The sequence below is a fragment of the Saimiri boliviensis genome, chromosome 6 (genome assembly GCF_048565385.1).
Source record: "Saimiri boliviensis isolate mSaiBol1 chromosome 6, mSaiBol1.pri, whole genome shotgun sequence".
Classification (NCBI taxonomy): domain Eukaryota; kingdom Metazoa; phylum Chordata; class Mammalia; order Primates; family Cebidae; genus Saimiri; species Saimiri boliviensis.
Genome location: NC_133454.1, coordinates 112,849,917 through 112,921,402, shown reverse-complemented (window position 1 = coordinate 112,921,402; position 71,486 = coordinate 112,849,917). Strand labels below are relative to the sequence as shown.

The 71,486-nt window shown below is 46.6% G+C and overlaps 1 protein-coding gene across 2 annotated transcripts; it reads left to right on the top strand.

Moving 5' to 3' along the window:
* Window positions 1–23,552: 23,552 nt before the first annotated feature.
* Window positions 23,553–67,990, top strand: SYT13 (synaptotagmin 13). Of its 2 annotated transcripts, XR_012518162.1 has the most exons (7): window positions 23,553–23,896; window positions 53,795–54,020; window positions 55,265–55,399; window positions 56,484–56,785; window positions 61,456–61,585; window positions 63,664–64,473; window positions 64,541–67,990. XR_012518162.1 is itself a non-coding variant. In XM_003920021.4 (6 exons), exons 1-6 carry the CDS (start codon window positions 23,714–23,716, stop codon window positions 63,966–63,968), a joined length of 1,281 nt encoding a protein of 426 aa, XP_003920070.1. In that variant the 5' UTR covers window positions 23,553–23,713; the 3' UTR covers window positions 63,969–67,990. The 2 variants fall into 2 exon arrangements, 1 of the variants encoding a protein (XP_003920070.1); XM_003920021.4 differs by having other exon boundaries at window positions 63,664–67,990.
* Window positions 67,991–71,486: the final 3,496 nt, after the last annotated feature.

Below are 71,486 nucleotides of genomic sequence, written 5' to 3'. Positions count from 1 at the left end.
GTAAAGGTAATTTTTTAAAGATTTCATTTAAATATAACAAAGTAAATTAAGACTACATCTAACAAAAAATATACAAGATCTTTATATAGCAAACAATAAAAATTAATTGAAAGACATTCAAGAAGGCCACAGTAATGAAGAGAAGATAAGCTATGTTCATGGTTGGGAGGATTTGACCACATAAATATGTCAATTTTCCCAAATCAATTTCTAAATTCAATTCCAATCCAAATCCCCAAAAGTCTTTTTACTGAACTTGACAAATGGATCCTAAATATTTATGGATAGGAAAGACCAAGAATAGCCAAGACAATTTTGCAGTTAGTGCAGCTTATCTTGGCAGGTATTAGGATTTTAATAGAAACCCAGTGTGATAGAGATCGTGTGCTTTGGAACAAGGAGGGACATACGGATTAACAGAACAGAATAGAGACTCCAGAAACACAGATGAAAACATTGTATTCCCACACGAATAAGGAAACTTTATACTTGCCAAAGATGGCATTGGAAATCAACGTGAAAAGGATGGACTGGTCCATCAACCATGTACAGATGATTGATGATCTTTATGGAAAAAGTAAAATTAGCTCCCTACCTCCAACCAAACAAAGAAATTCTCATGCAAATTAAGGACTTCATGTGAAAAACAAAAGTTTAAAACTTTCAGAATAAACTGTAGAATATTTTTATTATTTCAAATTAGGGAAGAATTGTTTAAAACACAAAAAGTACGGCTATGAAAGAAAAAATGGATACATTTGTCTTCACACTTAAAGTGTTTGTGTAGCAGAAGTCACCATAAACAATGCGGAAAGACGAGTCACTAATTGGGAAAGGAAATCTTCCATAGGGATGACAAAGAACTAGGATCAGTGTTACATAAAGGATTTCTGTAAAGCAATAAGAAAAAGACAAAAAACAGTAAGACTCAGCAAAAACCATGAAAAGACACTTCTCAGAAGCAGCAGTATGAAAGGTATTTATGAAAAGATGATCAGTATTATTTGTAATTAGGGAAGTACAAATTAATCTCACTATGAGTTTTTATTTTACCCCCATTATTGGCAAAAGTTAAAAGTCAGATAACACCAAGTGATGATAAAGATGAGGAACAGGGAAAACTCCTTCAGTGCTAGAGGGTACGGCTTGGTTGGACGTCTTTATAATAACTTAAGGCGCGTGTCTCTTAGAAACTTGCCATCCGCTCCTGGGTACATTCTAGAGCAAACTCTGTTGCAGAAAGAGGACATATAAGAATACTCAATTCAACATTGTTAATGATAGTAAAAATTGAAAACAACTTTATTACCCATCAGCAGGAGAACAAATAACTACTTATGGTATATCTGAATAATATTAATAACATACCATACACACCACTGGAAGTAAATGAATTAGAGCTACAAATATGACATGGATAAATCTCACCAACGTAAAACTGGAAAGACTGCATTAATAAAGAATGCACGCAATATAATATTTATATAGAATTTTGAAATATAAAAAGCGCCGTATATAAAAACACACATAAGTGTTTAATAACTGGCAAATTCCAGACTTTCCAACTTATCTCAAGAGAGAAGAAAAAGATGGAGAAAGGAGGGGCTATGTGCTATATTTCTCTCTTGTTCTGGGTGGTGGGAGCCCAGATGCCCATTGTAAATTAAATATTATCCTCTCTACTTTTTTCTGCTATGTCAAAATATTTCATAATTTAACAAGGAGGAATAGCAAATAAAATATAAAGCATGATCGAAAACAAACAAAGCCACTTGCAAATGCCAGAGACTGGACCTGCCAGGAAGGGAAGAGAGAAGGTGCCCCTGCATGGCTGGCCCCACCTCAAGCAGCTTGGGGGCTCCAGGGTGGGGAGTTGAGCATACACTCTTTATCTGATGTGGGTATTTGATGGGTGTGACCATGTCTGGAAAGAGTGCTGGGGACTGCGGGAAACTTGTCTTACACCATGGTTCGGACACCTGCCAGGCTTTCAAGAAAGCCTGAAGTCTTTCCTGAACCATCCCAGCTACAGAGAATCTCCACCAGTCATTTATTCAAGATTATGACAAACATTTATTGACTACTCACTATGTGCTAAAGAAACTAGAAAAACAACAGCAAAGGAAACAGACTTGGTTCCTGCCATCAGCGAGATGGCACTCTGGAGGGGGAGATGGGCCTTCATCTCATGATCACAGAGAGAAGTACGTGTCTCCAGGGTGTGATAAATGCCGTGAAGGAAAACCACGGGGTGCCGACGGAACATGCACCTCACCCAGCTGGAGTCTGGGGTCAGGAACGTTGGTGAAGGGAGAAGCATGGATGTTTGTAGGTTAAGACGCGGGCTACCCAGCCAAGAGCAGAGTCGGAGAGGAGGAGAAAGCTCACACTTTCCCCCAGAATCCTGGGGGTCCCAGGGTTGGGGTGATGGGCCTGGGGCCTAGTCACAAAGGGACACAGCAAGGCTGTGCTGGACCTCCTGGCACACCCAAAGAGCCCCAGGCCAACAGCAATAAAAGGGCGTCGAATTATTCTGACATAAGCAGATTGCGTCTTTAGACATTCACTTTGTTAACAACACCAAGCACTGACCAGGCTGCAGAGCAACCAGAACTCCTCCAGTGATGGTAGGAATGCAAAATGGAACAGTCACTCTGGAAAGCAGTTCGGCAGTTTCTCATAAAGTTAAACGTGTATACGACCCAGTGGGAGTGAAGGCTTATGTTTACACAAAACCCTGGATGTGATTGTTTTGTTCATAATCATTAAGCATTGGAAGCAATCCAGATGTCCTTGGATGGGTGAATAGATAAACAATCTGGATACATACACACAGAGCAAATAAAATACAATGAAAAGAGCAATCTCCTGCTATAGGCAACAACACGGATACATCTCACACATTTTGCTAAATCAAAGAAACGGGATGCAAAGGGCTTCCTTCTGTATGATTCCATTCGTGTGACATTGTGGAAAAGGCAAAACTGTAAGGACAGAAGACACACTGGTGGTTGCCAGGGGCTGGGGCTGTGGGGAAGAGCTGACTGCAAAGGGGCAGTGGGGAAATTTTGGAGTTGTTCTCTATCTTGACGGTGTTAGGAGCTACCTGGTAGTATGCATTTATTGAAACTTACAGAACTCCACGCCCCAAAGGGTGAATTTTACTGTATATAAATCATGCCTCAATTTAAAAAAAGAAACAAATTTTCAGAATCACTGGCTGCTCATGGAGAAGGGTCTCTAGTCAATATGGTAGCCTGAATTCCCGTGTGAAACTCTGCTCCCACATCAAACACCTAAAGTGCTAGACATCCTCTTCCCATCTCTGAGGAATGCAGAGCTGAACTTCAGAACAACGGAGGAACAGTCCCAGGTGTCTAGTTAAAGGAAGTGTTGGAAGCCAGGGAGGTTACCAGGAGCCGAGGCTGTAGGTCTCAGGCGGATACCCAAAGACACTCCAGCCTTTCTCATTGCTGGTTCCCAGGCCCGCAGGGGCTACTGGTTCAATCCAAGAGGCAGAGATGTAGGGCCTTCCCAGAACCACCTTGGGACCTATGCTTGGTGAGAGAGTGTGTGTGCAAAGAAAGCCTGCCCAGAGCAACTCACTCTCTTGTTGGGGAAAGGCTGTCTAGACACCGTGGTGAGATGTCCTGAGATACATTCAACACTCATTACATCCAGGTAGCAGAAGTAGTCGCACACTAGTTCCCGAGACTCACAAATGCAGCTTGAGAGGCTGGGTGCACAATAAGGATGGGAGAATGTGTCCTAGCATGGCCACCTGGTTGTCTGTAGAAACGAATTATCCATTGAACATCAACCTCATGAAAAGCCCATCCACTGACCAGCATGAGGGTCCAAGAAAGAGAATGAAAGAGAATGAGTCCACTGATTTTGTCACTGTTGGCTCTAGAACATCAGAGAGGCCCCTGGGGCCCCACAGGAGTCACCTCGACTGGCTTTGAGAATGAAACCAAAAGCTGGGGTTCTACAGTGCAGGGCTGTTGCGTGCAGTGGGGGCAAGCTCTGAACTTCAGGTACAGCTCCAGGGCGCCTTTCATACCCCGAGATGTGGGTGGTGCCCTTGGAGCAATGTTGGGGCCCTGCACCTGCGGGTACCCCTATTTCAGCAGAGCTCCTGGCCACTCTGGACTCGGCATATGACCTGGGACAGGCAGACATTGGCCTCTGCGGACTTCATGTCTCACTGCTGTGAAGACCCCTAGGGTTTCAAGCGGGGCTGCCTCACCAGTCCCTGGGCTGCCTGCCTCCCCCGTCGCCATGACACAAACACAGCCATCTGGCCATCCATTTATCCACAGAACCCCAGGCTGCCCTTAGTCCCGGGGTGACAGGGCAGATGCAGAGCAGGTGTGCCCAGCACCAGAGTCCCACAGGTGAAGTTGGGAGTCCTCACTCTGCAAGCGGTTCTAGACTCTGCAAGTGATAAAAGGGGCCTTAAGCCTGTCAAGGCCAACCTCCCTTCTGGAAGAAATCTTGGCACAGCTTCCTCACAGGTGCCTATGGTCGTGTCTGCTGCTCCCAACTGCTCACCATCCCTTGTCCCTTCTGTCTAGTGAAGGCAAAAACTGAGTTTGGTTCCGCCACTAGCCCGCAGGTCTTTCATGAGGAGGCCAATCACACCTCTGCCTTCCTCAGGCCCCTGTGATCAGATGTGCCACTCAAGCTGGGCCAGACAAAGACCTCCACAGAATTTTGTAGTTATGAATGTTGGAAAAGAGAAGAACTTTCTTTGTAGTTAAATCATAAGCTTCGGGATAGTCCCCAGGAGCCGCTGGAGGATATTGAAGGAACAGGAGGTCAAGACGAAATATACAGAGACAGAGAGAAAGGAACTTGACCAAGCTAGGGTCCCTGCCTCCAGCGCACCTTGGGATCATCCTTCCCCAACCTCTCCTTGGTTTGGGTGGGCGTGTTAACAGCTTTCCTGGATTGCTTAAACTAGGTTAAGTTGGGTTTTTTTCCTTTGTCTTTTAAAACGACAGGGAACTCACTGCCTGCAGGTAGACAGTGTCCTGTTGGATGGCTGCTCAGCTTGTGGGAAATTTCCTCCGGCTGAATGAGGCAGAATCGGCCTCCCCCATCACTTCCTCCCAACGTCTATGGAGGCAAATGGAGAAAATTTTATCTGTCTCTCACCCTTGGGAAAGGCTGACACAGACAGCTGCAGGAGCATCCCAGTGGATGCAGGGACCCTGAAGGTCCACATGGCCCCAACTGCCTGGACCACTAGGCCTCCAGCTTCCTCTTCTTCCCACTCTGCAAGCCCAATTCTCAATGTTCCTCATGTCCTCTGGCTTCCACTGTCCTCCTTCTCATTACTGTCAGGGCACTGGCTGGTGCTGTGTGTGCAAAAAGACATTGATGGCAGGTCTCTGAGGGCCTGCAAGAATTCAAAGATGATTTTGCTCATCCCGGCTGCCCCAGGTAGGAGGCTGTGCAGTTGTATCACACATCTACTGCTCCATTCCCCGATGCCATCCAGTTACCTCTACAGCTAGTGTGCTAACCACACAGGATAGGTCATGTGCAAAGAATTTTTAAAACATTTCCTCCCTTAATCCTGACAACACTTTTGTGAAATAAATATTATTCCATTCTACAGATGAGGAAACTGAAGCTCAAAGAGAAGCCTCTTGGTAGGGTCCCATAGCTGGTAAAGGGTGGAGCTGGAATGAATCCAGGTCTGCCTGACTCCAAAGCCAAAGTGCTCCAAATTGCTCCACTGGACTGTGGACAGTGATGGGATGGGGGCCACCTCCATCCTCTTCCATGGCCCTGGGTTCTCCCATCTGTGAAAGGGATTGAATTGCAAATATACACTGAATGTCCACCCTAACCAGAAGATGGCACTCACCATATCTGAGCTGCTGAAATTAAAGATGCTTCATAAACTATTATCAGCTCAATGTGTTAACAAATAAAGACTAGCCCCATTGCCCATCCTCCATTCATTCTTGGAATCTGAGACGTAGAAGACTCTAGAAACAAACTCTTCGACTCTGTCAAGGGGTAGGGAAACTGAGTTTCTAAAGAGAGAATGGCCTGCCTAAGACTCCTGACTCCCTGCTCAGGGTGCCCTCCACTCTACACCACACTTTCTTTTTGTTGTATCCCTGGAAAAAAAATTCCAGGAATAAACAGTATTTCAGAAACCAGGTGGGTTCTATTCCAGCTCAGACTCTTTCCTGCTTCTATTCCTCCTTTGTCTTTTGTCCTTTCTCCATCTGTTTCTTCCTCAGAAAGGCACAGAGCCCCTGGTCCAGTCCTGGCCCTGCATGAGGTAGACGGAGGTGCATGGATGAACATGACATGCTCACCGCCTGTACGGTGCCCTCTATCCAGCAGCAGGAGACAGGTAAACCATGGGCACTTGTCAGGCCCCTGGAGAGGCAGGAGAATAGGGTCTGGGGGCAGGGAACCCAAGGCCGATTCATGCCTTCCTAGAACTAAATCAAAAGGAAAACCCCAACTTTCCACACCTAAGTAACAAAAGGACCAGAGGCTTCTCCCTTTGCAAACCACCCCTCCACCTTTTCTGCGGGGCAGATGGAAAATTGAACGGACCTCTAATTGGTTGCTTTCCTCAGCCAATCAGACTGATTTTGGGCCAAGTCTTTGCATAGAAGTGCAACGTTTTAACTTCATTTTAGCTTTTGATTGGTTGCTTTCCACAACCAATCAGACGCTGGCATAGAGTGCAATCTTTGTAACTTCACTTCAGCCTCTGATTCGTTGCAGGCCAACTAATCAGACTGATGGTGGCCACTACTTCCTTTACAGCAAGTGGCCAATGGGAAACCTCTACAGACTATTTAAACTCCAGAAAGTTCTGTAGTGGGGCTCTGGAGCCCCTATGTTCAGCCCGCTCCCACCCTGTGGAGTGTACTTTTGTTTTCAATAAATCTCTGCTATTGTTGCTTTATTCTTTTCTTGCTTTGTTTGTGCATTTTATCCAATTCTCTGCTCAAAATGCCAAGAACCTGGACACCTCCGCTGATAACACTGGGTTAAGGCAGATGTCTAGCCTTCCACCTGTTGGGAAGGTACAACATGGGACTCACTCAGAGGAGGCCATGGAGGCTTCAGGGTAGGGATTAGTATGTGCAGAGAGAAAGAGGTAACCCCATGCACAGCCTGCCACAAAAGGCAGGGGCCTGAAAGTGGAGGCCCAGCTTCTGAGCCCTTTCACTGCAGTCTAGGGTCTTCCTAGACAGAGGCCGTCAGCTACAGCCTCGGCAAGGCCTAGTCCATTGGGAAGAGATGTTTACTGGGGTTGGGGGTCCTGTTCTCCATTTGCCCTGAGATGGGCCCCCTGAACTCCGTGTACTCACGGGAGAGGACTGATGCTCTACTTTCAGGGCCAGGCACGTCAGGCCTTTGAGACCACTGGCTCCCAGCCCAGACCCTTGGCCCTACCTAGGGCACAGGGCTGCTGCTCTAGCCACTGCTCAGTGGCAAAGCCATGCCTTTGGAGGCCCCAGGTGAGAAGCAGTTCGGAGGAACTAGTGAGGCAGAAAGGAGGGGAGGAAAGAGGTGTCCAGGAGGCTTTGGCTTCATGCTCATTAACCAGCTCCATAGGTGCTGTGAATGGAGCCTGGTGACCAAGGGGTGTTTATAGATTGCTGCAAACGGTTATTTTATGGCTGGGGGTGCAGGCAGGAAATTGGGGTTTTATGGCTCACTAAACATCAATAACAATTAAGTTCATTTAGAGCAGGCGTCCCCAAACTACGGGCCAGTGGGCCACATACGGCCCCCTGAGGCCATTTATCCGCCCCCCTGCCGCACTTCAGGAAGAGGCACCTCTTTCATTGGTGGTCAGTGAGAGGAGCACAGTATGTGACGGCCCTCCAACAGTCTGAGGGACAGTGAACTGGCCCCCTGTGTAAAAAGTTTGGGGATGCTTGATTCAGAGACTCCACTGCCCTGCACAGGCCCAAAGCAAGCACTAAACAAATATTCAGCACGAAAGTCCTCCGTTTCTCCTGCCTCCCAGAGAAGTGCCTCCACCACACGCTCTGACGTAAGTCCCCTCCTAATGGCAGGAGTGGCAAGGCCTCGGTTAGGTTTGTTTTGGTTTTGTTGGTCTTTGGTTTCCAAAGAAATGAGGATTTAGTGATTCTTTTGCTCAGAAGAAAAGACAAGGGAAGACATGCCCCACTAAAAGGGGTTAAATAAAAGAATGGATCATTACAATATTTATTGATTAAATTTTATAGATATATGGGAAGGGGTTTATTAGAGGAATTGGATGATATGATTATGGAGACCGGGAAGACCCACGACAGGTCACTGGAGAACCCGGGAAGGCAGTAGGGTGGTTCTGTCCAGGCCCAAAGGCCTCAGAACCAGGGAAGCCAATGAATGCGGGGCCAGAGTCAGGGAGTTGCTGGATTTACTGATGTGGACCTTCCCCTTCTCAAAATTGCAGAAACGCTGCGACTGGGACATAGCATTTTCCAGGGCAGGGAATGATCACTTGAGAAAAGGAGATGCAAGGGAATTGCATTATTGGCCCAGAAATAACAATTATTTTGTTGTCAACAGATCCTCAATGGATTTACTCTTAAGTGCTTTGCAGCCTCCACCAAAATGACTCAAAATTGCTGATGACAAACTATCCTGGCTGAGGACTTCCAGGTAACTGTGGTCCAGAGGGCTCCCATGGTCTCTGCCTCCAAGAGACATTGAGGGAAGTACCCACCCTTGATGGCTGCTGGCTGAGTTTCCTGATTGCATTCCTGGAATGGTATGCCTGGTGGGTACTGCATGAGCCTGCAATCCACCATCCAGCCCCCAAAGAGGCCCTGCATCCTGGATCTCACCCAGCCTTGGGACTCTCTCTCCAAGTTTCAGTGATTCCTCAGGGAGCACAGAAAACAGAGCTGCAGCCAAACTCTGTCCTCACCCAGCACCACAGATGTCTACCTTCGGAGAACCTTGATTATCACTCATTCATGTCAATCACTCATTCATTCAGCAAGTATTTATTGAGGACCAAGCACTCTGCTATGGTCTGGGGATACAGCAGTGAACAGAAGAATAGTGGACACTGCCCTCATGAAGCTTGTCTTCTCTCCAGGGTAGAATTAATTTCTTGCTTGCTTGCTTGCTTGCTGTCTTTTTTTTTTTTTTTTTTTTTTGAGATGGACTTTCACTCTGCCACCCAGGCTAGAGTGCCGTGGTGCCATCTTGGCTCACTGCAATCTCTGCCTCCTGGGTTCAAGCAATTATCCTGCCTCAGCCTCCCAAGTAGCTGGGACTACAGGCGTGCGCCACCACACGCAACTAATTTTTGTATTTTTAGTAGAGATGGGGTTTTACCATGTTGGCCAGGATGGTCTCGACCTCTTGATCTCGTGATACTCCCGCCTCAGCCTCCCAAAATGCTTGGATTACAGATGTGAGCCACCACACCAGCCTGAAATTTCGTAGCCTTGGCACTATTGACACTTGGGGCTGGATGATTCTTTGCGGTGAGGAGGTGTTTTCCTGTGCACTGTAGGATGTTTAGCAGCATCTCTGTCCTTTGTCAACTAGATGCCAATGATAATTCCCTCTGTTTTAGTTGTGGCAATCAAAATTGCTTCCAGATGTTGCCAAGTCTTCCCTGGAGAGCAACATCATCCTTAGGCGAGAACTTCTGAACTGGGAGACACACACATGCATACATGCATACAATCCCACCGAAGGGAGTGCCTTGCACAAGCTCTGGGCTCCAGTGTTTGCCATGAGGACCCCAGCTGACTAGGGCTCATATTATTTTGTTGCCAAGCAAGGTAGATGACCTAACTTATTTATTATAACACAGCTATTCCCTTCTGCCCCTCTCCCATAGTACAGATGAGGAAACTGAGACTTAAAAGAAATTTAGCAACTTGCCACCTCTATTAAGTGGAGTGCCTGGCACTGGAACCCAGGCAGTCAGAAGCCAGATTCAGCACTATTAGCCACAATGCGCTCTATAACTCTGTAGGTGTGTTTGCCTCACCTGTGCTTCCAGAATGCCAATCAAGAAGCTGCAATGAGATGCTTGATCAGGAAGCACAGGGAACTATCTAGAGAGAGATGCAGCTTAAAGCTAAGCATCTCAAACAGGGATGCTGAGCCTGCAACAGGAGGCTTAGAAACAAACCTAGGGCCAATTCTTGTTTTTCCTCCTTGAGTGACTTAAAACACTTTATTTCAGGGCTGATAAAAATCTATGGTGGAGGAGAATACAAAATTAGATTCATTTTTTTTTTCAATGGTAAAACTATCGAGACTTGCAAGAAAGGGCAAGTTCACCAGTCACTTCATGCCCTCAGGCTCTTACTAGGTGTGGTGGGAAAGGGGGAAAAACCGATTAACAATAACAACAGTATTCATAGGCCCTTTCACATGCAATGGTTGCTGTTCTAGGCACTTTGTGTTAACTCACTTAATCCTTACAAAAGCCCTGTGGGGTTAATTAAGGAGATTAGGGGCCCCTAGAGGGGAAGTAACTTTACTGAGGTCCCACGAGAGGCTGGTCTGCAGAGCCAGGTAGAGTTAAGACTCACCTGCATGCCACAGAGCCTTGGAGCTCAGTAGGAGGAGTTTCTGCAGGGCAGGTAGGTGTCGCTAGAAAGTTGGGGCTGGGGAGATAACAAAAAAAAAAAAAAAAAAAAAAAAAAGAACTCAAGGCCCTGCCCTCGTCCTGAGGCACAGCCAGATTACTGATGCTTCTCAAACTGTGGTCCATGGCCCATCCACAGCAGCAGCATGTGGAGAGTTTGTTGAACAACGTCTATTTCCCATCTTACTTTAAAGACAAAAAAACAAACAAACAAACAAACAAAAAAACTTCTTTATTTGTTAAAATAAGAAGTCTAACAGAGTCAAAGGCTTTTCTCCCCAGTCATGTGTGTGGAAGAAGAAGAAAGTCCAATAGTCCTGCCCTGATTTGACAGAGCATCTTACAACATTCATGCTTTTTTTTCTTTAAGATCAAGTTTCACTGTTGTCACCCGGGCTGGAATGCAATGGTGCAATCTCAGGTCACTGCAACCTCCGCCTCCCAGGTTCAAGTGATTCTCCTACCTCAGCCTCCTGAGTAGCTGGGAATATAGGCTCTCACCACCATGCCCTGCTAATTTTTGTATTTTTAGCAGAAACGGGGTTTCACCATGTTAGTCAGACTGGTCTCAAACTCCTGACCTCAGGTGATCCACCTGTCTCAGCCTCTCAAAGTGCTGGGATTACAGGCGTGAACCACTATGCCTGGCTAATATTTATACTCTTTAAGAATACCAAAATATCCTTTATAGCATTATTGCCAGAGAAATGCCTGGTCAGAATTGCAGGTTTCTCTTTGAGGTTTATTTTCACAGGACATAGCAATAATCTCTAAAGTCTTAGAAATTTTACAAGACCCTTTTATTCAAATTATTTTTCTGCAGATAGATTTATATCAACAGGAGACAGAATAAACTGGGAAGAGGTACATAAATATGGACACATTTTGGTAACTGATTGCTCTATTCATTTTCTCAAAACTTAGTAGTTTACAACTATAATGTATAATTATCTCATGATTTTGAGGATTGACTGGGCTCATGCAGGCAATTTTCATTTGGAGTCTCTCAGACAGTTGTATTCAGATAGTGGCTGGGGTTGGTGTCATCCAAAGGCTAGAGTGGGCTGTATGTACCAGATCACTCATTCGTAAGTCAGTTAGTGTGGGTTGTTGGCTAGAAGTTCAGCTGAGGCTGTCAACTGAAGCTTCTATACATGACCCCACCACATACTTGGCCTTCTCAGAATGCAGAAGCTGAGTTCCTACAATCAACAAAGTGAAGAGACAACCCACAGAATGGGAGAAAATATTTGCAAACTACCCATCTGACAAGGGGTTAATAACCAGAATATATAGAGAGCTCAAACAACTCTGTAGGGGGTCGGGGGAGGAATAATCTGATCAAGTAATGGGCAAAAGATTTGAATAGACATTTTAGACATTTTTTCAAAAGAAGGCATACAAATGGCATTCAGGCATACGAAAAGGCACTCAACATCACTGACCATCAGAGAAATGCCAATCAAAACTACAATGGGATATCATCTCACCTCCGTTACAATGGCTTATATCCAAAAGACAGGCAGTAACAAATGCTGGCAAGGATGTGGAGAAAAGGGAACACTTGTACATTGTTGGTAGGAATGTAAATTCATACAATCACTATGGGGAACAGTTTGGAGGTTTCTCAAAAAACTAAAAATTGAGCTACCATATGATCCAGTAATCCTACTGCTAGGTATATACCAAAAAGAAAGGGAAGGAGTATATGGAAGAGATATCTGCATTCCTATATTTGTGGCAGCACTCTTTATAGTATAAAGATTGGGAAGCAACCTAAGGATACATCAATAGATGAACGGGTACAGAAAATGTGGTACATATACATACTGGAATACTATTCAGCCATAAAAAAGAATGAGATCCTGTCATTGACAACAACATGGTTGAAACTGGAGATCATTGCGGTTAAGTGAAATAAGCCAGGCACAGAAAGACAAACGTGGCATGTTTTCACTTATTTGTGGAATCTAAAAATCAAAACAATTGAACTCATGGACATAGAAAATAGAAGGAGGGTTACCAGAGGCTGGGAAGGGTAGTGGGGGTCTGAGGAGGAGATGGGGATGGTTAATGGTACATAAAAAGTAGGAAGAATGAATCAGACCTACTATGTGACAGCACAATAGGGTGACTATAGGGAACAATAATTGTACATTTTAAATAATTTACAGAACACAACTGGATTGCTGGTCATGCAAAGGATAAATGCTTGAGGGAATGGATACCCCATTCTCCATGATGTGCTTATTTCACATTGCATGCTTGTATTATATCAAAACATCTTATTTACCCCATAAATATATACACCTAATATGTACCCACGAAAAATAAAAGTAAGTATTTAAAGAAAGAAGCTGAGGCCCGGTGCAGTGGCTCACACCTCTAATCCCAGCACTTTGGGAGGCCAAGGTGGGTAGATCACGAGGTCAGCAGTTTAAGACCAGCTTGGCCAAGATGGTGAAACCCCATCTCTATTAAAAATTACCAAAAAATTAGCCGGGTGCAGTGGCATGTGCCTGTAATCCCAGCTTCTTGGGAGACTGAGGCAGAAGAATTGCTTGAACCCGGGAGGTGGAGGTTGTAGTGAGCTGAGATTTAAAAGAAAGAGAAAGAAAGAAAGAAAGAAAGAAGGAAAGAAAGAAAGAAAGAAAGAAAGAAAGAAAGAAAGAAAGAAAGAAAGAAAGAAATGAGTTCTGAGAGTGAACACCCAGAGTGAAGGTGCCAAAGGGGCCAGGCAGGCAGAAGCTGAGAGGCTTCCTATGAACTGGTTTAGAAAGTTTCAGAACGTCACTTCTTCCACACCCTGTTGGCCAAGCAAATCACCAAGGCCAGCTCACATTAAGGGGAATTGGACTCCACCTCTCAACGTAAGGGGAGTGAAAGAATTGATTGATGGTCGTCCCTGAAAACAGTCAGCCACACCCCACATGTCTGTCTTGCACGGAAACTCAGATGGATGTTCTCACAAATGATCTCAGTTTTATACTGCATCTAATCAGACTGTTTGCAAATAAAATTGAAAAGACCTTACTCTCACTGTAGCTGTCAAAGAGAAGGAATTCTGCCTTTGTTCATTCCTGAGACACTTACGTTAATTATGAGCACTCGAAAGTTTGAGGCCAAGATTTGAAGTGTAGTTAGTGTCATAAGCAATAAGTAAATAACTCAGTTTTGTGACGGAACTGGAGCAAATGATGAAGTCTCAGATTTTATTAACCTTCAACACTAGGCTCATGAGTGATCCCTAAATCAGCCTCTTGAGGTGGGGACCAGAAATCAGCGTTTTGCAGATATCAGGTAATTTGTATTTGTGGTGTTGAATCTCCTCCTAATTAGAACTACTTCCAGTCCTTTTGATTAACATAAAGTGTAATGATGATACGGATGACAATAAACATCTCGTCATTTATCTAGCACTGAAGCACTTTTCAAAGTACTTTTCACTGATTATTTGATTCTGTTTTCACGATAATTTCCCAACTCCCTCTGGCACCTTTGTTCCATGACATCACATTGGCCCTGGCTTTGCCTATAGATTTCCTCCAATTCACCAGTTTGACTTTGACGCTGAGATTTCTTCTCCAATATGCTATTAAGTCTCTTTCAAAAGTCTCCCAAATGCCTCCTGCCTCATCTGGAAGCTCACCCTGATTTGAGTGAGGTGAAAGGAGCTCACTTGCCCCTTGAGCCCTTCACTAACCAGCTAAGAAACAAGCCCATGAATGGCTTGGGAAGTAGCAGAGGGCCTGAAGCGAACCCTAGACAGAGAGTCAGGAGGTCTGGGAGCCAGCCCAGCAATCGCCTCTCTTGATCTTGGTGTTCCTATCTGTAAAACGAGGCTGTGGATCACCACTGGTGTCTCACAGCGCTTTGGGGGTGGCTCTGACTATCCCTAGGGGTGGATGGTGTGTAGAGTCGGGAAGAGGGCTTGGGGATGCAGTGATCCCAGGGGATTCTTCTCCCCACCTTCTTTCCACCACAGCAGCTTGTCTTTTATTCTGAATTCCCACAGAAAACTATGGCGGAATTTTCAGATAACAATGAAAAGTGCTTCTCCTGAACCATAGGACCTCAAGATTTAAAAAAAAAAACAAGGAAAAGTGCTTCTCCAGGACCAAAGGACCTTGAGGTTTCCTTTCAGTCCTAACCCTTCAAAATAGTGGTAATCATTTCCAATAGACCGGTGCCAACCACATGCCAGGCACTGGGTGAAGCACATCATGCCCACTGTATCACTTCATTCTCTCCATTTAATGGATGGCAAAACTGAGCCTCACCAAGATAAAGTGCGTTGTTAGAGGCCACACAGCTGGTTCCCTTGTGGAACTCGAATTCACTGCCGGGTAGACTGGTCCGGCTTAACCATGACACAGTGAGACCTTCCAGCCTGCCTACCACTACTGCAGGCCACGACATAGGCCAGAGTGGCCAGGAGTTCTGGCCACGGCTCTTCCCATTTCAGCCCTGGAGCAGTTCACACAGTGCTAGGGGGTTCTAGACCCCACCTTTGGCCCTCCTCACAAGGTATGGGGAGAAGGGAAGAGGTGGAGTGAGCCTGCAAAGGGGCTGTGCATGAAGGTGCTGGGGAGCCTCAGGGCTTGGGTTAAGGCCCACAGGGCAGGGCTGTGGGTCAGGGATAGGGCTCCTGTCTGTCCACTTGACCTATGTATTGAAGTGTTGTGATGTGCCAGGTACTGCTCTAGAGCTGGAGATACGTCGCTGGACAACTCAGGCCCTACACCTGCCTTTCTAGGGCCTCTATTCTAGAAGAGGAACTCAGACCATCAGCAAGAGAAATTAGACAGGTAAGGGGAATTAGATGGAATATTAAATAATGATGAGTGCCAGGGGTTTGAAAAAGTAAGGTGATAGGGAAGAGGAAGTGATGGGACAATGGGTGGAGAGCTGGTAATTTTAGATAAAGGGCAGAGAAGGCCTCACAGGGAGAGGTAGAGGTCTGGGAGTCGGCCGGGCATGGTGGCTCACATCTGTAACCCCAGCAATTTGGGAGGCCAAGGCTTGTGAATCACTTGAGGTCAGAAGGTCAAGATCAACCTGGCCTGCTAAAAATATAAAATTAGCAAGGGGTGGTGGCGGGCCTCTTTTATCCCAGCTACTTGAGAGGCTGAGGCAGGTTTGCTTGAACCAGAGAGGCAGAGGTTGCAGTGAGCTGAGATCACACCACTGCACTCACTCCAGCCTGGGCAATACGGCGAGATTCCATCACAAAACAACAACAACAACAACAAAAACGGTCCGGGAGTGAAACTCTAGGAGAGGATTCATTTTCCCTCACATCCTCTAGGTGGCAGCATCTTCCAATTCGTGGGTCAGCGCCGGTGGTTCCTCTTCCCCACCACAGAGGAGTGTTCCTGCTCAGTCCATCGTAAAACGCTTTTAAAATGGGGGGATCCTAGAAACAAAATATACAGAATTTGAGGAATGTGAGTATTATTATTTTTTTAGGCATGGATAAAAAGATGAGTTCACATTGTAAATATACACCATGCTAAGCTTACGACCTTTGCACTTTTCCTCTGTAGGTTATACTCTGTAAGTTCAAAATGACACACACTTTAAATGTTGTATTTTAATCTAAATCATAGTTTGCACTAGTTTTCTCACATTTTGATGATTAGACTCTGTGTCAAAATTTTTTAAAATTTCTAAATACATTAGTACAGACAAAATACTCAGAGCCTGATGTGTAGGAAGCACTTAATAAATGTTAGCACTGTTACTTCATGTGCATACTCACGATGCCTCATTTACAATTTCCAGTCCTGCATTCTCTGCAGTAGAGGAAGAACTTGGAGACGCTTTCCTGGCAATCTGATGGCAGAATCCTTCTAGAATTTTGTGAGTTGTCCCAGCCTTTTACAGATAACTTGCTCATACCTATTTTAACAGCAGTTCTAAAAGCAACTTACCCTAATGGGTCTTTGCAAAGCACCCACTCTCATAGAACTAACTTTCCTTTATGTTTCTATGTCATTAGTTGACATAACAGTTAATTAAAGTATATAAATCAATAATGAGATCAATTGGCATAAAAAGATTCTGAGACAAGCACAACTGACTCTAAGTGAGTATACAACTCTGTTGGAGGAGGGAAAAAAGCGATGAGAGGACAGGCTGTGGGCACCAGGCAGCAGGTTCTCCAGAAGGGGTGGATAGCTTGGGCCAACCTGGAAAGCTGGTTGAGTGGAGGTTGGTTCAGAGGACTAATACTGTACCCTTCTTAAGTGTTGGAGTCTATAGGATCGATTCTTGTACAGTTGTTAATGAGCTGGTGTATCCATCAGGCATTGCTGGAAGTGCTTGGTAACACTGCCTTTGGGAACCAGGAATGATCATCCAAGCCACTTGTTGTGCAGCTTCCATGTGCCAGGCCCTATGCTAGGTGCCTTACAAGAATTAGCATTACATATTTTCACAGCAGTCCTGTCAAGGAGACTGTCATCTCCCTGTTTGTATCAGTTCTTGACACAAAACACTCTAAAATTTAGTGGCTTAAAATGACTTGTAATTTTAATTTAGCTCATTATTCTGTGGGTTGGCTCTTTGGCTGGGCTCAGTGGGGTGGTTTTTTTAGTTTTATCTGGGTTCAGTCATGAGCTCTGCTTCTGGGATTTGGCTTGCTGTGCGTTGGAGTCATGGGAATAACTAGCTCCTGTCCTGCGAGATAGGTTGGGCTTCTTCACATGGTGGCTGGGCAGGTTTCTATGTTGTAGAATGGAAACTTCCAAGATCTCTCCAGACCTAGGCTTAGAATTTGACACAAGGTAACTTCTGCTACAGTCAATTAGCCAAAACAAATCACAAGTCCAGCTCAGATTAAGAAGTAGATCAATAGACTCAACCTCTTTGCAAAGTCACATTGCAAAAGGCTATAGACACAGGAAAGGGAATAATCGCAACCACATTTCCAGATCACGTGTCACTCACTTTCTGCAAATACAGAAAGGAAAGTTCAAGCAGTTTAAGCTAATTTATCCATCTAGGGACTCCCAGCTAATAAGCAATAGAACTAGAATAACACATACTTGTGGGACTTCAATACCTACTATTTTCACTAAGCCAAGCTGCATTATTAAGAAATTAGAGGGTTGGAAACAAATGAGATCATTTGAATGTTAAAGTTAAAATTATTTGAGAATCTTCTGTTATTTACACAGCACTATGCTATGGGTCATCCTCACAACATTCCTATAAAGTAGAGATGATTGCCCCTATTTTTCCAATATGAAAACGAAGGCTCCAAAATATCAAGGTTACTTGCCAGTGGATCACACAGCTTAGTACACACACAGACAAATGATTTGAACCCATTTCTTCTTATTTCAAGGCCACTCTTCTTTTTTTTTTTCTTTGTTGTTGTTGTTGAGTCACTCAGGCTGGAGTGCTGTGGTGCAATCTCAGCCCACTGCAGTCTCTGCCTCCCAGGTTTAAGCTATTCTCCTGCCTCAGCCTCCCAAGTAGCTGGGATTACAGGCACCCGCCACCATGCCAGACTAATGTTTCTGTATTTTTAGTATAGACAGGGTTTCACTATGTTGGCCAGGCTGGTCTTGAACTCCTGACCTTGTGATTCACCTGCTTCAGCCTCCCAAAGTGCTGGGATTACAGGTGTGACCCACTGCGCCTAGCCAAATGCACTCTTCCACTCTTCTTTCAACCACACTAGAGACTCTTAACCTGAGGTTCAAGGCATCATATGATTCTTGAACAATTTAGAGTTTCATATGGAATTATATATATGTTACATTCAGACATTTTTCTGGAAAAGGAAATTGCTTTTATTATATTCACATGACCCCTACAAGATTAAGCACTTCAATTCTGAAAAAAATGCTAATCTTCCTTCCGATATGGCAGGCGAAATTCTCCAGACAAAGTCTTGTAATTGTGGTACATTCCAGAAGCCTAGAACCAACTGGAGCCTTTAGATTAGCTTCAGAATAAATGGAAGGGAATCAAGGAGCCATTCTCATGAGCACTAGAACGTGTGACTTCATCTTGTGCTGAGATGGAATCAGGATTTGGAGGAATCCTGCGTTGTTGAAAAGGCCCTGCCAGGGCAGCTGATGACCTAATGGTTAATACAGTAACACTGCAATTTGCTCCAACACCAGAAGAGTTTCCTACCATTCAAAGACTTGAATTTCTGGACCAGGGCCACCCAGACCCAATCTGTTTCTCCCCTTTCTTCTTTGTGCCTTAAGATGCAGCCCAGAATTGCTCAGAGTCAGCAACAGGAGTCCTGGGAGTGGGCCTCACCCCTGGGCCTGGACTGAGCTGCACTACTTACTCTCCTCACTGTCAGTATCTCAGCTCTGCTGGGTTCTGCAAGACCCTGCGGTGGGGCCCAGAATCTCCACTCCTTATCCCAGGCAACTTCCTCTTGCACATCTCACCTTTGGCGAGGGACATGGGCTTGGGAAATACCCAGTCAGCCATAGTCTAGCTTGGAGAACCTGCAAAGTCATCAAACGAGAGAGCTAGCAGCATGGAGCTGAAAACAGGGGGCCAGAGAGGAAAAGTGACGACTTCCCTACACCATACCTCCCCTCTCCTTGTGCCATCAACAATTTCAGCCTGCCATGGACTCCCCCTTCCTGGAGGGAAGCATGGCGTCTCTCCGTGGGTGTCTACTATGGCTTCCTCTTTTCCTCTTTAGTCCAGTAACCACTTTGTTCCTCCCAATCCCTCTCAACGATTTTTTTTATTTTTTTTTGAGACATGGTTTCCTCATGTTACCCAGGGTAGTCTTGAACTCCTGGACTCAAGCAATCTGCCCTCCTCAGCCTCCCAGAGTGCTGGGGTTATGGACATGAGCCACTGTACCTGGCCAGGAATCTTTAAAAAATGCAAATCTGATTATATCACGCTCCTCTGCCTAAAAAACACGCAATGACTTTACGATGGCCTCCAAGCCCTGTTGTCTGGCCCTTGCTTCTTTCTTTAGGCTTGTTCACACCCTCCTAGTTGTGTGCTGGAACTGGCTCCTCCAAGCTCACAAGAGCCAATGGGAAATATTCAGGAATTTGTTGGTAGCTGGAAATTGATCACAGTGGGGATATTTTATACTAGAAAAAATCAACAAATGCTAAAAATCCTCTATTTTTTTTTTTTTTTCTGGAGAGCTGATTGGTCAGGCCACTGCTGCTCCATCCCCACTGTGCTGTTCCCTCACAGGGCTGCTGGCACACTCTCTCCTCTTTCTTTGCTGAGTTAAGTCTATTCTTTGACACCTCAGCTCAATTCTTACTTCTTTCAAGAAACATCTGTGATATATCTGAATAAGTCTCTACGCTTTACCATTTCTTCTTAGCCTGTATGACATTTGTAATTTTACACATATGAGGAATGATGAGCATCTGTCTTCCCCATGGGAATGTAAACTCTCCATGGCAAGAGAGATCATGCCGGGTTTCACTCACTCTCTTTGCTACCTGGCACGATACCTGAAAATGGAAACTCAACATCTGCTGAGTGAGTGAATGAGTTAGAAAAATACACACTAGACAAGGCTCTGGCTTCTGTGGCAGGACTACTTTTGTTCCTGCATCTCCACATTCTCCTCTGCATTTTCCAGCCTCTCTTGCTGTTATGTTTGTCTTGTTACCAAATTCTGGCCAGTGGAATGGGGATGCTCTGTGTCCTCTAGAATGCCACAAGTATCTTTCTCTTCCCTGCAGGGCTGGAAGTGAAGAAGTTACAAGACAGAAGCAAACCAGATTCCCGAGTCACCAGTTGGAGAAGAGCTGCCCAAATGAGTCATCTGACTCTCCTTGAACTGAGAAAGGAGGGAGACTTATACTTTTATTGAGTTAATCTCTGAGGTTTGGAGTTAATTTGTTACTGCAGCAGAATCAGGTTTACCCTGACCTAAAACACCATCCTGGTTGTCATTAACTCCTACCCTTTGGGCGGGTCACAATGTCTCTGAACCTCGGTTTCCTTATTGATAAAATAAAAGGATCCCACAGGTGATAACTGAAATTCTTGCAATGTTAAAATTCAGTTATTCTTCTGATATATTTCCTGGCATAGCACCATGTGCAGACACCACAGATGTTTGCTAAATAAGAGAACCACCTATTTCTGAAATCCTTTTCTCCAGATGAAAGCATTTTAGTACCTTAGAAGTTGAGAGTGATTGCTTAGAATATTTAAACATCTAACATGCACAATATTGATCAAAATAACAAGGGGGACATTTCATCAAGAGGCTGGGGAATCTTCAAAGATCCATCCCTCAGCCTGGTAGATGCTTCCTAAACATCTTGCTCTGTCTGCCCTTAGAAATGTGGCCTCAGCACTTTCAATTATTTGCAGGTCTCAGCCTCTAACTGTCTTAACTGATCCGCTCAGCTGACTCTGTCAACCGCCTTTCCCAATAGGCACACTCTCATTTTTCAAAGGAACCTAGTGATGCCTTTTTTCAGTGGGTTGTCATTAAAGGCCACTATCTGCATCTCAGTAACCAAGAAGCAAATGTCGCATCTTTGATAAGATGTCTGAGGGTGGCTGGTTGGGTAGCAAAGGTAGCTCAGAGTCCTGACGGCTCAACTGGGCTTCAGATCCCCTGGGGTCTATTCCTTGCTCTGCCATAGGCTTATTGTGTGTGAAAGAGGCAAAGGCAAGCTCTTCTTCTTGGGCTGGGGTCCCTCTTCCTGTTATAAATGAAGGCCACTGCAGCTGCTGTAAGCTCAGTAACCATAGTAACAGTGGACCACGTGATAGGTGTCTGATCCCCATCAGACATCTTCTGATATTAAGTGTTCTTCATCCTTCCCCTTTAACCCCACCCCAAATCCTGTTATTAGTAATGACACAGAGGGTCTCCCAGGGCAGCTGTTTGAGCATGGGAGACCTGGAGCTGCCAGCATTAATTAATCCTCTATTTCCCCAAAACGTTTTGCATTGCCAGGCCCCAGAGCCAAGAAAACCTCCCAGGGCAGCTCTTATGTGAGAGATTGCTAAGGCTGTCACCAGGGACTACAGTGATTCAGCTCCAGTTTGCACAAATGGGGCTCAGCAGGCACACAATACATACTTGTGGAAAAGTCAGCTTACTAAAATGGAGCTCATATCACAAATGGGATTCCTTCAAATCATTGGAAATTCTGCATGAAATGATCATGTGAACTATTCCACAGTTATTGACTGCTTGCTATATGCACCCATGGGTGAAGACATGGAGGCTCTGAAGATGTTAGCTTGCTGAAGGAATCCCAAGTCCATGGGGTGGCCAAGGCTCAGGGTCACATTGGGAAGTATGTAGAGAGGAGTCTGGAAGGCTTCACAGGGACCGTATCACAAAGGGATTTGGATAAAGGTTGAGTCTTTTGTGTTTATCCTTGGAGATCCTTTGAGAGCTGTTACTCATGTGAATGACAGGATCAGCTTTGTATTTTCGACACTCCCTTTCGGTGCCCCTGAAGGAAAAAACTAGAGGGAGACTATTGTTTTGACCAAGTAATTAGTGTTCTAGAACTTCTGAATCCAGGCCTTAAGACAACTGACAGCTTCTGCTTCCTTCCTCTTAGAACCTAGCCACTGTGCTGTGAGCAGCTCCAGCATCATGGAGAGGTGACATAGAGGAGAACCAAAATGCACGAGTTGACAGCCCCATTGTGATCCCAGTGGCAGCCAGCACCTATTGCTCAGCACGTGAGTGCCTCATTGTGCCATCTTGGATGTTCCAGGCCCAGCTGAACCCCCAGATGACTGCAGTCCCAGAAGACAACATGTTGAGCAAGAAAACCACCCAACTGAGCCCAGCCAACCCACAAAATTACGACAAGTAACAAAATAATTGATCTAAGCCAGTGAATCATGAGTGGGTTTTTAATGCAAGTGTAGACAGCTGAAAAACTGGAGGACGGGTTGGATCCCAGGTGGTGGTCTGAGCTGTAGCTCAGAAGAAAAGGTCTGGCTGGAGAGGCCATAGATTTAGGAGACTTTGGCTTCATAGAAATGTGAAAGCTCTATTGTGGATGAAATCACCTACACCCCTTTTCAACACATGCCCAGCACACCTAGAGCACAGCTGACCCACAGCAAATGTTTGCTGAATTAAATTCAACACTCCACATAATGAAAAATACTAAAAAGTCACTGTTTTCTTGAGCTAAGACAGTCCTTCTTATGCCTAGAATTCTGATTTCCCCTTGCTTTAAGCATACTTTTATGCTCACCCTCTCTGAATCAAATGTGTACTCCTAGCTGCTGCGTTTGATCTTCTTTATCCTCCTGAGACAAATCCTTTTGAGTGTGGACTTGGAATCTGCAAACATAAGCTTGGGTTCAGAGTGATGATTTTTCTACCTGTGCACCTCTCTTCTGAGCCTCGGCTTCCTCATCTATATATAAAGATAAGAATACCTGCTGATTGAATTAGGTAACAAAGGTGAACTCTTGGGTAACCCTCACGGGATGCAGCTGTGCCGTTCACCTTCAGCAGGACACAGGTGCAGCTTCAACCCAAACACCCCATGGGTTCCCTCTACCCGTGGCCTGTGCCTTTTCCCTGTAAGAACCATCACCCAGGTTGGGGAGCTGGGAAATCTCCAGCTTTGTGTTTGAAAAGCTCTCAAAGGACCCAATTTGACAGCCACCTTGGCCAGCTGCTGGGGGAAAAGGAGGGTGAGCAAGGGGCTAGTAGTCTGGGAAAGTGACTCCTGGAGTCGCAGACCGGGATGGAGCCCAGGTTTGTCCTCGAACACAGGGTGACCTCCTCAAGCTCCAGCACTTCCTGGGCCAAATTGTCCCCTTTTGTACACAAAGCATTAAGACTGGCCTGAAACAGCCCCAAGGCTCCTTCCACCTGGAAGGCTCCGGCTCCCGGTGGGGTGGGGGTCCGGTCACGTGTTGGCGGGGAGGGGGGTGCCGGTTGACGCTGCTCCTCCGGGTGCAGCCTCCTCTGACGTCCTCGCAGCCGTCCTCCCTCCCTCCGTCCCCGCCCCTCTGGCGGCGGGAGAGCGGCTGGCTCGCCCTGATCCCGGGAGCTGCCTGGAGGCGGGCCCGGCCCCGGGAAGGTGCGCGGCGGCGGGACCCAGCCCCTCGCTGGGAGCAGGCATCATGGTGCTGTCGGTGCCTGTGATCGCGCTGGGCGCCACGCTGGGCACGGCCACCAGCATCCTCGCGCTGTGCGGGGTCACCTGCCTGTGTCGGCACATGCACCCCAAGAAGGGGCTGCTGCCGCGGGACCAGGACCCCGACCCGGAGAAGGCGAAGCCGGGCGTGCTCCGGTCGGCACAACAGGTGAGCGGGGGGCGGCGCGCTGGCCCTCCCTGGGCGAGGGGCGAGGGGAGAGGCGGGGTCGCAGGGCAGCTGCAGAGGGGGAAATGGGGTGGGAGGCGGGCGTGGATCTTTGCGCGACAAAGCTTGGCGGGGAGAGGGGACGGCAGAGGCGCTGGAGGACAGGCCAAGGAGTCAAAAAGGTAGGGGGATGGGAGAAGCTGGGGGATGGGGGAGACGTGGGGGAGAATTAGAGAGGGGGGTTCTTGTGGGGACTGAGAGAAGAATGGGGGCCAACAGAGAGCTAAAGGGAGGGGACAGGAAAGGGGACTTGGATAAGAATTAGGGCTGAGAGGGGTAAGAGAAGAGGGAGGTTGGGAGGGCAATCACCAGGGTTGTAGAAGATCCTGAGAGGATCTAGAGAATGAGGAGCTTGCAGAATTGGGAAGAGGACTGGGGTCGGGGGCGGGGGGGCGGGGAGTGGTTGTGGAGCCAGGGTAGGGCAAGCTCTGCCAGAGCTGAGAAGAGGGAATGCCTGGAAAGCCAGAGGGGAGGTGGCCACGGTCCTGCAGGAGCTGGGGAGCTAGGGGGTCTGGAGAGGGAATCCCAGAGGAGCCTGAAGGGTTCTCCCCCACCCCCCAGCAGCTCTGAGCTCTAGCCGGTCAGAGGAGGTTGCTATGGCCGCCCCCAAGATGTCTCTGCAGATATCCCTGGAGACAAGAGAGCTTTTATCCCATGTATTTGCTCACGGCCAGAGCCCCTTGGTGCAGGAAACAGGCATATTCCCATTGTAAAGAGCAGCAGAAGGGATCTGGGGAAGCAGTTTGGAAGGATTTCCCTGCATAGGATGTGACCTCCAGGATGCATTTCTGCAGAGTGCCGAATGTTCTCTAGAGAACCAAGAGTCAGAGTCTTGCTAGAGTGATTTGAGGAAGGCTGGCCCGGGGGCAGGGGCATGACTTATAGGCTCTCCTAAAGGCCCTCTAGATCCCTTATAGACCGTGTCATTCCAGGAGTGACACTAAAATGCTGTGGCTCCATCTTCCTTTTTCCAATCAATAATTCAAAAGCTCAGAGGACACAGTGGCATGGGCCCATGTCAGTCACTGTACAGGGAGGGTAGAGAGGAAATGGCTGCTGTCCTTGAGGCACTTATAGTCCAGAAACAGTGACATTGACACTGGCTTAATAGGAACAGGCTGCACAGCAGGATGTGGGACTGGGACGATCTGGAAATGGGAATAATGGACTCTCCACTGGTCAGAGGTTGGAGGCCCTTCTCCAGAAGCTGTGGCCGGCTGCCTCTCAACCTTCTCTGCTGTCCGACATACTTGAGGAACAGCCACTCTCCTGCCTTTCAGTGATGTCTCTTCAGACACTGTCTCCTCCCCTTCCCAGAGAGAACCACTGGGAAAGTAGCTGGTGTAAATGACCTCTAAGGTCTCTTCCAACTCTTTGTCTTATTGATGACCAGTAGTCCACAGAACGGCTGATCATCTGTTAAAGACAAACCAGATTGTGTCTCTTCCCTGCTTCAAGTCCTCCACAACTTCTTTCTGATCTTGGAAGAGGTCACAGCAAATCATGACATAGCACACACTGTGTGCCAGGTGCACTGTTCAGAGTGCTTTACACTAATTAATGCGTTTCACGACCCAGTGAGGGAGCCATACGATGATCCTAACTTAAAGATGAGGAAACCGAGGCTCAGAGAAGGTGAATGACTTGCCTATAGCTGCACAGCTAGAGAAGTTGTAGAGCCAGACTCTGGCTGAGCTAGTCTGATTCTGGAGGCCACGTGATTAGCAACTCCTCTCCATCCCTCACTTTCTTTGACGTGGCAGGTGTCTGCCTCTCCAGCCAAGCTCATGTCAGTTTCTTCCTTCATCAGCAGTCTTGGCCTCTCTGGATTTACGATTATTCTTTAAGGACACCAAGCTCTTTCCTGCCCTTTCATTTTTCTCTGGCCTTTCACACAAATAGCTCCTTCTCATCCTTCAGGTCTTTTTCTGTTTAAAGTCTCAGGGAGGATTTTGCCTCCTGACACATGAAACAAAACACCCCCTTCCTGTTATCCTCTCCCATATTGTTCCTTTCAAATCCTTTTATGGCACTCTTTACACTGGGAAGCAATCTTTCATAGTTACTTACTGGTGTAATATTTATTCCCAGCACCTACGCAGTGCCTGAAAACTAGTAGGTGCCCAATAAGAAATTGTGGATGAATAAAGTCATCTCAGGGGCCATCGGGGGGTGGGGGGATTATTGTCTTCAAATGTGGGTGCATGTACTATGTCTTTGTAACCAAGTGCCAGCTCAGTAGGGGCACAATCAATATTTGTTGATGTGTGATACCTGCCCATCCACATTCCCTTACCTGGTTCCCTCAGTGACAAGGATTTGGGCAAGTTGGGGCTGAATCTACAGGCATGAATCTGTTGAAGCTGAGATCTCACCATGACTTAATTGCCATTGTTCTCAGATTTGTTTAGCCAATGGCCCAGATGAAGTAAACAGAGAGAAGACAACCAATTGGCATTTCAACAAAAGTAAAGAAGGTGGTGTTAGGGGTGGCAGACAGACAGGAGGGTGATGTATGTGGCACCTGCTGACAAGGAGAGCAAGATCAGGGAAGTTCTCTGAGGATGTTCCTTAAGGAAGGAAGGTATGGGGGCTGGAGAACAGGACTCTGGATGACTGTAATCCCAACAGAGGTTTCCAATGCTTAATAGCCAGTCTCTGTAACTCACTAGTTGTGGCTGTTGGAAAAATTCTTTGGGTTTGGAGGCCATTCCTAGAAATCTGATTTCCGACCCTGAATGGCTGGATGAAGTTGAAGTTTCTAGTGATTTTGAAAAGAATTTGGAGTTTTCCTAGGGGTTTTGTTTGTTTATTTTGAGACAGGGTCCGACTCCTTTACCCAGGCTGGAGTGCAATGGTGTGATCATGGCTCACTGAAACCTTGACTTCCTGGGCTCAGGTGATCCTCCCACCTCAGCCACCCAAGTAGCTGGGAATACAGGCACATGCCACCATGCCTGGCTAATATTTTTGGTATGTTTTGTCATGAGGGGGGGGGTCTCACCGTTGCCTAGACTGGTCTTGAACTCCTGGCCTCAAACAAGTTGCTTGCCTCGGCCTCTCAAACTGTTATAGGCATGAATCACTGAGCTCAGCCCCCAGGTGTTTTTAATCTGGTTCCACAAACCTCCCACCAAGGGGTCTGTAGATAGCATTTAAAGGTTGTGGTCTTGGCTAGGAAAAAACCTACGTCATTATTTTTACTTACCTATAACTGAAACAGTATTTTCTGTAAGTAGGAGTAGCAACAGAAACCACAATGTATTATCCATACCTGTGACTTTGTCCCCAAGGGAAATCACAGATAGCTTGGTAGCACATTACAGCTCTTGCAGATGGTTCACATTAGATTTACGCTCATCTCTCATTCTAAATTATGGTAGTTATTAAATCTTCTGCTGGACTCTGTTATTTAATGAATTAATAAAGAAGCAAACATATAGCTACTTTACAATTTGGTTTTATTAGATAGTCCTTTGTAGCCTTGAGTCTTTTATTTTCTGCTTTTTCCAACAATTCAGAGGAAGTGTCCCTAGGCAGCCCTCGGCCATTTATTACCTCTCACGCCTCAAGCCGGCTTCAAGTTACATACAAATTCTTTGCTTTACTGAAATCTACACTCTGGACCCTTTATCCTGCCTTCTTAGACAATGCCTCGCTCTCACTCTTGGGCAGCCCTTCCAGGCATGCAAGGAATTCAGTCTTACTATGCCTCCCACTCCTGACCTGGCTGGTCACCTGGGACCTCTCTGTCATCAGCCTAGCTCTAGAAGCTTGATCATGAGGCAGTGACCTGACAGCTTGAGCAAGGAGACAGAGCACGGGGGCAAAGCGAGCATGATGGTTTCTCCTTCACCGTTACTTCTGAATCTATTAGTGAGTGGCGGCCAGACCCGTGGGTTCCTGCCTCTGATTTTCCTCATCACGCTTCTCCACACAGGCTGCCACTCAGCCCACTTCTGGGTCCTCTCGTAGGAAGCCCTCCTTTTGCCCAACCTAAAGAACTTGGGAGCGAGCCAGGAGAACCGCTCTTTCCCTTCACCCCACGCCTCAGTCCTATACCCCTACCACTTGGCAGCCACCCGTGTCCTGTTTTCAGAAAACCTTCCTTTGCGTGACCTGGTTTTCTCCCCACACGGCGCCTACCTTGCTGTGCACTTAAGTGAATCTTTTCAAATGCCAGAGAGGTCCCCTGGGTGAGCCCAGTGCTATCTCTTTGAAGCTAACACATGGCCAAAGGCTTTATTGAAGTTACTTGGCCCTCAGCAGGGCCACACATTTTTTTAAGACAGAGTCACATTTTTTTTAAGACAGAGTCTCCCTCTGTTGCCCAGGCTGCAGTGCAGTGGCATGATCTCAGCTCATGGCAACCTCCACCTCCTAGGCTAAAGTGATTCTCCTGCTTCAGCACCCTGAGTAGCTGGGATTATAGTGTGCCATGATGCCTGGCTAACTTTCTGTAATTTTAGTAGAGGCAGGGTTTGCCATGTTGGCCAGGCTGGTCTAAACTTCCTGAGCTTATGTGATCTGCCCACCTTGGCCTCCCAAAGTGCTGGGGTTATAAATGTGAGCCACTGCTTCTGGTCCCCAGGCCTGTGCCATCCACACCCTCAGCCTCCCACTGTCATATGTGATCAAACTCTACAATCCCATCCTCTTTCCAGCAGAGTCGGGATCACTGAAGTGGCTTCCAATGGAACCTTAGTAGATTAGCTCTAGAGTTTTACAAAATAATGTAAATAAGTGCTGAATTTCTTTCCTCCCTTTCCTCCCTCCCTCCTTCCTTCCTTCCCTGCCTCCTTCCTTCCTTCCTTCCTTCTTTTTTTGACAGTCTTGCTCTGTCATCCAGAATGGAGCACAGTGGCGGGACCTCAGCTCACTGCAACCTCTCTCTCCTGTGTTCAAGCAATTCTTTTGCCTCAGCCTCCCAAGTAGCTGGGATTACAGGTGCCCACCGCCATGCCTGGCTAATTTTTTGTGTGTTTTTAGTAGAGATGGGGTTTCTCCATGTTGGCCAGGCTAGTCTTGAACTCCTGACCTCAGGTGATCCACCTGCCTCGGCCTCCCAAAGTGCTGAGATTACAGGCATGAGCCACTGCGCCCGGCCTGAATTTCTGTCGAACAACATATGTATCGTGGAATCTTCTCAAGATCAGAGAATTTTTCCTTGTATTCTTGACAATGTCCGGTATGATGCCGAACTCATGGCAATGTTTTGAATCAAATCATTACCTTGCAGCCTAACACTGAATAAAAGAGGAAAGACACAAAGGAGTACAAACTGCCTGGGCTCCCCGACACAGGCTTTGAAACCAGCACGGTTTATTTATAGTGTTACCCTGGGGGACAGGAAATGACTGCAGCGGGTGGGTGGGAGGGCTTCTGGGCTTTTGTTCCTGCTCTGCCTCCTGACGTGGGTGCTGGTTACAGGGGTGTGTTTACTTTGTGAAGATGCATCCAGCTCTTCATTTATGATTTATGTACTTTGCTGTATGCAGTTATATGTCAGTAAGGTTTTTATTAAAAAGTGTCATATTGTGACACGTTTGTGAACATTAATTGAGTACCAGCCCAGTATTTTTCTTCAGAGGAGGACTTCAGGGCTATATTCAAGAGATGTGAGCCTCCTTTTTCTTTCTTTTCTTTTTTTATTTAACTGCTTCCTCAGCCCTGTTTGCTTTCTGCTGTTTTTCCCATAGCCACCTCTTGTGTGCTGCATAAAGGATTCCCGCTTGGGATTGGGACTTTAAGACCATCACTGTGACGCTATTAGTCCTTCCACCTCTCCTCCTCTTCCTTTGTCCTCTAGAGCAACACCTTCTCTGATCGGTGTTAATTCATACATGTGAGAGTGAGGATGGACATGTGCTGCATTCATTAGTTCATTCATCAAAGATTAATAAGTACATACTAGGCCTTGGGATATGGCAATGGAAAGACAGACATATGCTCTTCTTGATAAATGGGAAGACAGACAATAAAACAAGCAATTGCCATGATAGGGGAAGCACAGGGAAACTTGGGAACCCTGGGTGGGGGGTATTATTTCTGCCTTCAGCCTAAAGTAGAACTTTATCCAGTGTGGGCTGGTTATTCTCCTGAGGTCTCCCCTGTACCTTAATGAGCACAGGATGCCCACAAATTGCTAACCCCACTCCTGGAACTGATTCAACTCTGGAAGGCTGTAAGGTCTGATGTCCATGGATTCTGAGACTTTCAAAGGACTAATTTTCTAGCTTACTATTAGCTGATCACCTGACTGGTGAAATGACCCATTCATATAAACCACCACCACCACAACAACGTATTTCCATAGAGTAATAAATAACAGTGATAGACTGGCTAACATTTATCAAGTTCTTTAAATGTGCCAGTCACTGTTCTAAGCATTTTAACCATATTAAAATGTTTTTTGGGACAGAATCTCGCTTTACCATGGCATGATCATGGCTCACTGCTGCCTCGATCTTCTGAGCTCAAGTGATCCTCCCACCTCAGCCTCCCAAATAGCTGGTAATACAGTCATGTGCCACCATGCCTGGCTAATTTCTTTTAGATTTATTTTTGTTTAGAGAGGGAAGGATGTTGGGGGCTCCACACAGGCTCATTGTCCACATTATTCTGTGTTGCCCAGGCTGGTCTTGCACTCCTGGGCTCAAGCCATCCTCCTGGCTTGGCCTCCCAAAGTGCTAGAATTACCAGTGTGATCCACTGTGCCTGGCCATAACCATATTAATTTTAATTATCACAATAGCTCTATCAAATGTGCATAGTTATTATTTTTTATTTTACAGAAGAAATGTTAAACACAGAAAGCTTAAGTAACATATTCAGTGGGAGAGCTGGGAATAAAATTTACAAAATTTGGCTTCAGAGCCCACACTTTCGACTGCTAGGCTGGAGATTAGCAGAAAAAAAGTAGTCAAAATTTTATCTGAGCCATTGTGTTTCCCCAGATATGGCATGAAAGTGTCTATAAATACGCATCTTTGCGGGTCAACTTCAGAAACCTTTCCCAATGCTTTGGATAGCTTTGCTGCTGCCATCACACTTCAGGCATTGGGTGCAGCCCAGGGCCCTCCAGAGAGATTTTACACAGTAAACATGTTTGGGCTGGTTGCTTAGCAACATGGAAGACAGTATGAATTTTTCATCAAGAAATTCGCATATTTCGAGGAGATGAGCACATACCCCTTGGAAATACTAGGTTCTTCAAAGCACTCACATGTGGACCCCTAAGCCTGTGTCCCTTAGTCTTTTTCCAGTGACAGGTCTGACCCGTCCCATCTCCCTTCCTCTCCTAGTTCCTTCTTTTGGTACAGTTTGTAGATAATTCAGATACGTGGCTCTTCTCTTCATGGAATTGACGATTCACTAGCACCTTTTGTTAACTCCAGCAGAAGACGGTGCTGCATCCTTTTCAGATTTTTAGATACTGGCCAAGTTATGAGGAGGTACCTGGGGCATAGGAAGAGGGATAGAGAGGCCATTGGATCACGACGAAGGAAACACCTGAAAGACAAACCAGAGATTGGTTCCAAGTCTTTGCAATTTTGAATAGTGCTGCAATAAACACACGTGTGCATATGTCTTTATAGTAGAATGATTTTTGTAATCCTTTGGGTATATACACAAAATCACAGTGGCTAGCAAGTTTTTAACAAATGTTTGCTGTCTGTATTGAATGCCCATTAAAATAAGTCCAGATGGGCAACCCGTAGAAACATTTCATTGTTCGTAAGTCTCGTGAGAAAAAATGGAGTGTGCGTGCAGCCATCTTGGCTGCCCTGTTCTTCCAGCAAGTTTGCACCCGCTGCTCTGTCCATCAAATATGTTCTTATTGTGATCTTTCCCATTCTGTTCCCCCAAGCTTTAGCCCCTCATGAGTCCCACTCTGATTCACCCCGATACCTGGGCCCTGCAAACCCCGTCTAATCGAGGCAGTATTTGGCATCTTTCATTATTTCCTTACATATCAATACTGTCAGGCCAGTGCGGTGGCTGGAGTAGCCTTACCCCTCTCCAGAGCCAGTTGCTGCCCACCCAATGAACCTTCAGGAGTAGTTCAGTAAGTCCCGATTCATTAGCTAAAGGGTGCTTTCATTGCCTTATGTTATAGAAAGGTCCTGGGAGATTTTTTACCCAGTGCTTAAGAATGTTACAATGATATTTGGGGAAGTTGATTGGGGTTTGGGGGTGGACTTGGAATGCTTTGTAATTTCTCCCATTAAAATAACGGAGTTCCAGTGCCTGCTTTCTGAAATTTGCTAATCAGCATGTTTCTAGGAACAGATCAGAGTCAAATAATGAGGGGGAGTTGCATATATGAATCTGAATGAAAATAAGAGTAAAGGGGAGAGGGGTCCTGTGAGAATTCTGTGAAATTGAGTCAGTCCATCTGGCATAGACCCTAGAGTATTTTGACATATTTCATTGACTCTTCTCACTAACCCCGCCTCCACTCATTAAGTCTAAGACATGCTTTTCCCTCATAGAAAATCGAGCAGGACTTAGCACATAGCAAGGGGAACCGAGGAGACATGTCGAATGACTGAATACATTGATGAATGGATGGGTAGACAAGTGAGGAGGCAGGGATCTGTGGGGCCGCCACTTCTGCTTGTAGCCAAAATAAAAGCTGCAGGTTCAGAGAGGCAGGGGAGGGTGCTGAGTTCACCGAGGCATCTCTGTGCTTGCCTTCAGTGGCGTTATCAAGAAATCAAGTCAAGCAGGGAGTGTGTGGTAACTTCACTTTTTACAGATTTCTCTCCCTTCGATTCTCTGTTCATCTGGCTAATGTCAGAGAGAGTTTTTAAAACCTTCAGTTGCAAGGCCAATGAGGTAATACCCAAGGAGGCCTTTTATGTGGAAGAGCATTATAAACCACACAGGTTGGACTCGCTGGTAAGAACGGCACGATGAAAAGGCTGTAGGTTTATTGAGGCAGGGTTGCAAAGACTTCACTTTTCAAATAGAATTAAGAAGGATGTTTTGGAAAAGATCGTGTTTGAAGAGGAAGATAAGGTTGGGAAAAAGCAGTTTGGTAGGGCAACTAGAATAGTCGATTGAAACAGCTGCAAGTCTAGAATATCTCCTGTTAGCTTGAAGCTTATTCTGCATTTTTGAATCCCCCTGCACCCCACTTCTCAGAGCATATTGCCGAGCATCTTAAAATACACTTTCATTTCCAGCACAGTCACTTCCCATAGAAGGAAGGGGAAGCTATCAGAGAGAAATACAGTGAAGGCAGTGATGTGGCATGAAGAGAAAATATCCACATGATTTGGAGGGCTTCGCTGAACATTCTTTGCAAGTGCGTCATCTAATGATCTTGTCTCTTACTAGCAAATGGAACAGATCCTTTAGGTGGCAACATGACTATCACCCTTTGTACAACAGCCTCCATACAAGACACCTAGAGACAAAGGACAGACAGGAATGAACATGAGATTAGGTGCCTCCTAATCTCACCATACTGTAGCCTTGCATTTGATTTTGGTACCCCCTGGAATTAATTTTAGGTAACAATCTTTGAGACCACTCAAAAGAAAAAATTAACTCAGCATGAAAACGTTGATTTTTATAATCAAGATGCTGAGCTAAAATGGGAATCAAATGAGACTTAAAAACCTGACTTTGAATTCAAACTCTACCATTTTCTAGCCAGATCACCATGGCCATTCTGAATCCCCGTTTCCTCATTTATGAAACAGATTCTACAAGGTTCTCTAAGGTCATATGGAAGAATGAATGAGATGACACTTATGAAAGCACCCAATAGATTCAGCACCTGCCATTGCTCAAAGGATATTTTAAAGAATCTGTGAATTGCTGGGAGCAGCAACTCACACCTTTAATCCCAGCACTTTGGGACACTGAGGCAGGTGGATCGCGAGGTCAAGAGATCGAGACCATCCTGAGCAACATGGTGAAACCCTGTCTCTGCTAAAAATACAAAAATTAGCTGGGCATGGTGGTGCGTGCCTGTAATCCCAGATACTTGGAGGCTGAGGCAGGAGAATCACTTGAACCAGGGAGTTGGAGGATGCAGTGAGCTGAGATAGCTCCATTGCACTTCAGCCTGGTGACAGTGAGACTCTGTCTCAAAACAAACAAACAAAAAACCAGAATCTGTGAATTGCTTTATTATTTATCCTTTACCAAAGCAATGACTTCTCTAGTCACCCTGCGGGAAAGAAAAAATTCGTTAAGAGTATTCCAGATGTGATAAATGAAATGTGTCTGCTAGAATGAAAAGGGGAGCATGAACGTTCCACTTCTAGGATGATTATTCCTTCAATAAATATGTCTTACATACCTGCTACGTGCAAGGCACTGAGTTTGCCCTCAGGGCAGTGCAGTGACAAGGCAGAACCCATCCCTGACCTCATGCAGTTAATATTCTAGAGGGAAAGATAGAGATGTTCATCGCAGTCATATACATAAATATATATTTACAATGGTGGTGTAACGAGGGAGCTCAGAGTATCTCCCAGGGCAGTGACACATGATTACTGCTCTGATCCTCAACATCTCAGGAGACCCCTTTCATACGTGTATATTTAATTATTTGTAAAGCGTATAAATGTTTATATAGAATGTATATTTCTGTACAAATACCTCATGCACATAATGAAGCATGCACAAAGACAGACCTTTTAAAACAGTAAGATAAAAATAAATTCTAAAATGAAATCCCGTTTACTTTCTCCATACCCCAAATGGACTGTCTTGCACACCTCTGTGGCATACAGATAGTGGCATTTACTAGGTAAAGGCATTGGGGATGAGGGCTTGAAATAGTCTAGGGACAGGCATGTGCAAAGGCCCTGTGCAAAAAAAGAACTATCACTTACGAAGAACTGAAAGAAGGTCGAAGTAGGCAGAGCATGGAGAGCACAGGAAGGAGTGAGGAGAAGTGAGGGGTAGGTGAGGCCAGGGAGGGCCACACGGGGCCTTCTGGGCCACTGCAAGTATTTGGGTTTTAGTCTAAGAGCAGTGGAAGCTACTGAAAGGTCTCAGGCCAGAAATGACATAGTTGGATTTGGGTTGCGCAAAGATCGTTCTGACTGCTGTGTGGAGAACAGATTGGATGGGAGAGCCGCGGAAGTGGGGATACAAGGGGGGAGGTTATGGAGAGAGACAATGATGGCTTGGGCAGGTGGCAGCAGCGGTTTGGGGAGGTGACTGGGAAACAGACTGGCTTTGTCAATGGGCTGGGTACGGGCTCAGGAAGAGAAAAGAGTTAGAGAGGACACCTGAGTTTTCCACTTATCCAACTGGGTGGCGGCATTTAGTGAAACAGGGAACACTCAGAAAAGATGAGGTCATGACTGGTAAGTCCTGTGTCCACTTTCATGTAGGTCAAGTGGGAGGAGTCTTGGAGGCGTCTCCATGAAGAGGCCAGTTGTGCCTGTGGATCTGTAGGTCCGGTCTTCGCAGTGTAGGTCAGGCTGGAGATGTGTGTAGGGGAACCATGTATAAGAGTTCACAAGCACAGCCCTGAGTGTGGTTAGGACCGTGGGAGGAAGAGAGCAGAGTGAAAGGGAGGAAGGACCTGAAACAAGAGCTGGTGGACGCTGACATTGAATGACCAAGCAGGGCGTGTCTACAGGTAGGCAAGGAGGAGTGGCAAGAGAGGAAGGAGGAAAACCGGGAAATGTCATGTCAATAATAACAATAAGAGAAGAAGCCAGTCTAAGGGGAAGGGGTTCATCAACTGGGAAGGCCAACTGCTGAAAAGTCAAATATATTAAAATCTAAAAATATCTGTAGGAATTAGACCATGAAAGTCATTGGTGGTCTTGGAAATCATCAGTGCCCTTCAGCAGGCTGATGGGGTCTTTTAGAGATGGGTGGTGACTCGGGTAAATGAGGAAATGAAGACAACAGGGACAGACAATTCTTTTGAGATGTTTGGCTACAAAGGGGTTAGGGCAGTAGCTGAGCAGGGAACTAGAAGTCAAAGGAATACTGAGTACATTTAAAATCTGATGAGAAGAAACCAGTTGGAAAAGAAAGATGTATATTCAAGAGACTGGGAGAGAGAGACTGAAAACAGGTAATGTGGGGCTTCTGCAGGTGCCAGTGGAATGCGGTACAAGACTCGGGTAGAAGGTCTCGTCATGGAGGGATGCAAGGATGCACCGGCCACCAGGTACCGGGAGGGCCTGTGTGCAGGCTTCTTGTAGACCAAGGATGGCAGGTTCATGTGTCTGGAAGCAGGATGCTAAGGGGCCTCCATTCTCTTAGTTTCTTTTCTTTTTTCTCATGAAGGAAGTCTGGGGAGAGTGGAGAAATTCTCACATGCAGGCTTGAAGGAGGAGTTTGGGAAAAGGATCTCCAGGCAGGTCGGAGAACCTACTGAGGTTGGTGACATGACTTTGTCGTGGAGCCCTCTGCCCTGTCGAATGACTCCAGCAGCTCACACTCATCACAGTACAGTTGGGCCCATCCAGCATCAATTGGAGTTTTGCCAGATGGCATCAGGGAGAGGATGGGGAGCCAGGAGGGGTTTTAAGACTCTAGACGGTGTTGTTGAAATGATAGGCTGTGGAATCAAATTAGAGAAGTTGGACACTGAAGTAAACAGAGGAGAGAGTAGATGGCTCCCTGGTCTTAGCTGAGGAAGGACAGTTGTGGAGGGGTCCAGCCAGATGGCTGGAATGAAGGGAGGCTGAGGCCGAGGGTGCGACGCTTCGTGGGGGTCCTGAGAGTAAGATGCCCCATGGGTCAGAGGTGCCAGAACCATCCTTTAGTTCCCCCACCAGGCAGGTAGGGGTTGGGGTGAGGGGGCAGAGTTAGAGTAAATAATTGATGTGCTTAAAGCTATTATGGAGAAGAACAAGCTATCAACAGGCAAATGAGTCAGAACCAGGAAGCCAGCAGTCAATGTGCCATGTGGTGTTTCTGGAATTGTTCTTCATTTTGGGAAAATACGAGACTTCCTCTCATGGAGGAGCACCTTGAATCTGCAAGCTCTGAGGCCATGGGATCAGGCAGGGTGGTTGTGGCCGTGTGCTGGAGCCTGGCTGTACTGGTGGCTTAGAGTCTGGAAAGGGGAGTTGATCCCGCGGCCTGGGATGTAGGTGACATCTGCAGCTCTACAGACTGGTCCAGGCAGAGGCACAGCAGGCCCAGGGCCTCCTAGGAACAGGGGAGGGGTGCTCTGCTGCTGTAGCTGCTGCCCTGTGACTCCCCCGGGCGACCTTTGGGAGCTGCACTAATTGCAACAGTGAATGAAATGGTAATTGGATTAATACATGGCATTAATAACAAAGTCCTCATTAATCGACTACTGTGATGTGACTTTATGTGTTAGATGTGCAGAGTGGGGGAGGCACTTAGGCTTTGGGTTCCAGTGCTAATCCACCCCTTCCTTGATGACCTGTGACCACCATCTATGACAACCTTCCTTTGGCTCAATCTGGCCACCTGTTAACAGTGTCATCATGGCTGAATTGTTGTTGGGGATTAAATCAAATAATACATTAATGATTTTGCCCAGAGCATAGTAAGTGCTGAGCTGGAAACCATTCCCTTATGCCTCCAGAACCCCTGAAAGCTCCCTTCTCAACCCCAAACCTGCTTCTTCCCCACCACCTACTCCAAGCCTATCCCCATTTTCCCCCCCTCCACACACTGGCCCAGAAGGTCCCTGCCTATCGGCTGCATTGCCCAACTCCCCTGCCTTTTGGCATCAGGTGGAGTTGGCCCAAAGGACACTTGAGGACAGGGGGAGTGTGAGGGGCTTCCATCGCCCCTGCTCCCTCCCTGCTAGGTGCCTGGGGGGTGGCTACATCCTCAGCTGAAGGCCTTACATCCTGCCAGGTCGCTGTCTTCGTTCATCACCCTGACCTGTTTCCAGTGACCTCTCCTGCTTTGTGCCCCTTCAGGCCTAGGGATGTTAGCAGTGCCCAGCCCCTGCAAAGTCACCATTCCTTGTTGGCTTTCTTCACCCTCCATACATTTGTATATATCTGCTTTGTGAAATTCTCCTCAATTACCCAGTTAGAATGTGCCATCTGTTCATGTAAAACCGTTATTGATGGCATATCAATCCATGTTAGCTATTATTACCAACCCTAATAATTAATAATAATAAAGGAAGAGTCTGTGAGAGGAAGTGTGCCAGTGAAATTGGCAAAACTCAGGACCAGCAGTGATAACACCCTCAATTTGCACGAGCTTCTATTGTTTAGAAGCCGCTTTCATCTTCCCATTTGATTCAGCATCTACCCTGATGCTTTGTGTGTCTTGAAACCTTTAGTACATGATTGCCAAACAGATACACCTGCGGGTAGGAAGCTTTGGGGCTGTTGTTCTCATTTTGAAAATCTTGGAGTGAGCTGAGGAAAAATGGTTCTCATTTATAGTAATTTGGAGTCAGGTACTCTGATATCACTGAACTTCCATGCTCATATCATATTTGGGAACATTTTGTAGACCGTTTGATTGTTGGCCCATGTAATGCAGATGGAAATCTATTACGTTTGCATCTCATTTAAAAGAAGGAACAGCTAGTGTGTGTGTGTGTGTGTGTGTGTGTGTGTGTGTGTGTGTGTTTAGTAGAGACGCGGTTTCACTGTGTTAGCTGAGGTTCTCGATTTCCTGACCTCATGATCTGCCCGTCTCGGCCTCCCAAAGTTTTGGAATTACAGGTGTGAGATTTTTATCTATCTTTTCATAAGTTTAAATCAGGAATAGCAAATGTCTTTCATTTTGCGTATCAATCCCTATTAATGGATGGTAGCTTCCTGGAGCCTTAAGCTCAACCAACACCCTGAGCTCAGCAGGAAATAATGCTTTGATCAATTAGCCGAATGTGCTGTGAACGTAGGGTAGGAGAATTGGGGCGTAAGCACCTCGTATTCCCCCATTATGGAATAGCTCGTCTCCACCATGGGATGATAAACTCTCTGAGGGCAGGGACTTAACTCATGTACCTCCCATGGTATGTAGGGTGGGCAAACAGATAATTGGGAGGCAACGAGTATGTTCTGATTTCTGTTTGACAGCAATATGATGTGGAGTGGTTTGACTTAAAACCAAAATATAAGGAGAATCTAGTTAAAACAGCCTCTTGCCTTGGTTTTGAAATTATATTTTACAACTCAGCTGGTTTTTAAACTTCTGGGTTAGAGATTGATGTGCCTGAATAAAAGTGGATGGATGTCTTAGATTAGTGGTTCTCTGCACTTTTTTTTTCTGTATTGCATCACTTTTAATGGGTGATATTCACATGGGTGTGATGGTTCTGTAGACTTACATCCTTTCTCCTCCACTAAGAAAAGCCTATCAGAATGCAAAAGCGTGAAAGAGGTCTTATTATAAGGATAACCTTGAATATATGTTAATCAATTTTTAAATGGACACAAAATCAAATTTTTGTGCTTTACTTTATAATATATTGGCACAATAACAGCGTTATAGCAGTTGCCCTAGATAGTGGTTTCATCAATTGTCTGAGCACCATGGAATCGAGTAATCCTATAGCTGGTCTGAGAGAATATTCTAACTTCAATGCCAAGGTAACTGACATATAAACAAACTTTTCAGCCTTTAATACAAAAATGACTTTCTTGGGAAAAGAACAGTAAAACTATGGACACCCCAAATGAGAAATTGAGAAAAAAAGGTCTAAAGTATTTAAATGAACCAATCTTAAACAATTGTGTTCCTATCTGGCAGAAGTTTTCAAAGATGCAGAGCTGATATCCTTCCTCTATACATGGACTCGGTTTAACAGGAAGACTTTGAGTCCCTAGAAAATCAGTACAGTGGGACAGGGTAGGGGGCAGAAGTGGAAATTTTGGAAATCAAAGTCAAATTTTTGGAGTCACAGAGACGGTGCGCTGAGGTGAAACACATTGCTGACAGCCTCGTTGTGGCCACTAGAGATGGAAAAATAAGGTTAGGGTGGCTGGAGTGAAAAGGCTGTGTTCAAGCCCAGATTACTGACCTTTTAAAATACAGCAGTTTACAATGAGTGTTGATGAGGTTACAACATAGTCTTGACATTGCCTTTGTTCAGGGCACAGATGAAACACATTTCCTGCACAAAGAACGTCAAACCCAGATTCAGAACTGAGGACAATACCAAAGCTGATGTCCAAACATCCAGGCAGTTCATGAAAACAACCAGACCACTGGAGGGGAAAGAGGGGGTGGGTGGGGCCGCCAGTCTAATGATGCGGCACCTGGCAGAAAAGCAAAAGCAATGACTTAAACATTGTCATTTTTAACTGTGTGGTTGGCATCCAGAGACACAGCCCCAAGAAACCACACAGTATACAGGTTAGTAGCACTGGCTTTGAGGTGGACATGGGTTCAAAGCCCAGTGCTGTCATGTATGAGCTGTGTGACCTTGTTTCAATCTCCCCGAGCCTCAGTTTCCTCCTCTGTAGTGAAAATAATTAGGTTATTTTTTATTTGTTAATATTAGGGTCTATAGAATGGAGAAAATATTAGGCACTCACCCATAGGGTTGCATGAAGATTAAATACAATAAAGTTTGTGTTGTGCATTGCAGAGCGTCTGTTACGTAGGAAATTTACAGAGACTGTGGCCTAAAGAGCTTTGCGATGTGACTGCTGATATAATGCAGGGGCCACTTACAAAAAGGAAATCTCTAAGTAGGATCTTGCCATTTTGCAGTTTTCAGTCCGGCAAAGTTGTTTTTTTTTTTTTTTTTTAATTCAGTTTCCTCCAGAGATGATGGGATTCCAGCAACATTCACCCTCCTCCTCTCACTGGGTTTTAGCTGCAGTGCACCTGCGGACTAACTGTACTCTGGACACAGTGCAAACTTTCCTTCTACCATCTTGGCAGAATGCCCCTCTCCAGTGTCTCTACCTGTCAGACTTCAGGGGCGCCCAACCCAAAGTCAGCGTCTCTATGAACCTCTCCCTTCTCCCCTTCCCGCTCCTACCACCTTCCCCTTTCCCAGGCAAAGCTTGGTTTGCTCTTACAGACTCTGCCTGCTTTTTTTTTTTTTTTTTTTTTTTAACTATTCTCCATCATAGTTATTACTCTAATAATCCCCCTACCTACTCACACATACAGACTGTGCATGGGGGTAGCAATCAGTGCTGACCATGCCTTTCATCCCATAAAAGGCTCTCAATATTGAATGATGATTGATGGAATGAATGAGTGAATGGCTAGGCTAGGAGGGTAGAAATGAGACATCCTTCCTCCAGCCTCAGCTGGCTTCTCCTTATATCTACCCAAGACCTTGGAATGGTAACAGACCATTGTGTCTCCCCAGGAAGGGAAGGATAGGGCCAAGCTGGAAAGGCTGCAGGCTCCACAGTCCTTATTAACCATGTGACTTCAGACCTAACCCTTCTGTGCCTTAGTTTCTTCCTCTAAGTGGGGATGACAGTAATGCCTTCTCATGAGGCTCTGAAGTTTAAATGAAAGCAAATGGGTAAAATGCTTAGACTTGGTATCTGACACATGGTAAAGCTACATATGATGGGTTATTTTTTTCTTCAAATTTTAGTTCAGGGACCTTTCCATGGCCCTCGAATTCTTAGTAGAAACAACTTCCCCCCACCCCCAACCAACCTCATCACCATCTGTTCTGATCTGACAGCACTTATTCCTAAGGGAAATAAATAGATTTTGGGGTGTGCTGGCTTCTTGCTGTCTACCCTACCGGAAATGTCCACTCCTTGAGGACCGTGATCAGACAGTGTTGTTTGGGCAGCTGGCCGTTGTCAGGAGGGTTAATCAATGTGGAATGAATGATGGAATGATGACAGACAGCAGATAAAAGGCTTGCGTTAGGGCTGGCTGGTATTCCCACTGTGTCTCATCCTGGCCGGGTTGGGAGGGGCACCTTACTCAGCTGCCAGCAGGGCTCAGCCACCAAGAAATCTCCAACTTCGTCACATGAAATATCAGCTGGGGGCAGTGAGTGCCCTGGGCCAACTGCAAACAGGCTTTTTTAGATTTCAAAATAACCACAAGGAGAAAGGAGACTAGGAGAACGTGAATTCCAAGGGAAGTGGATTTGAGAAAGGACTGGGGGCACAGACTCGGAACAAACAGGAGAAGAGGCGCTGGAAGGGATAACAGAAGCTGGTCCGGATGGGGCAAGGTCGCCATGGAAATGCCGCGCTGCCTGGGCCAGAAGCCAAGCCTCCTCCTCAAGGTGGATTTCTACTTTGCAGCTGGAACTATGTCACCTCTCTCCCACCCCCGGACATGACTGTGGATTTGCCCTAGGACAGCTTCACAATTCTTGAAGCAGACAAGTAGAGGACCCTGGTGCTTCCTAGGAGATGGAGGCCCACCAGACAAATCAGCGCTGCGGGGGGAGCTGAGCGGATGCTGAGACAGGAGCCCATGCCTGTGGGCAGTTTACCGTGAAGGAGGTGGTGTCTACATCTACCCTACCTGGATGTTTGGGGCTCCCCTAAATCAGGGTGTTCCCAAGCGAGGCATCCCGAGGCTCCACCTAGAACCCACCGAGTCAAACCCCCGGGGGGCCTGGAAGTCCGAACTATGCACTCTCCAAGTGAAGCTGATGCATGTCAAAGTATGGGAATCGACGCTGATGATCCTGTTTCCGTGATCGAAGGACATGCAGGGGCAGCATAGTGGGTGGGGGGACCAGGCAGTGTCCTGGGCATCCGCCTTAGGGGCACAGAAACGTGGCAGAGTGGTCAAGGCTTAGTAGAAATGGGAGGCGGTGGCTGAAGTGGCAGGAAGGCAGCAGGGCCTGGTGGTTCCACAGGGGATTCTGGAGCGAGTCAGCCTGGGTCTGAATGCAGCCTCTACCGCCCCCTAGCGGTCCATGACTTTTGGCACAGAACTGAGCTCTGCGGACTCCGTGTCCCCATCTGTAGAATGGGGTTGACAGTCTTGGTACTTCCTATAGGGTTATCATGAGGATTTGAGGCGTTTATATTTGAACGGCGCAAGGCACAGGTAAACAGGGCCACAGGTGGAAGAGGCTGGGACCCTGCGTTTGAAAAGAACCAGCCCTTTTCAAAGACTATGAGAAATCAACTTTCACTGTGTTCAGCCTTGAGGTGTAGCTGTCGGCCTTCCCTGATGAATGCCAAGTCTGTTAATAAGTGACCAGCTAGCCATGGAGGTTCGGATAGTTGCTGGCATCTGTGAGGACACAATGGGCTGGGTGTGCCTTCCTCTACAGAAGAAAGGGGCAGAGGAGATGGAACCTTTAGATTGGTTAAGAGCTTCTACTGCACCCCATAACTTCTCCAGGAACGTTTTCTCTGCAGTTGGAAGGAAAATTTTGATAAGCTTCTAAGCTATCGTCAGAGGATAGTGAGGCTGTTCCCACACAGCTGCTAGGAACTGGTCCTTCCCTGAAGGCAAAATGAGCACAATGAGGACCTCTCTCAGCTTCTTCTAGCTTCCTGTAATAGACTTAATGCCTGTGTCCAGACATTAGGGAGTGTGTGTGAATGTGTGTGTGTGTGTGTGTGTGTGAGCTGTGAATGTGAGTGTGTGTATGCATTTAAGGGGGAGTAGAAGGATTGTAGTACCAGACCTAGAAGTCATAAAAGAAAAGAAACTTTTCCTTGCTGGTAGTAATTTAAAACATTTTAATACTAAAACAGCCATATGGCATCAAATACAAAGACTTAGGAATTTCTAAGCTAGAACTGAAGATTTGGAAAAAGATCCCCAATTGCTCCCGGCTGCTTCTGTTCCCTAGAGTCCGTACCGCCTTCCTCTGCCTCTGAGGCTATTTGGAAAGAAAGTTCGAGAAATACTGGTCTAGGGACCAGTGGATCCTAAATGCAGGTCCATGGATAAGCTCTGGGCCGGCTATGTGCAGAAATCACTCAGCAAACTTGCTGAACATACAGATTCTTCAGCCACCCCAGAACGCCCAATTCTACACTCCATTCAGGTGCATGTGTGTATGTGTATCTACCTCTATCTACATTTTATCGTGATATAACTTGCATACAGTGAAATACACACATTTTAAGTTTACAGTTGGATGAATTTTGACAAATATGTATCCCTCATGTGCCTCTTTCCAGTCCATTCTCCCCAAAAGCAGTCACTGTTCTGATGTCTATTACCACAGATTAGTTTCACCTATCCAAGAACTTCACCTGAATTAGAGTTTCCCAACTTGAGGTTTGTAAGTGAACCTTCATGGCTAGCCGGTCACTTATTAACAGACTTGCATTCATCAGGAAAGGCCAACAGCTACACCTCAAGGCTGAACGCAGTGAAAGTTCTAGGGTTGATAATTCTTTGTTGTGGGGAATTAGGGACTGAATGTGTCGCCTCGAATTCATATGTTGGAACTCTCACCCCTATTGCTATGGTATTAGGAAGTGGGGCCTTTGAGGGGCGATTAGGTCCTGAGGATAAAGTCCTCGTGAATGGGATTAGTGTCCTTGAAGAAGACGTGTGAAAGCGAAGCTGTCTGCTCCCCACCATGTGAGGATGCAGCGAAAGGGCTCTCTGCAAACCAGGAAGTGGGCAGACACCAGACACCAGATTTGCCAGCTCCTCGATCTTGGACTTCCAGTCTCTAGAACTGTGAGAAATAAACATTTGTTATGGAAGCTACCCAGTTTATGGTAATTTATTATTGCTGTTCAAACTAAGGTAGGGGTTGACCCATGCATTGCGGCTTAGCAGCATTTCTGGTGTCCAGTAACAGCTCCCAACCCCCGTAGTGACTGTGGTCAATAGCAGCTCCACCACCTCCAGTTGTGACAACCACAAATGTCTCCAGACACTGCAAATGTCCCCTGAGGGGCCAAATTGTCCCTGACTGAGAACATGTGCTGTCAATGGAATCATGCAGTATGTATTCGTAGACGTCTGCCTTCTTTTCCTCAGCATATTTTTGTAATTCTTCTCTATCGCTGAGTGTACCTGAAACTCATTCCTTTTGTAGGTTGAGGAGTATTCCACTGGGTGAATATGGCCCAGCTGACCTCTCCACTGTCCTGTTGATGGGCAGCTGGGCTGCTTTCAGTGTTTGGCTAGGACAAGTCACATTGCTCTCAGCCATATGTAAGTCTTCTTGCAGATTCATGTTTTCATTTCTCTTGGATAAATACGTGGGAGTGGAACTGCTGAGTCATAGGAGAGATTTACGTTTAACTTTTAAGAAACTTCCAGTTTCCCAACGTGGCTTGCCATCTTCCCTTCCACCAGCGCTGGTGAGCAGTCCAGGTGTCTCACATCCTTGTCAACACTGGTGTTGTCAGTCTTTTTGATTTTAGCCATTCTTGTGGGTGTGTAGTGGGTGTGTAGTGGGTGTGTAGTGGTGTCTACGTTTTTAAAACACCTTCTTGAGTAATTCTCACAAACAATTGTATTAATAATCTGCTGCCTTGTAACAAACTGCCCCCAAACACGATGACTTAAAACAACAATTATCTCACAGTTTCTGTGGGTTCAGAAATCCAGTCATGGCTTACCTGGGTCCTTTGGCTTAGAATCTCTGCCAGGCTGTGGTCAAGGTGTCCTCCGGGGCCGTGCCCATCTCAGGATTTGACTGGGGCAACCTCTAGCTCCAAGCTCACTCTTGTGGTTGTTGGCAGGATTCAGTTCTTCCTCCAGTGCCCTCGGATCTTTGCACGTGGGGGTCTCCATAGGAAAGCTCTCCACGTTGCAGTGTGTTTTATCAGAGGGAGCGGGTGAGACACAGCAAGGAAAATGGAATGTCATTTTTTCGGTAATCTGATTTTAGAAGCATCGTCTCCTCACATTTGCATATTCTATTCACTTGAAGCAAGTCACTAGGTCCAGCCCACACTCAAGGAGAGGGGATTATACAAGGGCATGGACACCAAGGGACAGGACCCTGAGAGGTTTCATCATAAATGGCGGCTGCCACGCGGCTCCGGTGTGAGAATGCTCAGTCCAGACCAGAGCTTCTCCAACCGTCTGTGAGAGACGGGCCAGTTTAGGTATGTTGTAATGCTCATACTCAGTTTCAATATTTATCACAAATGAGTAAAAAAGGAACAACAACAAAAAAGAGTTTATCAACTGGTCCTTACGCGCAAACCGCACTTTTCATAGCACCTGACTAGACCCGAGGGTTGCATAAATATTGCCGACATTTGTCAAGGGTTGGCTGTGCCAGCCTCTGTCCTAAGAGCTTTGCATGGGTTATCCTAGCTAATCCTCAATCCAGCCCCAGGAGATAGATGCTATTGTTAGCATCCCCGTTTTACAGACGAAGAAACTGGGCACAGAGAGGTTAATTAATCAGACCCAAGGTCACACAGCAAGTAATTGACAGAGCCCAGACTCCAACTAAGCTGTCTTGTTCCAGAGCTTGAATACCTGACCAGCAGGATCTATTTCGTTATATACACGTTAGTGTGCATCATTGCCAGTATTAGAACCCAGAGTGACAGGCTCTTGTGGGTCCCTTTGCCCTAGCCCTGCTACTCCCTTGAGGGGGGCTTAGCTATACCACAGACCCCAGCAGCAGCAGTGGTCCATGTTAGCCTCATCTGAATACTGGATGCTTCACTGGATGCTGCTTCTCTGTCCTCCTCCTTTTTGAAGTTCAAGTTTAAGGAGCAAAGATGTCCCCTTTTCCAGCGAGATCTGCTGCCCCCACCTGCAGCCTCTTGGATGGTGCAATGCTACTGTAAGAGGGATGTCCCAGCATGAAAACCAAAATTAATAAACAGCCTTAAGGTGAAAAATTAATCATGTCATGAAAAGGGTCACCTAGCATCTTTGGTAAGGTTAAATGTTTGTTTACAGGTCATTAACTACATAATTAATTTCTGGTTTTCCAACGTAAGCCCCGTAAGGGAAGAACAGCGTCTGTCTTGTTTACTTCCATATTTCAAACACTTAGCATAGGGCCTGGCCTGTAGTGGGGCTCAATAAATATTTGTTCATCAAATGAAGGTTCGGGTTCCGCCCCCCATGCCATCTGTCTCTGCCTGGATTATTACCTCAAGCAGAGCCAGAGGCATCTGTGCTGCCCTCTGTGAAGAGGCAAGAGCCGGGGGACAGTGGGCGAGGCCCAGGAGGAGGGAGGAGAGGCACGGGGACATTACTGAGCCACCACTACTTGGCATCCAGGGTGACTGCTGGATCTCTAGGGGTCATCTTCCAAAAGGTGACTGAAGGCACTTTTGGGAAGAGTGAGGAGGAGGAAGGATAATTCATTGCCCATCTTCCTGCTCACAGGGGTCAAATTCCTTCCATGGAGGTGTTTTGGGTTTTTTTCTCGTTTTTTTTTTTTTTTTAATTGTGGGTTAAAAAAAGTAACATAAAATTTACCATCTTAACCATTTTTAAGTGTACACTTCAATTTTATATATATATATATATTTACATATATATATTTTATATATATTTTTTATTTTTATTTTTTAATTTTTTTTTTTGAGATAGGATCTCCTTCTGTTGCCCAGGCAGGAGGGCAGTGGCACAATCTTGGCCCACTACAGCCTTCACCTCCTGGGTTCAAGCGATCCTCCCACCTCAGCCCCGTGACTAGCTGGGACTACAGGCATGTGCCACCATATCCAACTAATTTTTGTATTTCTTTTTGTAGAAATGGAATCTCACTATGTTGTCCAGGCTGCTCTCTATCTCCTGGGGTCAAGTGATCCTCCTGCCTCAGCCTCCCAAAGTACAGGCATGAGCCACCGTGCCCAGCCTCAGTTTAGTGGTATTAATTTATTCATTATATTGTACAAACATCACCACCATCCAGCTTCATAACACTTTTTGTGTGTACAACTAAAAATCTGTACCCATTTAATAATAACTTCTTATTTTCCTCTCTCTCAACCTCTGGCATCCACCATTCTACTTTCTGTCTCTAATTTTGAGGGCTCCAAGTATTTCATTTAAGTGGAATCATGCAATGCGTGGCTTTTTGTGACTGGTTGATTTCACTTGGCATCATGTCCTCAAGGTTCATCCATGTTGTAGCATGTGTCAGAATCTTCCTCCTTTCTAAGGCAGAATCATACATCATTGCATGAATATACCACACTTAGTTTATTCATCTGTTCATAGATTTTTTATTGCTTCACCTTTCAGCGATTGTGAATAATGCTGCAATGAATATGGGTGTAAATACCTCTCCAAACACCCTGCTTTTGATTATTTTGAGTATATACCCAGGAGTGGAATTGCTGGATCATATGGCAATTTTATTCTTTTTTTTTTTTTTTTTTTTTTTTTTTTTTTTTTTTTGAGACAAGGTCTTGCTCTGTCACCCAGGCTGGAGAGCAGTGGTGCGATCTTGGCTCACTGCAACCTCTGACCCCTGGGTTCAAGCCATTCTCCTGCCTTAGCTTCCCAAGTGGCTGGATTACAGGAAAATTTTTGTATTTTTTATAGAGACTGGGTTTTGCTGTGTTGGCCAGACTGGTCTTGAACTCCTGACCTCAAGTGATTCACCCACTTTGGCCTCCCAAAATGCTAGCATTACAGGCATGAGCCACCGCACCCGGCTAATTTTCATTTTTTAAGGAACTCTTATGCTATTTTCCACAGCAGCTGGACATTTTACATTTCTGCCAGCAGTGCACAGAATTCCAGTTTCTTCACATCCTCACTAATGCCTGTCGTTTCCTGTTTTGTTGATAGTAGCCATCCCACCGGGTGTGAGGTGGTATCTCGCTGTGTTATTTCTCTTTAGTGATGATGAGCATCTTTTCATGTACTTATTGGCCATTTGCATATCTTCTTTGGAGAAGTGTCTATTTAAGTTCTTTGCTCATTTTTGAATCAGGTTGTTTGGGTTTTCCTTGCTGAGTTCCCCTACGGAGCTTTAACGCTCTGCACATTTCGATTGCTTCTGAGTGGACAGAGTGCTTCTGGTGTCTCACAGCTCAGCAGCCATGGGGAAGCCCCAGGGCAGAAGGCAAGAAGGGCACGGCTTGGGCCCAATGCGAGGTCCTGTGGGGCTGTGCCTACACGCAGCTGCTTGGACACAGTGGGAGCAGCAAGCGGCCCAAGGTCTCAGGGACAGGTTAGGCTGGGAGAATCTAAGGAGGCACATCTGAGGGTGTGATTCCTCCATCGAGATGGACATGCAATGCTAAGCACAGCTGTGTACCCATCCTCTAATCGTTGAATGCCTGTCTCCACTGGAAACCTTCCCTGGTTTGTCCTGCAGATATATCTCCCAGGCCCTATTCCTGGGCTTCAAAGGACACGTAGACAGAGAATCCCTGATTCTAAGTCCTGCCCCTCCTGCACCCATGGTGGAAGGCTGGAGCAAACTCTCTCTCTGGGGCCCTGCTACCCCAGAAACCTCCTTCCTCCAGATGTTCTTGTTCTTCACCTAGAAGCCTCTCCCAGGCTCCCTCTCTCAACCCCAAATCCTCTTTTCTGTTTCTCTGGCACTGACGTTTCAGCTATTTAAGTGCAAAGATAGATGCATTTGAAAGATGTGGAGAAACCAGGCTTTTGAAATGGCATAAATAAGATTGTACAGAAGAAGGAGACAGGTAATCAGCTGCCGCTTTTGCTCCTTGAAGAGACTCATGTGACTGTCACCAGATTCTGCTCTTGGCCTGGGCAAAGGCTGTAAGTCATTCCCAGCTAAAGCCAGCCATTTGCCACACAGGATAAAGCAGGATAAGAATAAACAAAAATGAGGATGCCTCTGGCTGGATGCACAGAATCAGGAGGGGGCTTCCTACCTCAGGCCTGGTTTCTCTACACCAGGGTCATGATCTCCTGTGATGCTTGTGGAAAAGGCAGTGTGTCATTTGGGATGCTCTTGGCTGCAAGACACAAAAATCCCCATTCAAACTGGCTTCAGCAATAGGAAGAGTACTACTCATGTCACTTGAAATGCAGAAGTAGGACAGAGTGCCAGATTGGTTGGCTGAGCAGCTTCATGACAAGGATACAGGTTCTTCTGTCTCTCCACTCTGCTGCCCCAATGCTGACTCACCTTGCAGTCACAAGGCAGGGCCATCCGCTTTCCTGTCCAGGGAGGAGGGGACTTCGTCTACTACTGTGGAATGCATCTGGGTTTCATCTCCCTTCCATCTGGCTTGGCTTCCCCAAGATGGGTGCCACCTCCTGGGCTGGAATCAGTCATCAAGATAATGCCAAGAAATGGTAGGATCTGACCTTTTCCTGGGAGCTGGGGATAGGGTGGAAGCTAGACAACCTGGTGACGTATAGGGCAGGTGGAGGGGAGAGGGAATGGATGTTCGTGGACAACAATCAAGAAATGGCCAATCTGTTGCTCTAGGGGTGCATTTTAAGCTCCGGTAACAGAATCCTGAGGTTATCAGGGACATATACATTGAGATCCACTGGGGAGGGAAGAAGGCAGAGCCAGACTCTGCCAAGACTTGAGGCAATGCAGAGTGAACTTCACTCAGAGCTCAGCCCAGTGGCCATTTCCCCCTTGGAAATGCAGAAATCATCCAAATTGCATCAAACTGGGAATGAAGCCCAGCCCTCTTCTCAGATGATTGAATTGGGATGAAACCAAATATAAACACAAAAATGTTTCCCAGGCCACCCAAACAGTCTTAGTTCCTGTCCCAACCAAGTGACAGAAGAGAGTAACTTTAAGTTAGGTGTGTGCTGGGGCCCAACCGCTTCTGGGATAGATTTTGCGCTGATGAATGGGAAGGAGTGGCCATGGGCGGCCCCTGGGATGCTGTGGTTAGCATTTAGAATACAGTGGCAAGACCAACAGGGATTTTGCAGGGGGAGGTCGGGGGGTGCTGTTGAGAAGCAGCTGTAGGGCAATGGAAATGGTGTGAAATTTGAAGCAAAAACATCTGGAGGCTCGATGAAGCATACCATCTGTCAGTTGTATGATCGCGAGCTTCCCTGAGCCTCGGTTTCCTCATTGTGAAACAGTAGGATGAAGGTAATACGGAGTTATATGAGCTATTGAGGGTGGAGGTGACTTTGTGCAGGAGAGATGGGGACATTAGTCATTGCTCTATGCGTGTCCTCCAAGGGCCCTGAGTATCTGGTGTTAGGAGCACACACTTTTATTCCCCTGACCCTGGTCTTCGTCCCCACCTTCCAAACTCCCCTCTCTTTCAAGCTCTCGGTCATGCCCTCTGCCTCCTCCCTGAAGGCCAGCTCAGCCTCCCAGGTGCCTCTGATTATGTCCTGCATGCACCGTGTGCTGGCCACCAGGTGTTATTTACACAAGCTACCTCCCGTCCGCTTCTGTACTGCAGTCCTGGGCGGCCAGATTTACCTGTTTGTGATTATCCCCAACTTACCTGTACCTGAAAATGAAGCAATGGTGTCTCTCACCTCTTTGCAGCCTAAAAAAGCAACTCAGAATGTGGAGTGGGATGGCCCGCAAATCACCTGTCACTTAAGATGACGACCCAGAGAGGTGAAATGACCTGCCCAAGGTGACCCAGCTCCAGCGACAGGGTTGGCACTGGAAGCCAGCCTCCTTGATGCCAGTGACACTCTCAGGGGGGGTGGAGGTGCAAAGGGGACCTGATCTTGCAAATCATACATGCCACTTCCAGGGTGACTGGTTGCCGTGTGTAATAAGATAATGATGTATATTTCTGATGGAGACTGTTGTCCTGGGGAAAGATGTGAAGGCAGGAAAAATGTTGAGAGCTATGGGGGCAGTGGGCTTTGGGCCAGGCTGATCTAGGCTTACTCTGCTGCTGCTCTCAACAGCTGTATGATTCCAGGCCACTTCACTCCACCAAAGTCAGAAACGCTTTTAGAGCCCATGTGCGCCAGGCACATTCAGTGGTGATCGGGATAGAGTCAGGTCCTTGCTTAGGTTACATTATAATCTACTGTGTGATGTTTCTGAGAGGAGAACTCGGGGTTTCTTAAGTCTCTTCCGAGCCTCAGTTTCCTTATCTGTACAAGAGGGATGATCTCTACCTCTTATGAAGTTCAGAAGAAAACACACGGAAATGCAGGGACGACGGGGAGAGGGGCCCTGGCAGGAAGTGGACTTTGAAGAGGTCCCCAAAGGCCAGCCCCGGCTTCCTGCCCCTTTGCACCCTGCTGCAGCCTATGCAGATCCCCTCTGTGTCCAATGGATGAAACTAATTGAGGAATGCCCCTGTCACCTAGGTCCAGCCTTCCTTGGGAATGGTTAGGGACAGTCTCAACCAGGGCAGAATGTCCAGGATTCATCCCAGGAAATCTAAATGAGGAGGGTACAAAACTTAGAAACACAACTTTCTGAAATAGTGTAAACTGTTAACCGCCTCTCCTTCCAGACCACATCCACTTCCACCCCTACACTGTGCAGGGTCACTCTTGCCACCCGGTAGGGCAGCGTGAGTCCTGCTGCCAGCCATCTGCACCCACTACCCGTGACAGTCACAGAGGTGGGAGGACCAGGAGGGCCAGCTTGGAGGACAGGAGGCTTCTTGGGAGACTCAGTCATCGATCTCGGTCTCCAGATCCGCCTGTCTTAACCTGAGGGACATTTTGTGGGCTGCCCACTCAGGGTACCAGCGATTTAAGCTCTACACCTGGTCTTCAACGCTGAGGAGCTGGAAGGCTCCTATTGCTACCTGTCACATAACTTTGAGTCTCTCAAAGAGGAGGCAAAGACAGAAGATCCCACTTCTCTGTGTGAGGAGCCCAGTGTACTTAAGGCTTGACAAGCAGGTGGGTGATTGCAAAAAGAAAGATTTCTTTTTATTTTCAAGTGAAAATGCCCTAGCCTAGGGCACACGACTGGGCAGATGGCACACAGGCTGCATTTTGGCTTCTACTCTGTCCTCAGCCAGAGATTTTTGTGCAGTGCACAAATCATACAACATGGCAGCCCTAGTCACAGGTACTTACTGCATGCTCCCTGTGAGCTGACCCCGTGCTAGGCACAAGGGACGCAGCAACTTGAGAACAGTGACGCTCTCATTGGGGACGGAGGTGCAAAGGGAACTTGATTTTGCAAGTCACACATGTGTCTCCCAGGGTGACTAATTGCTGTGTGTAACAAGATGATGATTAGTGTTTCTGATGAGGGCTGCTGTGCTGGGGAAAGATTTGAAGTCAGGACAAACATCCAGAGCCGTGGAGGCAGTGGGCTTTGGACCAGGCTAATCTAGGCAGAAGCAAGACAAGACATAATTCCTGTGCTCATAGATCTCATGTGCTAGTGGGAGAGACTTACTACAAACAGCCCAGCCTATGACCAGAACAACCTAGAGTGAGAGGGAGGGACAGGCTTGAAGGAGGGATTTAATTTAGATTGGAAGGTTAGAGATGGACTCCCTGGTCAGACTTCAGGTGTGAGATAGAGCCAGGTCATGCAAAAAGCTGGTGGAGGTCAGGGTGGGCGGGTTGGGAGGAAAAGTTAGGGGCTTGGAAGCTGGACCAAGGAAAGAGTCCAAGCTGTTTGAGAAGCAGGGAGCTCAGTGACTGGAGGTGAGCAAAGGGAGGATTGGGGACGATGTCAGAGAGATGAGTAGGATCAAGCTAGGCAAGCTACAAGGAATCTGGATTGTGTTTCAAGTATGGCGGGAGCCACTGGCATTTCTGAGCCATTAGGTGGAGGAGAGGAGGGAGGAAGGGAGGAGGGAGAATGGAGAGGCAAGCGGAGCAGATGACAGCAGCAGAGTGGGGACACCTGCAGCAGGTCCAGGCAGTACCCGCCGGCATGGTACTGGCTGATGGACGGGCTGATGGGTGGAGGAGGGATGGATGTGCAGGGCCCACATCTCAGTGGGTTGTGGATTTGGGTGGGTTTGGAGATGATGTTAGACCTTCCTAGGTTGTGCTCTTTGGAGCGGAATGAAACCACACCTCTCCTCCTGCCTCCTACAAAAGGTCAGTTCACCGCTTCTCCCTTCCAGGGGGGGAAACAGATGGGAGGGCTCCTTGTGGACTAATCAGAGTAATTTGTGTTTGTAGTTCAACATTAAAAAATCCACGGAACCTGTTCAGCCCTGTGCCGTCCTCAAGTTCCCAGACATCTATGGACCCAGGCCAGCTGTGACGGCTCCAGAGGTCATCAACTACGCCGACTACTCACTGAGGTCCACGGAGGAGCCAGCTGCACCTGCCAGCCCCCAACCTCTGAACGACAGCCGCCTCAAGAGGCAGGTCACAGAGGAGCTGTTCATCCTCCCTCAGAATGGTAGGGGTCTCCTGCCCACCGCACTGCCATGGGCAGCACTCCAGTGGGGTTTGTCAATGTCTCTGCAGATGCTGTGTGTGGCCTAATGAGGAGGCCGAGCGCCCCCGGCATTTGATGCTGGCCAAGCAGGTGGGCACTGGGCCTCAGAATTATGTTTCTTTCTTTCTGACAACATGGTGCCATAGCACTTCTCCCCCAGGCCACCAACTTTCCTCTGGGAAATGGAGTCCCTTTCTAGTCATGTGTGTGTGACTGAGACAGGAAAAAGAGCTATGGTTAAAACCATGGGCTTCAGAGTCATGGCTTTAATTCGTTGCCCTTTCATATGCTTGCTCTGTGGCATGGGTCTTGCTGTAACTCTGTGAACCTCAGTTTCCCCATCTACAAAATGGGACTAGACTGTTATCTGTCTGGTAGGGGAGTTGTAAAGTGTAGATAAAACCATGCACATGGAAAGCTTAATTCAGAGCCTGGCACAAAGGATGTAACAAAAAACATATTGGTTTTTTGTTGTTGTTGTTGTTGTTTTGAAATAAGGTCCCAAGCAGTTTTTTTTAGGTGAGGTCTTGCTCTGTCTCCCAGGCTGAAGTGCAGTGGCATGATCACGGGCCACTGTAGCCTCAATCTCCCAGGCTCCAGTGATCCTCACCTCATCCTCCTGAGTAGCTAGGACTACAGGTGGACGTCACCATGCCTAGATAATTTTTGCTTATTTTTTGTAGAGGTAGATGTGAGATCTCACCATGTGGCCCAGGCTGGTCTCAGACTCCTGGGCTCAAGTGGTCTTCTTGCCTTGGCCTCTCAGACTGCTGGGATTATAGGCATGAACCATCGCACCCAGCCAAAACATATTGTTATTATTTCTACTCTCCTTTTTATCAGCATCAATATTGAGTGCAGCACCTTTAGGTGTACTGTGCTGCTGCTGGGAAGATAATGGGAAGCAGAGACACAGTATCTGGCTTAAAGGACTACGTAGGCCTTTTAGAAAGACAAAACATAAAGCAGGGAGAGTGGATTGTTGTGTAGTCTCTGTTTTGTTTTGTGTGGTTGGTGAGGGAGCCAGTGGACCCAGATGCAGCCTAATGGGCTGTGACATTGACCCCATGTGTTGTCTTCCTGTGGCTCCTGTGATTCTGCACATAGCTGGGAAGACTTGGATTTGGGTTCCTGGCACAGGTGATAGAGATGGGAGAGCAGAGTCCCCGTGTGGGTGGCAGTGACAATTATGCCTTTCTTAACAGGTGTGGTGGAGGATGTTTGTGTCATGGAGACCTGGAACCCAGAGAAAGCTGCCAGTTGGAACCAGGCCCCTAAACTCCACTACTGCCTGGACTATGATCGGCAGAAGGCTGAATTGTTTGTGACTCGCCTGGAAGGTACTGCTCTTATTTGACTCTCATGGGTTTCTATGTGTCCATCTCCCCTGGAGGAGCTGTGCAGGCAGGATGGGTTCATCTGTAGCTGGAGGGAGCACTGGATTAGAACTCTAACAACCAGATTCTGGAACACATGGAATCCAGACACAAAGACTTCCCACACCCCCAGCCCCAGTAGTCCAAAGTGGGGATTCCTGGTTGACAAACATTTTTTTTTTTTTCTCCAAATGGTGATTTCAAAGACCAGGCTCCTTCCAGCTGTGGCTCCATAACCCTCTCCTTGTCATCTGTATCTTTGTCATCTGTATCTGGCAGGTAGGAGGAGGAAGGGAAGGAGAGGGCACAATCACTCCTTAATAGCCTTTACCTGGACTTGGTGGATATCACTTCTGCTTGCATCTCATTGGCTGTAACTCAGTCACATGAGCACACCCAACTGCAAAGGAGGCTGGGAAATGTGGGCTAGCAGGTACCTAGGAAGGAAAGGAATGAGTTTGGGGTGAACAGCTAGCTGTCTCTGCCATAGATGAATTTGAAATTGGAAAGGGCTTTGTGTTGGACATGGAGGGTGTTCTGAAAAGTCAGAAAAATTTCTACAGTCTAAGAGCCGAGCAGCCTGAGGATGTCCTTGGTGAAGCATTGAAAACACCAAGGTTCAGCACATAAAGCCACACTCATGAGGTAACAGCCAAGTGATTCACATGGGAAATGGTTATGTAGTGACTATTTAAAGTTCAGAATGAACGGTTACATGTCAGCAACATCACTCATAAAGGCCCCCAGCAGCAAGCCCTGGTACCTTGGCAAAATTTCAGAATCCAGAGCTCAGGGGGCTCTAGGAAGTGCCAGGTCTTGTCCCTGTTCTCTAGGAAAGAGAATCAGCTTGTGCTCAGGTCAGTCCCCCAGATGATCTATTTCTGTGTGTCTCACTGAAAGGCGATTCCTGGGTGCCCAGGGTGGTCAACCTTTCAGAAACTCAAGGTCATGAACTTGAGCTGGATTCCACAGCCCTAAGCAAGGCGTGCTTCTGCCCCCTCCGCTTGTCCTCAGAAAGTCCCACCTGTGTTGTTCTCCTTCCCTGCAGCTGTGACCAGCAACCATGATGGAGGCTGTGACTGCTACGTCCAAGGGAGTGTGGCCAACAGGACTGGCTCTGTGGAGGCCCAGACGGCCCTAAAGAAGCGGCAGCTGCGCACCAGCTGGGAGGAGGGCCTGGTGCTCCCTCTGGCGGAGGAGGAGCTCCCCACAGCCACCTTGACGCTGACCTTGAGGACCTGCGACCGCTTCTCCCGCCACAGTGTGGCCGGGGAGCTTCGCCTGGGCCTGGACGGGACGTCTGTGCCTCTGGGGGCTGCCCAGTGGGGTGAGCTGAAGACTTCAGCGAAGGTAGGGTTACCCCTGGGTTAGAAAGTAAACCCTGACTGTGCAGCATGGGATGGCAGAACCAGGTGTCCTCCCAGCTACTCTAGGCCAGGTCTTAGGGAACAAGCCTCAGAGATCTTCCTGGCTTGGAGCTGGAAGAGAGGTTGGAATCTTGAAGGAGACAGAGGGTTAGAGGAGACACATGGCCCAGGATCTGGGATCCCTGGTGTCTGCTCCTCATCTGGGATCTAACTTACTGTGCGAAGACTCTCTCTGTCATCATGGAAAATGCCACGCTCTGTGTATTATCTTTACTGCTATGAAGTATCGTCCCCATTTCAATCCAGTTATACTCTGTGTGTTCCTACTATGTGCCAGACACTGCAGGGCACTCTACCCTCCCTCTCTTTGTGCAGATGAGCATGAAGGGGCAAGGGTGGAGCCCCGCCACTCAGGAGTTTACAGACCAGAGGCCAAATTGGCCCAGACAAGTGATGATGATGTGTTCCACATTGAGCCATGTAAGAGCGATCTAACCAGTGTGCTCTGATAAAGAATTCTAGAAGGCCCCATGTGCTGGGCTCTGAAGGAGCAACCAGGGCTGGGGGCAGGCCCAGAGCCCAGTGGTCCACAAAGTCCCCAGCCTCAGGATGATTTCCTCCCATCTGCTGTTGGGGAGCCACGGGTGGGAAAGAAGGGTTTTCTGAGATGCCACAGCCCTCAAGAAAGGGGACCCTTGGAGAGCAAATCGTTGTTCCCCATGGGCTGGGACAGCAGGGGGGTCTGGGAGGGTCAGGGCTACAAGATGGTATGTAGTTACTTAGGCCCCTGGGTCAAAGCCCCATCCAAGGGCCTACACTGTGGTGCCTTGAGGGAACCTTCTGAGTGACTAGTCTCCCAACCAGATGGGCAGTGCTAAGCTAATCTGAAGACTGTATAACCTGCATAGCCCCAAATAGGTACTATCAGGCCCTTTCTAGAAAAAGTTTGCCAATCCTCATGCTAGAACAAAAAGACATATGCGGATTAGGGCACTATATTTTAATGTTCACCATGTATCAGTTGTTATGCTTAGGACTCTATCTGAGTTCTGCCACTCCCCAAATCAACCAGGTAAGAGAGACACCATGACGATCCCCCTTACAGATGAGGAAACTGAGGGAGTCCACACAGGGTCCCCCAGCCAGGAAATGGCAGACCTCGAGGCTGGGTTGGTCTGACTAAATCCTGTGCTATGTCATTACTTGCCATACAGGCCACCTGAGAAGTAAGAGGTGTGACCAGCAGGCACCTTTCCTAATAGACACAAAGATGGCAAGAGGGAAGACTACATTTCACTCCCTGCCTGCTCCTCTTTTTGCTATGATTTCCTCCGTGCTCCATTTTCCCCTCTTTCCCAGGCTCAGAAAATTGATAGAAAAATCACAGCCATTCTCAGATGGAACTCAGCTGTTCCAAAGCCCACTCTCTAATTAATGTGTGATTTGGGACTTCTGTGGAATCACAGATGGGGATCCTGGGAGAAGGAATCGATACTTAGGATTATTAAACTAGTAAACTAGCCTTCTCTCGAGATGCAGAGACTCCCCTGCTGGGCTCTGAGACTTGGTACAGCCCCCAAAGGGTGGAAATCCAGCCAATCTAGGCAGAAGTCTCAGGCACCTAGCATGCTTCTCTCACCACTGCTAGAGGCGCAGCTGTCACTCACTCATTCATTCATTCTGCAAATACCTTGCCCAGTTTCTACCATGTGCCAGGCACTGTGCCAAGAGCTAAGGACACAGCAACCACGATTAAGATGAAGCCTGGCCTCGTAGTTCATCCATCCTAATAATTGTCATAGTTTCTGTCGTTCTTTCTGTTCTGCAAATATGTACTCACCACTACTTTGACCACTGGCCTGTTTATGACAAATGTGAACGATCTCAGAGGATGGCATGGAGTCAGAAGTAGGAGGTGACATTCTGGGTGTATAGGGCAGGAGAAAGCAGAAGTCCAGGCCAGGGAGCCCCTCACCCCAGCTTGAGGGTTTGGGCTGATTTGAACAAGGTGAGTGAAGCCCTCAGTCATTGTAGTCCAGATGTTTTTCTTCTCTAGGCCAGCATGGGTTAACAGAGGTGCCCACACTGCCCAGTTTTAACTGGAAGGTACTCAGTCAAAAGTGCCATGCACATCAAGAGGGACCCACAGGGCAACTCACTCCAAGGGCAGCCTTACATGGTTCACTGAGACCCCAGGAGAAAAAGAGGTGCAGGGAAAACCAGGGGAGGGAAAAAGAAAGAAAGGATTACTTTAGTCCGCAGGTACTTTCAGCAGCAGTGCCCAGGGAGCAGGTGCTGTTGAAATTCTCTGGCCATGGTACAGCTGGCTAGGCTAGTCAGACCTCACTCTATGCAAAAGCGAAGAGCCCTGCAGAGGCCAACAGGTGCTGACTCCTCTCACCTGGTCTGCAGGGAGAGAGGACTCATGTCTGATCACCTTGTGGCTGTAGCCCAGGCTATCTGTGGTCCTCTAATAATTGACTATGAGCCAGGAGGCTGGTGCCCATCCCAACTCTGCAGACACCTCTCTGGGTGCCTGGTACAAGTCCCTGGGCCTCAGTTCCTTCACTGCAAAATGAGAGGGTTGGGGAGGGCTGTCCACTGAGAAAACTGGAGAGCCACAGATTCAGGACTTTGGTTTTGCTATCAGACTAGACCTCCTGTCCAAGGATTTTGGTACTTCCTGCCTACATAACCTCTGGCAGTGATGTTCCCTTTCCGAATCTCAGGTTCTTATGCTTAAAATGGGAACAAAATCAGTAGCTCTTTCGGGGTTGTTGTCAACATTATAAAGGAGATGTGTTACCCTTTTTTCACAAATATTTATTGTGTGCCCACTGTGTGCCAGATGCTGGGACTGCATAGTGTGAATGGAGGCCACTGTGGAGCTTACGGTCTAGTGGAATGGGCAATGAATTGCATCTAGCACGTAGTCCTTAATAAACATTAGCTGCTATCATTCATTTCCTTGCCAAGATCCTCTGGGGCTCCCACATCATTTCCTCATAAGGCTAGTTCCCCACGACTTGTGGAATCATTGGGGTCATGCAGAAATAGAGGTTTAGGAAAGTTAAGTAACTTACCCAAGGTCACACAGGTAGTAAACGGTAGGATTGGAACTCAGACCCAGTTAACCTGGTCTAGAGTCTATGCTCTCAACATTACTCTTATTCTGGATTATTAATAATTGTTGTTTTGACTATTGTCATTAGAATTGTAATTTATGACCTTTCCAGACAACTTATTATAAGCATTTTTTTCACTTCATCCTTTGATTTTCATACGCTGCTAATGCTGCCCAATGTTATTTATTTAATCACTTCCTGTCTGTCTTCCCCAAGTGACTGCAAGCTCCCTGGAGGCTGACTGTGTTTTGTTCATGGCTTTAATTACGGCATCTGGAATACAGTAGGTGCATTATGTATGCTTGCTGAATGAATGGATCCACAAGAGGCCACAGTGAGCAGAGAAAAACTGATTTCAACCCTTCTGAGTGCCTGGTCCAGTGTGGATGAACAGGCATCATCATGTGTGCTGGGTGTGACAGGAGAGGAGGAAGCTTAGGGAGGCGTTGTGGCTGTTAGCCAGGACCCCAGCCTGGTACCAGACCTCACTGAATTACCCTTATTGCACAGCTGGGAAAGAGGAACAAAGCTGGAGAGAAGGGGCACAAGACTGAAAGCTGGGACATCCGGAGGGACAAGCTTCCTGCGCTCTCCCCCCACTCCCACTCTCCACACTTCATCTTGGCACAGCAGGCCACACGTGTGCCTCTTCCTTGAGATTTCAAGGGAAGGGCATCGGCTTTCTGCTCAACAGAGGAAACTTCTGACCTTAGCTGATCCCTGCCTACACACTCCCTTCTCTTTCCCGCCAGGTCTCCCCAGAGCTTGGATTGCAACCAAACACCCACCTCCTGGTAGGGGTCTTTTGGTTGTTCTTGCCCCTTGATGGACTTGCTGAAATTCCAAACAAACCCCTGTCAGAATTTCAGGAGAGTTACTGTAAAGCTGCACACAAGGATAAATGTGTTTGTTTGGATGCTTCATCGGGGCATCAGTACCTCCTTCGAGGTGTGGTTATTGCCAGTTGCCTCTGGGCATGATCTACCATCATCTGCTCCAGCACTTCATTGATGTAATTGGTCACTCTGTTGATAAAGCAACCCTCTGGAGCTGGAAATAATTACCTTTTCAAACAAAGTAGTGAATTACAACTCTCCTGCTGCACCAGGAACCTGATGGGTCAATGCAGAAATTCTGAAACTGTTCTCTGAAGCCCTAGAGAACAGAGGTGTGTCCCAGGAGCTTGGGGTGGTAGAAGGTGAAGAATAACAGGGCATTCTGGCCTCCTACCCCTGCTGCATCTGAGCAGCATCTCTTTGCTCTGTTTTGTATGTTGAGTTTGAGTATATGGTATGTGAAAAATCACATTTTGTGGCAAACAAAGAAACTGCCATTGACGCCCATGCTACGTGGAATTCCTCTGTGCCTCGCTCTCTTCTGCAAGGGTGGAGACCCCGGCATTGACGGGTAAATGATCTTGAGGATGCCTGTTGGGTGCAAGTCCAGCCTGACTCCAGCTTCAGCATTTGTTGATGGGTCAGAAGCCGGACGGTGAGACTCCCCTCCTGCGTCTCCTCTTCTGTTTCAGGAGCCATCTGCAGGAGCTGGAGAGGTCCTTCTATCCATCAGCTATCTCCCGGCTGCCAACCGCCTCCTGGTGGTACTGATTAAAGCCAAGAACCTCCACTCTAACCAGTCCAAGGAGCTGCTGGGGAAGGGTGAGTGACATGTGAGAGGACAGCTAAGGCCCCTCCAGCTACCGGGAGTGTGTGCAGAGGGAGGTGGTGCCTAGGAAGAAATGGTTAACAGGTAAGCAGGGGGGTGGAATATGAGCACATCTGTGGAGCCATGCTCAGTTGTGTTCTTCACCCTAAGTTCACAAACTGATTTTCAAGGACACACTCACTTTGTTGAGTTCACATCCATTTACTCCTGGGGCAATCCCATATGTTAGGACCCAAGTGTGAGCTGCCTGGGGCTTCCTACCTTGGAGGTCCACTATGAGAACCATCAGGCCTACCCATAGAGCACAAGAAGCCAAGGATCAGACTATAGCCGTGGAGTGAAGGGCCTGGGTTGTCGGGAAAACTTGGTCTAGCCCTTGTCACCCACACCTGGCTGGACTCACCTCTCAGGCAGGTGTCAGAAAGTGCGGGTTCTTTCCCTCCTTTCTGAACTCACCACCACTATACTCCCCCCACCCACCCCAGTCTCTTTTCTCTTCTCAGCCTTTGCCAACTGCCACCCCCACACCAGCTGAGTGTGGTTGACGGCAGAAGGTGTGTGGGTACGTGGGCTGAGGCCTGAGTCTTCAGGCATCTGTGCCCCAAATACCCAAATAAGCTTTTCTTCAACAACCTAGAAGCCTCAGTTTTTCCTTCTGGATACCCCAGCTCAGGTCCAGTATCTCGGAGACCACAGCAAGTTCTCCTATATAAGCAGGAAAGCAATCTTGGCTAGCCAGATAATAACTGCACTAGAAGCCACGTGCTCATAACAAGATATAAATAAATCTCTATTTATAGCAGGGTACAAATAAAGAATTGCCACTACATTCAGAATTTCGAGCAAAAGACTTGGGGCTAATGAAATCAGAAGAGTTGGTCTTGCTGGCAGGTTCCTGAGTCAAAGGTCAGAGTTCAATGCTTTTATCTCATCCCCTTTAGAGAATTCTTTGCTTCTAGCTCTCTTTTTATGGCTCCGGTCAGGACAATTACAGTAGGACACTTTTTCGCTCAACCATCTCTGCAGAAATAACAAACTAACCTCCGAGGGGTGATAATTACAGCCATAAATACAAAGTAACAATTATTCTCACATTAACTTCAGAAACCTTGACTAAGTAATCCAGTCCAGCCTTGTGATGTGGCATGAAAGCTCGCCTGGGGACCTGTTTGTGGATTTCCTCGGGGGCAGCTTTCTCGGTGCAGTGCCCTGACTTTGGGGGAGTGTGCAGGAACAGGCAGTCTGCCTTCATTCCTCTGCCACATGAAGTTGGGGTCTTCAATTAAACTTTTAAAAGTGCAGATGAGAAGAACTCAACGAACCAGCAGGGATCTCCTATTTTAATAACAGACAAAAACGTTTAGATCAAGAATGAAGGGGATAAGACTTGAGAGCTGGCTTCTTTTTTTTTTTTTTTGGTCTGAGTTTAAAATCCAGCTGCAGGACCCCTGAGCTATTGTCCTGGACAATAGCTGAAGTATGCGTTTTGGGCTCAGGTTGGCCATATTCATTTGATGTGGGGATATGGAGTCATGTAGCAAAGGGCGGTTCCCTGGTGGTACTCTAACATGCCCCGATCACAGGCCACCCAGTGGCCAGTCGTATATCCTGGTATTGGTTGTTTCCTACACTTTAGTGTAAGTTCTATACAGGCAAGAACTTTCGCTGTATCCTTACATCTAGACCAGTGCCTGCCATAGGGTAAGCACTTAATATTTGTTGAATGAATGCATGGCCTAGTGCGGGAGTGGAGAATGATCCCCAATGCAAGGAAGTGAAAGTAGCCTGGATCAGCTCCTAGAGTTACAGATTATCCAGGCAGAATGCTTTCTTGCTTACACAGAAGAGCCTTCTTTGGTCACATAGACTTGGGACCTGTGCTGTGGTATCCAGAAGGAAAAACGGAGGCTTCGAGGATGTTTGGGTATATGGGGCACAGATGCCCAAACTCTTGAGCTAGAGACATCATCTTTCCAGCACCAGGAGGGAGCATTGTCCTGGGCCCTGCCAGATCCCAGAAACTCACTACTGGTCCTTCTCTGTGTCTCTTTTCTCCCCTGCCCCTCCCCAGATGTCTCTGTCAAGGTGACCTTGAAGCACCAGGCTCGGAAGCTGAAGAAGAAGCAGACGAAACGAGCCAAGCACAAGGTCAACCCTGTGTGGAACGAGATGATTATGTTTGAGCTGCCTGACGACCTGCTGCAGGCCTCCAGTGTGGAGCTGGAAGTGCTGGGTCAGGACGAGGCAGGGCAGAGCTGTGCGCTCGGCCACTGCAGCCTGGGCTTGCACACCTCGGGCTCTGAGCGCAGCCACTGGGAAGAGATGCTCAAAAACCCGCGCCGGCAGATTGCCATGTGGCACCAGCTGCATCTGTAACCAGCTGCCTGGCTGCCTCCCTTCTTGGACAGCCCCAGCCTGTCCTCTGCAACCTCCTCTCTGTGCCCTTTCCTCATTCTGACACCCAGGAGACAGTAACAGACGTGTTTGCAAGGCCAGGATGCCTCTCTCATCATACTCCTCTTTCTAAGAAATAAGCAAGATAGGGCAGGACAGTGTGTGGAAATGGAGTACGTGGGTCGCACTGAGGAATGCATTTTGCTCATCTGTGTTACTGAAAGAGATGCTTATCAAATACAGTTCCTATGCCTGTTTTATAGGTGGGGTTAGGCCAGATGCAGAGGAAGCTAAATGTGGGGATCATGGATTCAAAGAAGAATTTAGTTTTTTGAAAAACAGGCATTTCAAAAATGATGAAGGAAGTGAAAGTATCCTGGATCAATTCCTAGAGTTAGAGGTTGCCTGGATGGAGCGAAACCTTAGCCAGCATTCACTCAAGCTCACCACGCAGGGCAGCCACCCAGCAGTTCTCCAACTTTAGCGTGTGAAGAGTCACCAGCAGATTCCTGGGCTCTCCTGGAGACATTCCTAGTTGGTATTCCTGGTCGAAGCCCAGGAGTCTTTGTTTTTAACAAGCTGATGTAGAGGTTGAAGCACTGCACTTGGAGAAATTCCTTCTGCAACATTCCAGACAGGTTTTCGGCCACAGTCCTTGATGGCATCCCAAAACCATGGTGCAGCCAGTTCTAATGCTGGACACCTCAACCATCAGTGTGAAATCTGGGGCCTTCGCTTTTTAAAATTTAATTATTTTAATTCCTAATACCTTAATTTGTGCATTTCATTAGGGCCCTGCTCTTGGACTGAATTTTGTGCTTTTTATTGAAGAATGTTATTGTTTTTATCTTAAAGTCATCTTCTATTATCCTTGGGGAGACCATTCCTAACAAAGTACAGGTGGGATCTCCTGTGAGTCATTGGCTGGGTTCTGATTGCTAGATGTCATGCCCACCAGCATCACCAATGTGACTCTGAGACAGACCCGTCCCTTTTCAGCATTCCAGTCACTTCAGGAGGAATTTAGTTATTGACTTAGTCTATGATATCTGGCTACATGTTAGGTAGAGAAGAAAGACAGTTTTAAAAAGGAAGTCAGGTCACTTTTGCAAATGTGCCTCCCTCTGCCCATTTTCACTTGAATGGGTAAATAACCAGCAGCTAGGGTTTGAATTTTTACCTTGTTACTCTAAACAGATGTCCACATTGTTAATTAAATCTAAATCATTAGCCCTGCTGAGTGTATACAGTACTTACCCCGAACCAGAATTCCTGGGTTCTGTTGTTGACCTGGTTCTTCAGAACCTGATGGCTACCTGTCTAAGATAGGACTAAGGACTAGGAAGCTTACCCCGATGAGTGATATAATAGATGAAATAGTGTTCGAAACCTGTAGGCACTTCCTGGCTAAAAACAAACTCTGAGAAAACAGCAGTTCATTTTTAAGCTAAGTTACTATTTTTCACTTTAATGTGACAGCTGAGAATGTCCAGAAAGTGCCGGAAGCATCCCAGGCATTTCCAGAACCATGGATTCTACCTTTGAACTCCTCTCTATTAATATTAAAACTCTGGGCCTTCAGCTGTCACTCAAATCCCCTGCCCTAAGACAGCATTCCTAGACAGCATGGGTAAGGGCTTCATTCCTTCAACAAGCCAAGTCATGCTCCTCCTGAGGAGGTTGCCCCGATGGGCGCCATCTCTCCCTGAGAATCTGAGCAGGGGCCTTATAACCTGTGGTCATTATTTCTCCTTTCTGTACAGAAAGAGGAAAGCATTAGAAATAACTTCTACCCATCCTCTGAAAACAACAACAACAACAACAACAACAACAACAACAACAACAACAACAGAAAAAATATCGAATCCCTCTTTAATGGGAAAGTCTTTTGGAGAGGTGGAAACCTTCATCACTGAGGTTGACCAGCCTCTGCCCAGTGCTGTTTAGGCAAAGCACTTGTTAGTTGTTTCCTATAACATGTTCTTGAGATCTCTTCACCATATTGGTTTCTTCTCTTTGGTTGGTATGGCTAAAAGAAAACGAAATATTCCCCATAACCTGAAAGCTGACCAGCATTCTCTTCTTGGTAACATCTGCTACTCCGGTCTAGAAAATTTGGATTCTGGACTAAAAATCAGAAAGCATGGCTCCTTATAAATGCACCTGCCTTATAGTACTACCAAAGGAATTTGAGGTGGGCTGGGCAGGGCTCCTGATCCCAAGGTATCAACTCCACCCATAGTCATTTGATCATGAAGCTTGCTTGCTTTAATTCATTCATTTCTTCTTCTTTTTCTTTCTTCTTTCTTTCTTTCTTTCTTTGTTCTTGTTCTTGTTCTTCTTCTTCTTCCTCCTCCTCCTCTTCCTCCTCCTCCTTCCTATTCTTCCTCCTCCTCCTCCTTCTTCTTTCTTCTTTCTTCTTCTCTTTCTTCTTGTTCCTTCTTCTTCTCTTTCTTCTTTTATCTCAAAGTTCCAGTCTTCCAGAATCCAAATTAAAGGTGGCCCCTGATGGGAGCCAGTTTCCACCACAGAACATCTTGAATGTCAGCTTTGACCTCACTTAGCAGGGACTATAGAAATGAGATACATTTTGAAGGAGAGTTGTCTGTTATGTTCACTGGTGTATTCTAAGTGCCTGGGATAAAGCTGTCTCATGGCTGCTCCACATATATCTGTTGAATTAATTAATGAATTAAGAATGACTGGTGGAGGCCAGCCGCGGTGGCTCACGCCTGCAGTCCCAGCACTTTGGGAGGCCGAGGTGGGTGGATCACGACGTCAGGAGATTGAGACCATCCTGGTCAACATGGTGAAACCCCGTCTCTACTAAAAATACAAAACATTAGCTGGGCATGGTGGCGCGTGCCTGTGATCCCAGCTACTCAGGAGGCTGAGGCAGGAGAATTGCCTGAACCCAGGAGGCGGAGGTTGCGGTGAGCCGAGATCGCGCCATTGCACTCCAGCCTGGGTAACAAGAGTGAAACTCCGTCTCAAAAAAAAAAAAAAAAAAAAAAAAAATTAAAATAAATAAATAAATAAATAAATAAAAGAATGGCTGGTGGAGTAGGCAGAAAAAGACACTGCAAATGGCATAAAAATTAAAGTCTTAGCTGAGTTCTCAATGGTAAAGGCATCAGATGTCTTAGCAGTCAGGCTAGAAATTCATGATAGTGAGTTTTACTGTTTGCCTAATGACAATTCATAGCTCTCCATGCAAATGTAATTAACAGACGAAGAGAATATAATCGCTCTGCTTTTCCACTAAAACTCCATCTTAGTGAATTTTAAATTACCCAGAGATGTCAGACTGCCAAATCAAAATATTTCAGTAGTCTTTGCATCAGCTTACCTTGTACCAGCAACATTTCCAATTTACTATCAAATTAGAGTAATTGAGCCGGTGTGAAAGCATCTCATCATTTTTGAAAGGAACGTCTTGTGCTATGCCAGGGAGCATTTCTATAAAAAGTATGAGGCAGAGGTAAAAATAAGGTGAGAGACCATTTCAGAATGGGCTGTTGCCCAAAAGGTGATCTGGTTTTTTCATTCGAGATTTCTATGGGGATAGAAAATTAGGAGTCCGCCCTCATTAATCTGTGACTCCACCTCTTGCATCAAATCAGTCTCTATTTGTTGAGCATTTACTGATCAAGACCTTGCTTACATCTGTCTATTTGGATCTGAGATATAACTTTTTGTGTGGGTTGAATGGCAAGTCACCCCCAACAAAGCTGGGCACAGAGAGTCAGCTAGGAGACAAGTTCTTCAGGGTCAATTTCTCTTGGATGTAAAGGAGTCCTGGGTGAAAGGTGGCTATAGCCTAAATCAACTAGTCCTTGTGATTTGTTTCTGCCCTCTGTGTTTGCTGTTGTCAAATGCTAAGTGTGTGTTTTGCAGTCATGAACTGAAGCACAAAAAGATGCATGAGACATTGTAGTCATACGTCTGGTGTGACACTTTGGAGCAAAAACCTTGCAGTGGTAAATAAAAAATTTCCAACAGGGTCAGCTGCCTGGTGTTTTCTTTTCCCCACTCCTTTTACCTAATATTATAGAATATAGAATGGAGAAGAAACCATCTGATAAGCACATATGAACCACTTCCATGTTTAATAAAACTTGATAACTACAATTGAAGTACCCTCAGTGCCTTTTACTCAGAGGACCATGACCTTGGATTTGGGGTTTATCATCCCAAGCATTCCTTCATACTTTCACTACATGTCTATGTAAACCTTAAGTGTTTTTAAACTTCATTTAAATTGTTTCACACTGTTTTTCCTCAACATTAAAAATTTCGGCTTCATCTGTGCAGATACATGCAGCTCTAGTTTATTTCTTTTTCACTGATGTGTGCTATTTCATTGTGTGGATATGCCACAGTTCCATGCTGTTATGGTATATCTACATGTTTCTTTCTTTCCTTCTTTCTTTCTTTGTTTCTTTCTTTCTTTCTTTCTTTCTTTCCTTTCTTTCTTTCTTTTTTCTTTCTTCTTTCTTTTTCTTTCTTTCTTTTTCTCTTTCTTTCCTTCTTTCTTTCCTTCTTTCTTTCTTTTCTTTTTTCTTTCTTTTCTTCTTTCTTTCTTTTTTACTGTTACAAGAAATGCTGCTATGACATTCCTCTGCATGTCTCCTTGTGTACTTGTGCAAGGTTCTCTAAGATATATACCTAGGAGTGAGTGGAATTCACTCATAGAGTGAGTCATGGAGCACCCTGCTTGTGAATGTGCATGCGTGTGTACCTTGGTGGCCTTGCTTGAGTACTGAATCAAAGAGGCCACATATAATTAGGAATGCCAGAGTTGGGTGAAGCTTTTCAAGGATTTGGCTTCATTCTTTGGGAGAAAAATTAGGTGGAAACTAGTAACTCTTCTTTCTTTAACATTCTCCAAAGAAATACTCCATCAATGGAAGGCTCTTGCAGCAGCCAGCGGTGCTGATGAACTCCTGGTGGCAAGGAGGGACAAGCGGACTCCTGGAGTCCTGGCATCCTAAGTTTTCCTTGTGGCCACTGCAACCCTGGTCTATGGAGGAAGAGGCATTAAGAAAGGGGCAGGGCCTGAAATTTTAAAGCCAGTAGAAAATTAGCCAGATCACACAATGAAAATAGAAGGTTCTTAAGTGGGATAAACAATCTATAAAGAAAGCCATGAGATGTCTTTGCTTTCCAAGTCTGCATATAATTCCTTATTTCATATTATGCATATACATACATTCTATTGTATTGGCAACCAGCATTTTAATTTTCATAATAAAATTGGATGAGTGGGCTTTGTTCCACATAGCCAAGTGTTACACAGACTGTGTTTCCAGGTAACTGTGAATAGGGCCAACCTGAGCCCAAAATGCATACTTCAGAATCTGAATTAATATAAAAGAGAAATGGAAGGGGGAAGCAGAGTTCATGAATCACTCTACACAAGGGCTGTCAGTTGAAGTGCTTCAAAGAAGAAGCCCTGTTCCTGTGTATAAAATTGAGTCATGTCTAGAGCACTGATTTAGGAGCTGGGAATCTGCGACCTGGTTTGGCTTTGTGACTGGCCACCCATCTTCATGGCCCTGGGCAAGTCACTTACCTCTGGGCCTCAGATTCCACAACTGTAAAATGAATTTGGACCAAATGATCACCAAGACTCCTTCCAGCTTTAATATTTTGTGATTCTGTGACCTGGACTGTCAACAGCTTCCTTTCCTTTCTCTTTCTGCCTTTCTCTTTCTTTCCTTTGTCTCTTTCTTTTTTCTTTCTCTTTCTTTCTTTTTCCTCCCCCTCCTCCTCCTCCTCCTCCTCCTCCTCCTCCTCCTCCTCCTTCTTCTTCTTCTTCTTCTTCTTCTTCTTCTTCTTCTTCTTCTTCTTCTTCTTCTTCTTCTTCTTCTTCTTCCTCTTCTTCTTCTTCTTCTTCTTCTTCTTCTTCTTCTTCTTTTCTCTCTCTCTCTCTCTCTCTCTCTCTCTCTCTCTCTCTCTCTCTCTCTTTCTCCTCTTCCTTTCTTCCTTTCCAAGGTCTGGCTCTATTGCCCAGGCCAGAGTACAGGGATACAATCTAGGCTCGCTGCATCCTTGACCTCCCATGCTCAAGCAATCCTCCCCATCTTAGCCTCCATAGTAGCTGGGGCCACAGGCACATGCCACCACCCTAGGCTATTTTTTTTTTGTATTTTTTGTAGAGATGGGCTTTCACTGCATTTTGCCCAGGCTGATCTCAAACTCCTGGTCTCAGGTAATCCACTCACCTTGACCTCCCAAAGTACTGGAATTACAGGTGTGAGTCACCACACCCAACCAACAACTTACTTTTGACACATACCTTTAGCCTCCTATCTTGTGCATAAAACAAATTAAACCCACACACATGTGTACCTTCCCCCCCATGCCTGCCTGGCAATGCCCCCTGGCATCTCCTGACAGTCCCTTCTGACAGCTATCCAGTCCTCTAGACAACATGCAATGGCACCTGAGGTTTCAAGTCAGCCTCCTCTCATTTACTTAATTGCTAATGGGGCTGGTGGTAATTTTTCATCCAAGAGTTTCAATTTTTTTTTTTTTTTTTTTTTTTAGAGCCAATTGGAAGTATCACCATTTCAGGAGCTCTGAACTCTAGCATCTGTTCTATCTCCCTCTGGAGGCAGACGCATGGCAAGGATAAAGCCACAGGACATGGCTGTGGATGGATTTAGGGAGCTGGGCATTTTCTTAGTGCAAGTGTTGGAGAACTATCCCCTTGCTCCCCTTCCTCATCTCCTGCAGGTTAGCCAGCAACACATGGCCCTTGGCAGTGACCTCAGCAGCTTCCCCAAGCCAGAAAAGGAGACCCCCTACCTGGGAGAAAGATAGAAGGAAGGAAGCCAGACTTTCTCCCAGGTAGGTGCCTACGTCTCTAGAAGCCAGACATCACCATGGAAACTGAGCTACTGGTGGCCACTGTGTGATCTGGCCCCTGTGCTGGCTCATCCCAGCCAGGTTTGGTCTGTCAGTACAGCCTATCCACGTGAGGGCATAGTTCCCCAGCTCAGTTTCCCAGCACCCTTTTTTGGTGTTTCAGGACAGCCTGTTGTCAAGTGACTGATGGCAGAAATCTTGCTTCAGAAACCCAGGGATTCCAACCAGGGACAAGCAAGGAGGGACAAGCGGACTCCTGGAGTCCTGGCATCCTAAGTTTTCCTTGTGGCCACTGCAACCCTAGGACTTTCTAACCCTAAAATGAAATGTCCAGGCTCTGGAGTACAGCCAGCAGCCCAGGGTCTTTATTGGAAGGTCACTTACATGCATAGGCAGTAGCTTAAAAATGCTACCTGGAACCGTGAACTCTGATAATCACCAAGCTGGAAGGAGCTGGAAAAGTTCTCTTTATTAGAAGAAGTAGAAGACACCTGGCTGGATTGGGTATAACATTGTGCAAGGGGCAGGAGCAAGTTGGAATGGAGAGGAACCCAAGTGAGTACCATGGGAACAACCTCTAGCTTTGTGGCATAGGGGCTGGGTCAAGGTTAGATGTAACCAGAGGTC

Bases quoted from the DNA above. Each gene is read 5' to 3' on its own strand.
- SYT13 (XM_003920021.4), top strand. From the start codon at position 23,714: ATGGTGCTGTCGGTGCCTGTGATCGCGCTGGGCGCCACGCTGGGCACG. The intron at 23,897-53,794 runs GTGAGCGGGGGG...TTGTGTTTGTAG, and splicing joins TGCTCCGGTCGGCACAACAG to TTCAACATTAAAAAATCCAC. The intron at 54,021-55,264 runs GTAGGGGTCTCC...CTTTCTTAACAG, and splicing joins GTTCATCCTCCCTCAGAATG to GTGTGGTGGAGGATGTTTGT.